A 72,089-nucleotide genomic window follows, 5' to 3' on the forward strand; every position below is an offset into this window, starting at 1 on the left:
CATGTGCTGTGTTGCCTGTATCATACCTTGTTTGAAGAAGTCTGTTACAGATGTGGAAAGGGCCTCTGGTATGATGCCGTTGGTTGATGATCCAGTTGGAGAGGCTGATACGAAAACAAGCTTCCGCAGGAGAGTGGGCCTGACAGAGGAGGACCCTTGGTTTGCTGTAGTTGATGTTGTCGAATGAATAAAAAAGTGATGTTTGTCCTCCCTGTTGTGAAGGTTTGAAGTTCCCGGGTGGCGACGAGCCCACCTGGTACAGGTTGTATAGAGGGATGGACCTAAGGGTTTAACATATTCTCGTTTTTTGGTTACTAATGTGTGATTGGCCACTCCAGGTGTAGTTATTGGAGTGGTCTCCTTTTTGGTCCTTGCTCATTTACGACTCAACTTACATTGATGCTATTGGTGTCCCTAGGGGGTGCCAGATGAATATAAACTGGTGGACCAAGTGGCAGCTGGGTTTGAATCTTCTGTCTGTTGGTGGTGCACAGTTAATAAAAAGGTGGACCGAATTAATTACATTCATTTTAATGTCCAGAAACTGGGCAATTGGACTCAACAAGGCTTCGAGGCGGTCCATGGACAATTGGCAGCTACGTCCCTGATGGCATTTCAAAATAGAATCGCGGTTGATATGTTATTGGCTGAACGCGGGGGGGTCTGTGCCATGTTTGGTGAGCAGTGTTGTACTTTCATTCCCAATAACACAGCTACGGATGGGAGTCTGACTGTAGCATTGGAGGGACTTCGTACCCTTAATGGTAAGATGAAACAGCATTCTGGAGTGGACACTTCTATGTGGGACTCATGGATGGATGCTTTTGGTAAATATAAGACGCTGGTTTCCTCTATCCTAGTATCTATTTCCGTTTTTGCGGGCATTCTTGTACTTTGTGGATGCTGTTGCATTCCATGTGCGCGCACGCTTGCTAGCCGTGTTATCACTGCCGCCATAGACCCTAATCAGGAAAGGGCCCAAATGTTCCCATTGCTTGATGATGGGGAAGCTGGACCTATCTATCTATTTGAGGACTAAGAAACTTTTATGTCACGTCTCTTGTGAGACGTGAAGAGGGGGAATTAAAAATTTGTCTTCTGACAAATTTTATCCCATAGCTTTGTCTTTTTTACTTTTATGTCACGTCTCTTGTGAGACGTGAAGAGGGGGAATCAAAAATTTGTCTTCTGACAAATTTTAACTAGTTTATTCACGTCTATAAGACGTGAAGAGGGGGATTTGTAAGAAATTATAATGGATACTGGTAACTTGTTTTAACCACTCCTCAACACAAGCTATACTTGGCACAACATGCACCCATCCCCACTATACCCCCACTACTTTGTACCCTTATAAATAACCACAGACCCACACACACTCCCCTCCCCCATGAACAGGCCCCTGTTAAAACAAACGCACATGCATTCTGCTCGAGGTTGAGACTCTAAGACAAAGAACTGTGTTAAGAGCCAATGGAACGTCGACATCAGGCCCGGACAGGACTACCCACGACCCAGATCGACCAATCGGAAGGCCAGACTACAAGATCAACCTACTTTACTTGTTGCATATATAATCAGCACAACATGTTTAGCGTCCTCTTCTCCGACGATTCCATATGAATCAGACAGAACGGGGCCGTGCTGCACGCTTTGCCAGATATTTTTACACTTGAATAAAACTGCCTTATTATAAAATTATACACCTCGTCCTATGTCTCAACTTGATCTCCTGTCTCTAGTAACTGTTTTATCAACACTACTTACAGATGAACAAGAAAAACAACTTGCACAATCTCGAAAGGCGGTACCGTAAAATAATTGAGGACAATTGTCACCGGGTGTAAATTATGACAAAGGTTTCTTTTCACGACTGAACTGTAAAGTATGTAATTTGTGTGCGTAAAATGCGTAAACAACTTCTCCGAAATGATTTGTGGTCTTGCCTGTTATGTTAAATATTTACCAGCAGGTGGCGCTTTCAAGATGCCACAGAGTGGTGGATTCGATTATGCTGAGCCGCGGGGCACCGGGTTTATGGACCGAATTATTGCAGGATCTTGTAGGGAGCCGTAGTCGGAAAAAATATACAGCTAAAGTAAAAATATATATTATTTTACTGCAACCACCAACCACAGGAGCCTGCTCACAATGTTCAAAATACACCAGAGAGCATTTTCCCCCCACAGATTATCAATAGCTTCTAAAAAAAAAACATAGCTGTGGTATAATGTCAAATCTACCATTCCAGTGTTTTAATTGCTATATTGTATTTACTTCTCCACCATGGCCTATTTATTGCCTTTACTTCCCTTATCTCACCTCATTTGCTCACATTGTATATAGACTTATTTTTCTACTGTATTATTGACTGTATGTTTGTTTTACTCCATGTGTAACTCTGTGTTGTTATATGTGCCGAACTGCTTTGCTTTATCTTGGCCAGGTCGCAGTTGTAAATGAGAACTTGTTCTCAACTTGCCTACCTGGTTAAATAAAGGTGAAAAAATAATAATAATAACACAAGCAGATACTGTATTCCTACAGTCGGCAGAGCCACAATTTGGGCAGCATGCGGGCCAAATATAGAACAGCTTGTTGTGGCCATAGACATATAATCCATAGAAGGGTTTTGGAACCTCTTTAGCTGGCAATTTGACTGTTAAACTAATGGGTACACTAGCTGCCATTGATATATATATTTATATGGTTGTCAATTTGCCTTTGCAAATTTCTTAATCTGGTCATGGACTCGTGATTTGAACCGGAAAACATGGTGAGGGAGGTAACCCCTTCTCAAATCGAACACTAGCCTAATCTGCACAGCTCGGTTGTGTTGTCAACAAGGCAGCATGGTGCATTGTCCAGAATTTTCTAACTACTTTTCATTGGGGGACGTTTTTATCAAAAGCATTCACTTTTGCATGTGAAAACACAGAATCCTACTCATTACTGCACGTGATTAATTAGGCCTATATCACTTATGTTTTAGGCCCACATTCCTTTTGTTTTTAACCGATTTCGTCTGCTTTCAACTGGACACCTGGCTCACGAACGAATGCAATTTACTTTCACCCGGTGAAACGCTTACCCGGCCAGATTAATCGAATCCCCTTAATGGCAGCAGTAACGCACGCAGAGCGCCCAGCCACAGATTGACAGAATTGATTCAAGGGGAAGAGTGTACGAGATAGAGAAAGCTATGCGTCTTGCTACAATATGTCATTTTTGGAATATGGTAACGTTTAAATGTTGAGTTTGGGGATTTTTTCCACCAAGGCTTGACCGTTTTTGGTGGTGGTCTAGCAGATTGCGGTCCGTGGTTGAGACGAGTGTTCCGCTTGATCAAGTATTGAAGAAACCAACAGCGATTTACAACTTGCTTATACGGTGAGTAGATACCGGCCTCCCAATTGTTCATTGTTAACTGGGCTAGTACAGGGATTTCTCAACCATATCTGCCATAGAACTACACAGCTGATTCAAATAACCAACTCATCTTCAAGCTTTGATCATTTGAATCAGCTGTGTAGTTACAGGGCAAAAAACCATAACGTGCACCCGGAGGGCCCCAGGACCGAGTTTGGGAAACCCTGGTCTACTAGGCCTATCCTACTGTTAAGATGATAATATTTTGTTCTTCGCGGTAGGCTATATACAATATCTACTGCATATGTGCACGTTCTGTTAATTTAAAGCCAAATGGCTCAATTTCAAAACAATCTCTCAATGTAATTAGCCTATGAATTGGTCAATTCAATTATTCCAAAGTCTAAATCCTGTAGACCTACATGTAAAATGTGTGCAAAAAAGTAAATAGGCGAAGCAATGACAAGTCACGTTTTGTATTCATAATTGTAGCCTACACCAAACGAAATAAAATAACACGTGGCGGCCTCCCAAGAAGAGTTGGCACTGCCAAAGTAAATAATGAGTATCAGGACTTTTGAGGAGAGAGTACAGCATGCAATGGCTCACACTGTCTGTTGATGAATACAGAAAATAAACGCATCCAAATTTAATTTATGGTCACCATGAAGGGAGTTATATTTACCATTAGTTCACACGACATGTAATTTTGTGTAGCATGTATTAGGGTTTTCTACCAAACTGACTTGTTGCGAATAAAAGTCTGAGCGTGATGATGTAGTTCAACGTCAGGGTTGTGGGTTTGATTCCCAAGTGGGACCAGTATGGGAAGAAGTACAAAAATGTATATACTCACTACTGTGAGGCCCTCTGGATAAGAATGAATGCTAAATTACTAAAACATATTTTTTGTATTTTTATGGATAGGCATTTACAATATTAAAACATAATACTTATTGAGTTTCTACTGTTAGTATAAAAACAGGAAGACAACAACAAGAAGTGTCTTAGTACACCACACCTAAAATATGTACGCTATTTAGACCATTGTGTTAGTGCCCCATTCTCCTTTCCTTCCCCACGCCCCTCCCATATCCTCTCCCCCTCGATCCAATCCTGTTTTTCTCAGATCAGCTTTCAGTAAAAACAAACACATACAAATCTGTTTGTCGTTTAAGATTAACATCTTACACTCTGCAGGTAGTTTTTTTTAAGACTGATATGTTTTGGTTGGCATACAGCAATAGTGATTGAAGGAAAATTAGAGGATTGTTGTTTAAGAAGAACGCCTATATTTTCCATAGAGCGGGGGAAATAACTTGAATCGGGCCAGGATGTAGGATGGTTTGATTTCACAAACAAGTGCTGGACACAACCCAGCCCAGAGTTGTTGGCTGCAGATCTTGAATGTCATGTTCAGCAATGGACTGTTGACTTTGTCATGTTTCGTAACGCGACCGAACTGTCAAACTCAATACCCCCCAGGAAAACCAGGAATTGTGGACAGCGCTCACACTACTGAGTCACTCGTTGTCCGTGACATCAGATAGGCGTGTGCAATTGCCCCTTGCTTAGCCCGGCGCCTAAATGTTTCTGCAACCAACCGCAGCACTCCCAATGGATAGCAACTGTCTCGAGTTCGACACCTCCGACAAGTTCATGTTTAAATCCCATGAAAGCCAGTGAGGGCTATAAAACAGTTTTGCCTTGACTGCATGCTGACTTTGACTTCAGAGCCATTCAGTTAGCTACACTAATGTTACAGATTTTAACCAGGTTCCCGTGAAGCAATTGTAATGACAGTCCACCACAAGATACCCAATAGTTTCTTACCACAAGATACCCAAGAGTTTCTTGATCAGCCATGGGTAGTTGTGTTTAATTTCATTGTTTATTAGACACACCGTTTTTGAGATCATTGTGAAGGGATTTCTCCAGTGGTTGAATGGGTAATTGGGCATTCCGGGAAAATGTTATCGGAGGTTGCAACAGTAACCAAGGGGGGCGGGGCTTAGCGAAGGGTACATTTAAAATACCTAAACTGTGTTCGAATACCAATATACTAACATACTGTATACAACTAGTTAATTTTAGTATACTATAAACAAACAGTATCCTTTAAGTTGAGTGTACTAGTGCTTCACCTGTCTACCGGAAGTTTATGCTGTTGGTTTGCAACTTCTTGCTAGCTTGTTAGCGTAACAAATACTAGCTAGATATCTTATGACTTCATTGTAGTAACAATGTCCATTGAGAATGCACAACACCTATACCGCTAAGAATGATGTGAATAATCAAGTCAATAAATGATGGATAGCATATAGTTAATATACTGGCAAGTTTGATATATTAGTAGCCAACTAATGTTACCAGTACATACAAGCAACTGCTGTAATACTATGCTATGCTGTTCGTAAGGCTGGCGACTGTGGCGTAGCTAACAAATTAACATAAAGTGTAACTTAATTTATTTAAAAAGTAATTACTTTATTACATTGCTCAACATTTTAAAGCAATTTGTATTCACTCACGTCGTTTTTGGCAGCATCTTTTCCGACATTTATCTTAAAATCAGAAAATGTTGTGAAGCCACGGCCATTGCATTATGTGCCCTAAAAGCGTAGAAATCATGCCCACTGCTTGTATACTTCGTATTTTGGTGAATGTAGGACGACATCCAGGAACTTTTGGCATACTATATCCATACTATTTTAATTTTAATTTTACTTTTATTTAACTAGGCAAGTCAGTTAAGAACAAATTCTTATTTTCAATGACGGCCTAGTGGGTTAACTGCCTTGTTCAGGGGCAGAACTACAGATTTCTACCTTGTCAGCTCAGGAATTTGAACTTGCAACCTTTCGGTTACTAGCCCAATGCTCTAACCACTAGGCTACCCTGACCCTAACTATGACCAATAAGCATACTACACACTCAATTTACATCACAAATAGTATGGTTAGTATGTGTATTCAAACACAGCTATAGTTTATCAAATAAAATTTGTGGTCACATACACATGGTTAGCAGATTTGAATACGAGTGTAGCGAAATGCTTGTGCTTCTAAATCCGACAGTGCAGTAATATCTAACAAGTAATCTGCCAATTCCCCAACAACTAGCTAATACACACAAATCTAAAGGGGTGAATGAGAATATGTACATATAAATATATGGATGAGTGATGGCCGAGCGGCATAAGCAAGGTGCAATAGATGGTATAAATACAGTATATACATATGATATGAGTAAATGTAAGATATGTAAACATTATTAAAGTGGCATCATTTAAAGTGCCATTGTTTAAAGCAAGGCTCTCCAACCCTGATCCTGGAGAGCTACCGTCCTGTAGATTTTCACTTTAACCCTAATCAAGCGCACCTGATACTAATAATTACCTGGTTGATAAGCTGAATCAGTTTAGTTAAAACTGGGGTTGGAGCGGAAAAACTGCAGGAGGGTAGCTCTCCAGGAACAGGGTTGGAGAGCCCTGGTTTAAAGTGACTAGTGATCCATTTATTAATGTGGCCAGTGATTGGGTCTCAATGTAGGCAGCAGCCTCTGAGTTAGTGATGGCTGTTTAGCAGTCTGATGGCCTTGAGATAGAAGCTGTTTTTCAGTCTCTCGGTCCCGGCTTTGATGCACCTATACTGACCTCACCTTCTGGATGGTAGCGGTGTAAACAGGCAGTGGCTCGGGTGGCTGTTGTCCTTGATTAACATTTTGGACTTTCTGTGACATCGGGTGCTGTAGGTGTCATGGAGGGCAGGTAGTTTGCCCCCAGTGATGCGTTGTGCAGACCGCACAAACCTCTGGAGAGCCTTGCAGTTGTGGGCGGTGCAGTTGCCTTACCAGGGGGTGATGCAGACTGACAGGATACTCTCAATTGTGCATCTGTAAAAGTTTGTCAGGGTTTTGGGTGACAAGCCAAATTTCTTCAGCCTCCTATGGTTGAAGAGGTGCTGTTGTGCCTTCACCACCCTGTCTGTGTGGGTAGACCATTTCAGTTTGTCTGTGATGTGTAAGCCGAGGAACCTAAAACTTTCCACCTTCTCCACTGCTGTCCCTTCGATGTGGATAGGGGGGTTCTCTCTCTGCTGTTTCCTGAAGTCCACAATCGTCTCCTTTGTTTTGTTGATGTTTAGTGAGAGATTGTTTTCCTGACACCACACTCAGAGTGCCCTCATCTCCTCCCTGTAGGCTGTCTCGTCGTTGTTGGTAATCAAGCCCACTACTGTTGTGTCGTCTGCAAACTTGATGATTGAGTTGGAGGCGTGCATGGCCACGCAGTGGTTCGTGAACAGGGAGTACAGGATGAGGCTGAGCACGCACCCTTGTGGGGCCCCAGTGTTGAGGGTCAGTGAAGTGGAGATGTTGTTTCCTACCTTCACCACCTGGGGGTGGCCCGTCAAAGTCCAGGACCCAATTGCACAGGGTGGGGTTGAGACCCAGGACCTCCAGCTTGATGATGAGCTTGGAGGATACTATGGTGTTGAATGCTGAGCTGTAGTTGATGAACATCATTCTTACATAGGTATTCCTCTTGTCCAGATGGGATAGGGCAGTGTGCAGTGTGCAGTGTGATGGCGATTGCATTGTCTGTGGACCTGTTTGAGCGGTATGCAAATTGAAGTGGGTCTAGGGTGGCCGGTAAGGTGGAGGTGATATGATCCTTGACTCGTCTCTCAAAGCACTTCATGATGACAGAAGTGAGTGCTACGGGGCGGTAGTCATTTAGTTCAGTTATCTTTGCCTTCTTGGGTTCAGGAACAATGATGGCCATCTTGAAGCATGTGGGAACAGCAGACTGGGATAGGGAGCGATTGAATATGTCCGTAAACACACCAGCCAGCTGATCTGCGCATGCTCTGAGGACGCCGTCTGGGCAAGCAGTATTGCGAGGGTTAACACGTTTTAAATGTTTTACTCATGTCGGCCACGGAGAAGGAGGGTGGGCAGTCCTTGTTAGTGGGCTGCGAGGGTGGCACTGTATTATCCTCAAAGCGGGCAAAGAAGGTGTTTAGTTTGTCTGGAAGTGTGACGTCGGTGTCCGTGACCTGGCTGGTTTTCTTTTTGTAGTCTGATTTCCTGTAGACCCTGCCACATACGTCTTGTGTCTGAGCAGTTGATTTGTGACTCCACTTTCTCCCTGTACCGGCATTTCGCTTGTTTAATTGCCTTGTTGAGGGAATAACTGCACTGTTTATATTCAGCCATAGTCCCAGACCTCTTTCCATGGTTAAATGTGGTGGTTCACGCTTTCAGTTTAGCGAGAATGAAAACCCCGCCACCTTTCCACAGTTTCTGGTTAGGGTTGGTTTTAATAGTCACAGTGGGTACAACATCTCCAATGCACTTCCTAATAAACTCACTCACCGAGTCAGCGTATAGATCGATGTTGTTCTCTGACCGGAATATATCCCAGTCCGCATGATCAAAACAATCTTGAAGCGTGGATTCAGATTGGTCAGACCAGCGTTGAGTGGTTCTAGTCACTGGTACATCCTGTTTGAGTTTCTGCCTATAAGACGGTAGGAGCAAGATTGCGTCATGGTCGGATTTGCCGAAGGGAGGGCGGGGAGGGCTTTGTATGCATCGCGGAAGTTAGTGGAAGTGATCGAGTGTATTACCCCGGCAAGTACTACAATCAGTATGCTGGTAAAATTTAGGTAGCCTTGTTCTCAAATTTGCGTTGTTAAAATCCCCAGCTACAATAAATGCATCCTCAGGATATATGGTTTCCAGTTTACATATCCAGTGAAGTTCCTTGAGGGCCGTCGTGGTGTCTGGTTGAGGGGGAATGTACACAGCTGTGATGATAACTGACGAGAATTCTCTTGGTTGGTAATATGGCCGGCATTTGATTGTAAGGAATTTTAGGTCGGGTGAGCAGAAGGACTTGAGTTCCTGTATGTTATGATTAGACCATGAGTCGTTAATCATAAAGCATACACCCCCGCCCTTCCTCTTCCCAGAGAGGTGTTTCTCTGTCTGCGCGCTGCATGGAGAAGCCCGGTGGCTGAACCGATTCTGACAACATATCCCGAGAGAGCCATGTTTCCGTGAAACAGAGGATGTTACAATCTCTGATGTCTCTCTGGAAGGCAACACTTGCTCGAATTTCATCTAGCTTGTTGTCAAGAGACTGGACATTGGCGAGTAGTATACTCGGGAGCGGTGGGCAATGTGCACGTCTACGGAGCCTGACCAGGAGGCCGCTCCTTCTGCGGCACCGTTGTTTTGGGTCGGCTTCTGGGATTAGATCCGTTGTCCTGGGTGGTGGTCCAAACAGAGGATCTGCTTCAGGAAAGTCGTATTCCTGGTCGTAATGTTGGTAAATTGACATCGCTCTTATATCCAATAGTTCTTCCCGGCTGTACGTAATAAGACTTAAGATTTCCTGGGGTAACAATGTAAGAAATTGTACATAAAAAACTAAATAGTGCATAGTTTCCTAAGGACTCGAAGCGATGCGGCCATCTCTGTCGGCGCCATCTTGTGGCTTCCCGCGTGGGGCAGCGGGCTAAGGCACTGCATCGAAGTGCTAAGGCGTCACTACAGACTGGGGTTCAATCCCAGGCTGTGCCACAGCTGGCCGGGAGTCCCTTGGGGCGGCCCACAATTGGCCCAGCGTCGTCCGGTTTGGCCAGGGGGCTTTTCTTGACTAAACGTGCTCTAGAAACTCCTAACTTCAGTCATCAGTTGAATGTTTTTTCCTCCTACACATTGATGCGTCTGGCTTCCGGGTTAAGCGAGCAGGTGTTAAGAAGCAGTGCGGCTTGGCGGGTCATGTTTCAGAGGACGCATGACTCAACAATAGCCTCTCCCGAGCCCGTTGGTGAGTTGCAGCGATGAGACAAGATCGTACCTACCAATTGGATATCACGAAGAAAAAAACAACCTAGTTTTCTTTTTCGGATCTCCCTTGGAGTGTCCAGTTACTATATACACTGAGTTTTCCAAACAGTAGGAACAACTTTTGCCTTCAGAACAGCCTCATTTCGATGTGTCATGGACACTACAAGGTGTCGAAAGCGTTCGACAGGGATGCTGGCCCATGTTGACTCCAATGATTCCCACAGTTTTGTCAAGTTGGATGGATGTCCTTTGGGTGGTGGACCATTCTTGATACACACAGGAAACTGTTGACTGTGGAAAAATGGCATCTACTATCATACCCTGTTCAAAGGCACTTAAGTATTTTCTTGCCCATTCACCCCCTGAATGGCACACATACACAATCCATGTCTCAAATCTTAAAATCCTTATTTAGCCTGTCTCCTCCCCTTCATCTACACTGATTGAAGTGGATTGAACAAGTGACATCAATAAGGAATTATAGCTTTCACCTGGTCAGTCTGTCATTGAAAGAGCAGGTGTTCTTAAATGCTTTGTATACTCTGTGTATAGTGGGAGAGCAGTCTGTTTCATGGAAGCTCAGAGTTCAAACTTCAAGAATGTAACATAATATTTAGACAGGGGACAATGGGCTCAAATGCAGCGAATGATATGTTGAGACCTAGAAGAATAGATAAACTACTATGAATACATATACAATACACAGGCAATGGTGGGGATCACAGTACCAGACTCTGGACTTATACTGTATGTTTCGGTTTGTAAGCAAACCCTACTTAATGGCAGCAGGCCAGCTTAAGGGTGATGTTCAGTGGGGTTAACACAGTAAAATGACTAACTCTTCTCTCATGTTTTTCTAGGGATGAACAGCATGGCAACCTCCCACATTCTCTTAATCTGCCTTCTCCTCATCCTAACAGTTGTATCGCAGGAGCCGCCAACTTCTGAACAAGGTACCTTTGATTAATGATGAACCAGACCAAACCAGAGGGGCTTTCCTTTCACTGGACGATCAATACAGACCTATCAGATTCCTAGAAGTCAAGTACTTCCTATGCATGTATAATTCGTAGTAAGGACAGTCTTGTATGTACACTATGTAGTATTATATACATAGGGGAGAACCGGGATGAATGTAACACTTTTAGTTTTTTCCCTAATTATTTAGAGATCGATAAAGCTAGAGACACCATATTTTATGACAAACAACTTACAGTATATATGTCCTCTACCATAAGCAACTGTAATTTCGTCTCTAGGGTAAAGTAGTTGAAATTAAATAGACCAAGACCAGAACTACTGCAATGTTACTTTCGTAACTGCCAGCGGGGCGAGAGTAACACAGCCTTGGGGTGGAAGTGACAGCTTGTAAAAAGTGCACAATATCTGTCTTATCCCCATGTTTCTGGTTTGTAATGCTCATTACTTTCAAAAAATGTACTATCAGACATCATTTCATGTGTCGATTTGAATAATTCATGGTAAAGGTTAGAAGTGTATGAAAATGGACCTTGTGTCAACATCTCAATGTTGCGCAATCACAATATTTTGAAGTACAATATTAATCAGGCTAAAATTAATCACATAATAGTTGTATTAACCATCATTTCCTAATCTCACTTTAATGGGAATGTAGAAAGAGATGTGTTTCACCATTTTAATTACTATTCATGCATAGCCCTACCAATAAGGTGTGCTCCAGCTGTCCTTGTCATGTGCACTCCTCGTGTCTTGATAGAATAAAACATTTTTATTTTCTTCACAAATGGCAAACTCATCATGCTTATCACATTTCCATGGCTTGACACAAGGTAATTGACACACATAATCATAAATATATGTATATATTTTTAACCACTAACTTGTTGATTTAAAGCTTGTGAGAAGCGGATCCATCAAGTCAATTTATTAAGGCATAATTCTAATGTCATGTAATGTTCAAACATTGTCACTTGTTGATATCTTTCTGACATTATAAAAGCAATATGAACTGTGCTTAAACGGTTTATTCTATTTTATTCCAGGTTCCTCAGTTAACATTGTTACTTTCGTCCCACCCCTTTCTCCTGTAACTTCTCCCAGGCTAACACCCAAGACTAGCTAGCATGATACTTGAAATCTATGCTGTCATTTAGTCACTAGATGGGTTAAGAAAGTGACATGTTTGGAACCTTAACAACCTCTCAATGTTGTTTTTCCTCATTTGGCGTGATGTATTTAATAAATGGCCTCCCGAAGAACATGGAGGCCAGTGGTTATTTAGAGTTACATGTTCAAGCTTCTTCAATCAGCTGCCTTGGCTGTCAGGGGAACGCGCTTCGTCCCCCTCCGCATTAAAACAGCCATTTCCTATCTCCGTCCCTACTATTACCTAGCAGCTGAACAAACACAATCCTCTCTTTCCCTTTAATCAAAGTCATGATGAATGTTTGGACTTTTCAGTCCTAACGTGAGAGACTAATTCATGATAGTATCCAAAAATAAATGTGCATCTAAAATAAATATACAGCAAGCATTTACCTGTTCTGTTTTGTTCAAGAAATGAAAGTGAATTACTTATGCAATGTTCCATTTTCCCATTTATGGTAGAGGAAAGCTTTAGTGAAGGACATCTGTTATATATTGTACTTATGTGGGCACTTTGAAGCAGTAGCTGCAACCAAGGTATTCTCCTTCAATTGAACAGCTTTAAAGCACTGAGAGGTAAAACCTTGGCTTAAAAAGCTTTTCTTTCTGTTTGTGTCTCCACCTCCTGCACCTCCCACCCATTTATCTCAGACAATAACCTCTTAGGATGGAGTACTGCTGATTCTCAGAAAAAAATGTGTCAATGATATTTTTGTCTGGGATCTTAAATTCTTTCAACTATTCTGACAGAGTGAAGTAACACTTACTGAAAAACAGGAACTTTGTCGAAGCAACACTGTCAAAGCCTATACAAATCTGAGACAAAACAGACTCATGGTAGAGTGAAAGCCTCTACTCAATCAGTCATCGCTAAAGAGCTCTAATATAAAGTGTATAATGTTACGTAACATGAAAGAACACTTATGAAAGTGTGACTTCATCATAAAGGCCTGAACCACCTAGGAATAAAACTTCCTGCACTCAAACGTTGTTCATTCAACACTCTTGAATGAAGGGGGCCTCTGAATATCTAAATCGTTCCCACAGTGTGTTCCCACAGTGCACTACTCACTGCTCCCACACTGCCCCCTTCAGAATTCCTGGGAATCCAGTTCCTGGAAAGCACTCAATGTGCAGCGTACCCCGTGCAACACTATGTGCCCATACGTGCATGCTTATTTAAAGAACATGTTCTAGCAGATTATATTAGTCTGTATAATACACTAAACACAGTGCCATAGCATTATCATAAAACATATTGCGTTTTCACAAATAACTGCTATATTAAATGATTTATGTAACATTTAAACCAGAGTGTGTAATGAAATCATCCATACTGTATATCTGTGATCTAGTCCTCAGAGTTGTTTAACTGTGTGCCAGGCAGTTACAGTATGATACCCCCTGGTGTGTAGGAGAACCGGGACGAAAGTAACACATACATTTTCTCAGATAACTATGTCATTCTAGCTTCTGCGTTAAGTCGGCATGTTCCTAAAGTGGAGGACGGAGCTCCCTGTTTTAAAAAAAACAGCCCAGCCATGTTTCGCAGAGTTAAACAAAAAGTGCTTTTGAGCGATTGAAGGTGGGGGAAAAGAACAGACCCGGAAGGGTTTTTCATTTGTAGAGTTTAAGGCAATAGCACCATCCCTTTCATCTGTATAATAGTAAATGTGTATATGGGATATATCAGTGACATTGGAGAGAGATAATAGTTAATTTTCCTCTATAAATCATCCAGTTCTAGCACTCCTTGCATGTGTACTCTACAGGGAATTACATTAAAAGGTACATGTGCATTTAGAAGCCCCTTGATTAAAATAGACATTTCCTCCCTCCATACCTCCTATTTGACAGCAGCCGATCAAACACAACGCTCTCTTTCCTTTGATTAGTCATGATGAATGTTTTGACATTTCAGTCCTAATGTGAGAGATTTTACGAGATAAATGAGTACGTTTTGTATCGTTATTAAAGGCAATTAAATGTACTCTGCACCTCAGGGATGTCAGGGTAAACGGGTTGTAATGGAAAAGAGTTCACCTTCCAGCGACTGGAAATACTAGAATAACTGGAACTCAAAAGTGTATGTTTTCTTGGAAAGTGTCTTTTGAAGTTAGAGCTTCAACGTTTTGTTGGAGCCAGTGATATCTGCTGCGCACCTTTGCTTCTGTGAAAACTAGCGACCTGAACTTGGCGAACACTAATCAAACAGCACTCACGTCCACATTCAAGAACATTCACAAGTACTCACATATATATTTACACGTGCACATTTACATTCAGAAAATATTGGGTAAGTCAAAATGGGGACTGGATGTAGTCTCAATTTCTGCATAGCACACACAGATGCACGCCCGCACACACACACACACACCACTAGTCCCTGAATCCCAATCAGTCACAGGAAATGTACCTAGTATGAAACCCTTGAGCGTTGCCAGGTGTTGGATAGATTTTTCCTCTTAATTCTAGGAGTTCCTGGTAGGAAAGGATCTGGTAAACAGGTTATTTTTAACCTTTGTGCCCCCTTCCCCCCTTGTTGAGCTGCTAACCAAGCCAGTGGTATGCATCACTCCTCAGAAGAGCAATACACCGTTGAAGCTGCCATCTCCCTAGGCGCCAGGGCCCTTCAATCAGCTGTTGTGCTGTCCCACTCATCGGTGTTGTGGCAGACTGACAGCTCTTCCCAGTGTCATTATGGGAGATGGTACTTAAGTCCCTCCTCAGGGCTGTGAACAGACGAGTGTTTACCTTAAGCTCCCCTCTCCCCGAGGACACATTAGTATAATCATTTAATATAGCACAGACAGACCAGGACAGCACTTACCTGTCATAAACAAGATAGAATGATAATTTATTATCTCAATGAGCAGAAGGTAACAAGATAAGCAACATTACAGCGTGTTCATGTGTAGAGGGAGTAATTGGCTTCTGAGAAAATCATTCCAATTGAGCAATTTAATTAGCAATTTAATTGTCCGCTGTCATTTCCTGCAGAAACAGAAGATATCTAAACAGTAGTGTCCATTACTGTGAGTACAAGGTGTGAAACCTCCACTATGTAGTTCTGAGAACCGGTAACGGAGAGGATTTACCCGAAAGTCCTGTGGGCAGTATAGTCTGGCTGACAATTTGAAGGTCTACGGATACTTCCAGGAAAACGCAGCTGTCCGCCCTGTGGCTATGCCACTCAGATGAGTTATGTTAAGCTCTGTTTGTCTTACACATGAAGAGCAGCTCAGCACTGTAAATGGTCTCTATATACAGCAACGGGCGTAGTTCAACTTGACTGGGTGTGTGTCATTTTAGGATAATTGAAAATGGGTGCAAAGTTAATGTTTAAGTTAGAGTTTTGACTGTTTGCAAGCCTTATAGACTGTGTGTGCTCACCTCTCTCTTTCTCACACTCTCCCTCTCAGCCCTGCCCCAGATCCGCCCCCAGATCACTGGCTGTGTCTCCCATGACATGAACACGTTCCGCTGCAGATGGAATGTCGGAACATTCCAGAACCTCACAGAACCCAGAGACCTGCGGATGTTCTACTACATCAATAACAAGAAGTGAGAGAAAGAAGAGTTTTGTTCACTGATGAGAGCCAAATCATTTTTCTTGTGAAAGTTATTGTAGTTATTAGCATAATGTGAGTCTCTCCCTCTTAACTACATGTCAGGTGCATGATGTTAGTCTTTCTAGCAATCAGCACAGTATTAAACCCCCCATGTTGTCTCCCCATGCCTGCAGCATATCTCCCAAAGAGTGGAGTGAGTGTCCTAACTACATGGCTGACAGGATAGACGAGTGCTTCTTCAATGAAAGCTACACAAAGGTCTGGATGACCTACAGTGTCCAACTCCGCTCTGGAGATCAGGATAATCTCTATGATGAGGTCATCTTCACTGTGGAAGACATCGGTAAGCCTGGCCTCTGACCTCCTAAACCATAGTTACCTATACAGCGCTTTCAGAAAGTATTCACACCCCTTGACTTTTTCCACATTTTGTTGCGTTACAGCCTGAATTTAAAAAGTGACATTTTGAAATACTGAATTTTATATATCACTATTATTCTACAATGGAGAAAATAGACTAAATAAAGAAAAACCCTTGAATGAGTAGGTGTTCTAAAATGTTTGACTGGTACTGTGTGTGTGTGTGTGTGTGTGTGTATATATATATATATAATACACACACTCTCTACCGGTCAAATTTTAGAACACCTACTCGTTCAAGCGTTTTGCTTTATTTTTACAAATTTTCTACATTGTAGAATAATAGTGGAGACATCAAAACTATGAAATAACACATTTGGAATCATGTGGAATCATGTAGTAAACAAAAAAGTTAATCAAAAACTATTTTATATTTGAGACTTCAAATAGCCACCCTTTGCCTTGATGACAGCTTTGCACACTCTTGGCATTCTCTCAAGCATTTATTTGGCCTGCAATTTCTGAGGCTGGTAACTCTAATGAACTTATCCTCTGCAGCAGAGGTAACTCTTGGTCTTCCTTTCCTGTTGCGGTGAGAACCAGTTGAGAACCATGAGAACCGGTTTCATCATAGTGATGGTCCGCAATGACTGACCTTCATGTCGGACTGTTTTTCTTTGCTTATGAGGTGTTCTTGCCATAAAATGGACTTGATCTTTTACCAAATAGGGCTGTCTTCTGTAGGCCCCCCTACCTTGTCACAACACAACTGATTGGCTCAAACGCATTGAGAAGGTAATAAATTCCACAATTGAACTTTTAACAAGGCACACCTGTTAATTTAATTGCATTCCAGGTGACTACCTCATGAAGCTGGTTGAGAGAATGCCAAGAGTGTGTAAAGCTGTCATCAAGGCAAAGGGTGGCTATTTGAAGTCTCAAATATAAAATAGTTTTTGATTTGTTTAACACTTTTTTGGTTACTACATGATTCCATATATGTTATTTCATAGTTTGTCTTCACTATTATTCTACAATGTCAAAAATTGTAAAAAAATAAAGAAAAACCCTTGAATGAGTAGGTGTTCTAAAACTTTTTGAATGGTAGTGTGTGTATATACAGTACTGTGCAAAAGTTTTAGGCAGGTGTGAATAAATGCTGTAAAGTAAGAATACTTTCAAAAATAGACATGTTAATGGATTATATTTATCAATTAACTGACTAAATGCAAAGTGATTGAACAGAAGAAAATTCTAAATCAAATCCATATTTGGTGTAACCACCCTTTGCCTTCAAAACAGCATCAATTCTTGTAGGTACACTTGCACAAAGTCAGGGATTTTGTAGGCATATAGTCAGGTGTATGATTAAACAATTTTACCAAACAGGTGCTATTGACCATCAATTCAATATATAGGTTGAAACACAATCATTAACAGAAACAGCTATGTAGGAGAAATAAAACTGGGTGAGGAACAGCCAAACTCAGCTAACAAGGTGAGGTTGCTGAAGACAGTTTACTGTCAAGTCATACACCTTGGCAAGATTGAGCACAGCAACAAGACACAAGGTAGTTATACTGCATCAGCAATGTCTCTTCCAGGCAGAAATTTCAAGGCAGACAGGGGTTTCCAGATGTGCTGTCCAAGCTCTTTTGAAGAAGCACAAAGAAACAGGCAACGTTGAGGACCGTAGACGCAGTGGTCGACCAAGGAAACTTACTGCATCAAATGAAAGACACATTATGGTTACTTCCCTTCGCAATTAGAAGATGTCCAGCAGTGCCATCAGCTCAGAAATTGCAGAAAACAGTGGGACCCTGGTACACACATCTACTGTCTGGAGAACTCTGGTCAGAAGTGGCCTTCATGGAAGACTTGCGGCCAAAAATCCATACCTCTGACGTGGAAACAAGGCCAAGAAACTCAACTATGCACGAAAACACAGGAACTGGGGTGTAGAAAAATGGCAGCATGTGCTCTGGACTGAGGAGTCAACATGTGAAATATTTGGCTGTAGCAGAAGGCAGTTTGTTTGCTGAAGGGCTGGAGAGCGTGTACACGAAAGAGTGTCTGCAGGCAACAGTGAAGCATGGTGGAGGTTCCTTGCAAGTTTGGGGCTGCGTTTCTACAGATGGAGTTGGGGATTTGGTTAGAATTAATGGTTTCCTCAATGCTGAGAAGTACAGGCAGATACTTACCATCATTTAATAACATCAGGGAGGCATCTGATTGGCCCCAAATGTATTCTGCAGCATGACAACGACCCCAAACATGCAGCGAAAGTCATTAAGAACTATCTTCAGCGTAAAGAAGAACAAGAACAACAACAACATTGATGTTAATGGGTGCCTGTTTGGTCCACCTTTTCCTGTAGTCCACGATCAGCTCCTTTGTCTTGCTCACATTGAGGGAGAGGTTGTTGTCCTGGCATCATACTGCGAGGTCTCTGACCTCCCTATAGGCTGTCTCATCCTTGTTGGTAATCAGGCCTACCACTGTTGTCATCAGCAAACTTAATGATGGTGTTGGGCCAATCAGTCGTGGGTGAACAGGGAGTACAGGTGGGGACTAAGCACATACCCTTGAGGGGCCCCAGTGTTGAGGATCAGTGTGGCAGACGTGTTGTTAACTACCCTTACCACCTGGTGGCAGCCCGTCAAGAAGTCCAGGATCCAGTTGCAGAGGGGGGTGTTCAGTCCCAGGGTCCTTAGCTTAGTGATGAGCTTTGTGGGCATGATGGTGTTGAACGCTGAGCTGTAGTCAATGAACAGCATTCTCACATAGGTGTTCCTTTTGTCCAGGTGGGAAAGGGCAGTGTGGAGTGCAATTGAGTCATCTGTGGATCTGTTGTAGCAGTATGCGAATTGGAGTGGGTCTAGGGTATCCGGCATGATTCTGTTGACCAGCCTTTCAAAGCACTTCATGGCTACCGACGTGAGTGTTCCATGGTGGTAATTTAGGCAGGTTACCTCGCTTCCTTGGGCACAAGGTGGTCTGCTTGAAACATGTAGGTATTACAGACTCGGTCAGGGAGAGGTTGAAAATGTCAGTGAAGACACTTGCCAGTTGGTCCGCACATGAGTACGCGTCCTGGTAATCCATCTGCCTCCACGGCTTTGTGAATGTTGACCTGTTTAAAGAACTTGTTCACATTGTCTACCGAGAGCGTTATCACACAGTCGTCCGAACAGCTGGTGCTCTAATGCATACTTCAGTGTTGCTTGCCTCGAAGCGAGCATAAAATGCATTTAGCTCGTCTGGTGGCTCACTGGGCAGCGCGTGGCTGGGTTTCCCTTTGTAGTCCATAATAGTTTTTAAACCCTGCCACATCCGACGTGAGTCAGAGCTGGTGTAGTGGGATTCAGTCTTAATCCTGTATTGTACGCTTTGTATGTTTGATTAGTGTCTGGATTAGTGTCCCACTCCTTGAAAGTGGCAGCTCTAACCTTAAGCTTGATGCGTATGTTGCCTGTAATCCATGGCTTCTGGTTGGGATATGTACAGTACGTACAGTCACTGTGGGGGCAACGTCGTCGATGCACTTCTTGATGAAGACGATGATTGAGGTGGTATACTCCTCAATGTCCTTGGATGAATCCCGGAACATATTCCAGTATTCCAGGCTAATAAAACAGTCCTGTAGCGTAGCATCCGCGACATCTGACCACTTCTGTATTGAGCGAGTCACTGTTACTTCCTGCTTTAGTTTTTGCTTGTAAGCAGGAATGAGGATAGAATTATGGTCAGATTTGCCAAATGGAGGGTGAGGGAGAGCTTTGTGTGCATCTCTGTGTGTGGAGTAAAAGTGGTCTAGAGTCCCCCCTCCTTCCGGTTGCACACGTGACATGCTGGTAGAAATTAGGTAAAAAGGGTTGAAGTTTGCCTGCATTAAAGTTCCCTGGCCACTAGGAGAGCCGCTTCTGGATGAGCATTTTCTTGTTTGCTTATGGCCTTTTAGAGCTGGTTGAGTGCGGTCTTAGTACCAGCATCGGTTTGTGGTGGTAAATGGACGGCTACGAATAATATAGATGAGAACTCTCTTGGTAGATAGTGTGGTCTACAGCTTATCATAAGGTACTCTACCTCCGGCTAGCTATACCTCAAGACTTCTTTAATATTAGACATTGGGCACCAGCTGTTATTGACAAATAGACAGACACCCCTGGCCCTCGTCTTACCAGACGTAGCTTCTCTGTCCTGCCGATGCATGGAAAATGCCGCCAGCTCTATATTATCTGTCGTTGTTCAGCCACAATTCTGTGAAACATAAGATATTACAGTTTTTAATGTCCCGTTGGTAGGATAGTCTTGCTCGTAAATCATCCATTTTTTCTAATGATTGCACGTTGGCCAATAGAACGGATGGTAGTGGAGGTTTACTCACTCGCCTATGAATTCCCAGAAGGAAGCCCGACCTTTTTCTCAGTCTTTTCTTCACGCAAATGACGGGGATTTGGGCCTGTTCCCAATAAAGCAGTATATCCTTTGCGTCGGACTCGTTAAAGAAAACATCTTTGTCCAGTTCGAGGTGAGCAATCGCTGTTCTGATGTCCAGAAGTTATTTTCAGTCATAAGAGATGGTAGCAGCAACATTATGTACAAAATGGGTTACAAACAACGCAAAAAAACTAACAAAATAGCACAGTTGGTTAGGAGCCCGTAAAACGGCAGCCATCCCCTCCGGCGCCATTCTTAAGATCTTGGCTGGCATTTTGACTCAAAGTGATCTTGACTCCGAAAAAAGGTTGGTGACTAATGATCTACGCTAATTGAAGTACATTTAACAAGTGACATCAATGAGGGATCATTGCTTTCATCTGGATTCCCCTGGCTTCCTATATCATGGAAAGAGCAGGTGTTCTTAATGATTTGTGTGTGTGTACACACTATTTATACAAAAGTATGTGGACACCCTTTCAGATTAGTGGATTTGGCTATTTCAGACACACCTGTTGCTGACAGCTATATGAAATCGAGCACACAGCCATGCAATCTCCATAGACAAACATTGGCAGTAAATTGGCCTTACTGAAGAACTTGTGACTTTCAGCGTGGCAACGTCCTAGGATGCCACCTTTCCAACAAGTCAATTCATCAAATTTCTGCCCTGCTAGATCTGCCCCAGTCAACCGTAAGTGCTGTGCTGTTATTGTGAAGTGGAACATCTAGGGCCAACAACGGCTCAGCCGTGATGTGGTAGGCCACACAAGCTCACAGAACAGGACCGCTGTGCATAGCGTGTAAAAATTGTCTGTCCTCGGGTTGCAACACTCACTACGGAGTTCCAAACTGCCTCTGGAAGCAACGTCAGCACAATAACTGTTCTTTGGAAGCTTCGTGAAATGGGTTTCCATGGCCGAGCAGCTGCACACAGGCCTAAGATGACCATGCGCAATCCCAGGCGTCGGCTGAAGTGGTGTAAAGCTTGCTGCCATTGGACTCTGGAGCAGTGGAAACGCATTCTCTGGAGTGATGAATCACGCTTCACCATCTGGCTGTCCAGCAGACGAATCTGGGTTTGGCGGATGCCAGAAGAACGCTACCTACCCGAATGCATAGTGCCAACTGTAAAGTTTGGTGGAGGAGGAATAATGGTTCAGGCTAGGCCCCTTAGTTCCAGTGAAGGGAAAACTTAACTCTATAGCATATGATGACATTCTAGACGATTCTGTGCTTCCAAATTTGTGGCAACAGTTTGGGGTAGGTCCTTTCCTGTTTTAGCATGGCAATGCCCCCGTGCACAAAGCGAGGTACATACAGGAATGGTTTGTCAAGATCGGTGTGGAAGAACTTTACTGGCCTGCACAGAGCCCTGACCTCAACCCCATCAAACACCTTTGGGATGAATTGGAACGCCGACTGCGAGCCAGGCCTAATCGCCCGACCTCACTAATGCTCTTGTGGCTGAATAGATGCAAGTCCCTGCAGCAATGTTCCAACATCTAGTGGAAAGCATTCCCAGAAGAGTGGAGGCTGTTATAGCTGCAAAGCGGGGACCAAATCCATATTAATGCCCATGATTTTGGAATGAGATGTTCGACAAGCTGGTGTCCACATAGTTTTGGTCATGCAGTGTGTGTGTGTACAGTATATTGCCTAGTTGTGTAGATATATAAAATTTTGTATGTGCCATTCTGCATTTCAAGTGATGAACCTACGAATGTTTTCCAGTGGAACCAGACCCTCCAATAGCGCTGAACTGGACCCTGCTGAATGTGGGTCTAACCGGGAGCCACTTTGACATCATGGTGAGCTGGGAGCCGCCACACTCTGCAGACGTGTCGATGGGCTGGATGACGCTACAATACGAGGTGCAGTACCGTGAGGTCAATTCAACACTGTGGAGGATGGTGAGTCTACACCCTAGCAGTTAGCTGACTAGTGGTGGCTATTCTGCATGATACATTTGCGAGACATTCTACTGCACTGATGGATAAAGTAACACAAGCATTTCACTGCACCTGCCAGAAGACCTGCAAATCTGTGTATGCAACCAATTAACTTTGATTTGATTACCCTTCCATGAGGACTCTGACTCTTTTGGTCAAACTGTTGCAGATCCCACCATTGTGTAATTTCAGAATCTTTACATTGGGCTTTATTCAATCTGTATCGAGGAAGTTCAGCATTACAGCATGGTTTAAATTCCCGCGTTAGCGGAGACTGCATTCACGGTAAACGGTGTATATTGTCAGCTAAATCGTAAATGACCTTACCATTTCTATCACGCAATCTGCAACGCTTCAGCGACACAGATTGAATAGATTCCTAAATGTAATTTTCAGTGCTCATATACACCTTCATCTGGACAGACCTGCTAAGACTGCTGTCCATGTCATTTGACATGACCAAGTTTTACTGCATTATTTTAAAAGTACCTAATAATCAAAAGTCTTATGCCTCCTTCTCCCACATTGTAATTTAGAACAGACAGCCTCTTTCCCACTCTGTTCTCTCATTCTCCCTCTTTCACGTTATCTCCCTCCATGCAAGGGAACATGAGTCTAATCTTGGGGGTAATCTACCAAAGTGACATACCAAGGCTCTACTGCTTTTGTTGATTCAGGTCCTTATATGGATGAAACCTGCAGGTGTACGTTGTCTCGCCTGCTGTGTGGGTGCTATTCACCAACTTACTGGTGTGAAACCTCTCTGTTTTGACTGCACCCCCCAGGTGGACCTTGAGAAGGGGATGCAGCGATCGCTGTACGGGCTGCGCACCAACACAGATCACGAGGTCAGGGTGAGGTGCAAGACGCTGGCATCCCGTAACTTTGGGGAATTCAGCGACTCCATAGTCATACACATCCCCACTAAAGGTACTGACATGCATAGTTTTTATATACTGTCATATAAAATGTAACATGTTATAACATATATGATGTCTCTGTTTTGAATCATATTAATTGCCTTCTATATATGTGTGCTCAGAGTCCCAATTTCCAGTTACTGTCCTGCTTGTCTTTGCTGCCTTGGGTTTAGCAGTCATCCTAATACTGCTCATCTATTCCCAGCAACAGAAGTAAAATATTTACTGTTGCCTGTTACTCTGTCTTAAAATAATATGTTCAACCTCTTCAGATAAATATAAAGTCTTATGCAACATGTGTGCCTGTTAATAACTAGTCCTCTACCTTTCTTCAAGGTTGATGATGATTCTCCTGCCACCAATTCCTGGTCCCAAAATCAAAGGAATCGACCCTGAGCTCTTCAAGGTATTAATTTGACACAATTTTAAAAAGCGGGGAGACAATATGAAGTACCAGCGAGGTTGTAATAAATGTATGTTTCTCCTTTAAACTAACTCTGAGGTATTATCTGTCGTTGTCCATAGAAAGGTAAGTTGGCTGAGCTGACCTCCATCCTGGGCGGCCACCCTGACCTGAGGCCAGAGCTGTACTGTGAAGACCCCTGGGTGGAGTTCATCGAGCTGGACATGGAGGAGCCCAACGACAGGCTGACTGAGCTGGACACACAGTGCTTGATGGACCGCTCGCACTCCTCAGACTGTCCCCCTCTCACCATTGGCTTCGGAGATGACGACTCTGGCCGGGCCAGCTGCTGTGACCCTGATCTGCCTGAACCAGAGGCCTTCCCCTTCCATCTCCTCCTTTCCAACACCAGCCCCAGCCTGGAGCCCTCTGGTGCCAGCACTGAGGCCAGCTCCCCAGTCCAGACCCCCACCACAGGGAAGACTCTCTGGGCTGTCCCTGGCAGGGAGGACCTCTACACCCAAGTGAGCGAGGTGAGACCCACTGGCGAAGTGCTGCTGATGCCTGAGGAGCAGAGCAAGGTTGAGAAGAATGCAGAGGAGAAGGCTGAGGAGGGAAAGGAGAAAGAGAAGCCGAGGAAGGAGTTTCAGCTGCTGGTGGTGAATGCTGACGGGGGAGGTTACACCACAGAGTTAGATGCTGGGAAGATGAGTGCCAAACTCCCCACTGGGAGAGGCAGCCAGCCTGCTCGAACAGAGGATAGTAGGCTTGTGCAGGGACAGCCCTTTGGGGAGTACCAGAGCCTGTACTTTGAGGCTGAAATTCCCCCCATCCCACCTGCCTCTCCCGTCTCCTCACTGGCCCCTGTCTCTGTCTACACCATGGTGGAGGGAGTGGACAGGCAGAACAGCCTCCTTCTGAAGCCCAGCCCCCCACCTGCACCCCAGCCAGTCCTAACCAAGCTGCCCCTTCCTACACCTACACCAGAGGGATACCTGACCCCTGACCTACTGGGCAATATTACACCATAACTCAGAGGTGTAGAGACTATGCTATTACACACAGATCAGAGGTGGCATTGGAATTCAGTGACTATAAATCAAAGAGTAGGGTGCCAAATGTTATACCTCCAAAAATGAGGGGGGTTCCCCTGCTTGCCCCACCTCTTATCCTTCCTTCTCCCAACATGACCGCTACAGACATTTTGAGGTTTGGTAAGAAGGATGGGGAGGTCAGGAGAGGGGTCTGTTCTTCAAGGTCTGAACTGATGTGCCACACCTGTCTGCTAACACCTTAACTGAGAAAACAAAGGATATAGAAGGCCAAGGGATTATGGTTTCTCATAGGAGCTGGCCGTATGAAATATCTTAACATATTACTAATATTTTTGAAGAACATTATCTATAAGTGACTTTAATTGCCAGCACAAGATACAGATAGTTAACTTAGTGGTGTTGTTGATAATGTTGTTTACAGATCGGAATATTGTCAAAAGGGAAACATTTGGTGAACAAGTGGGAATACACCATCTGTGTTCTGCTGATTGACTGTGGCTTCTCAACCAGTCTATAAGAGTAGGTCATTGTGTTGTTTTTCCATATATACACAAATGTGTTTTATCAAATTTATCTTTTAATTTATTATCTTTTTTCTGCTTACTATGATGTACGCTTACAAAAAGGGGACTATCAAATGAGTGTCAGATGATCCTTCTGGGGAACTGATAATGGTAATGGTTCCTTACTGTACAGCTATAAGGTTATAAATAAACATCTTTCACATTTAAACTGTACTGATTCCATTCATTTGATGTAGTACTGATGCTTTGAGTTGTAGCTATTGGACTAGGCTCCATTTGATTTCACAAATACCAACAAATACCGTCAACAAATACCGATCGATTGGTGGATATCTTCTGATTGCACTCACCTGCAACACTGACCCCATTGCATGCGCAGACATGAGTTCCCACCATTGCTTAAAACTGATGTATGAACTTGATAGGTAGCTTAGCATATTGGAGAATAAAATAATGTTTCTCTCTTTTCTGAACAGCCCCATTTTGAAGCTAGAGATGAAGTTTACAGCAGTAAGTCTGGATAAGTTTATTGATAATTTCGCTCTTCTGGAACCGGTAACTTTAACATGAAGCTAGTGCATCAATTAACTTAGCTAGCTATTAGCTAACTAACGTTAGCCTACTATGACCAGGATATCTTAACAGTTATGTTGAACTCACCTTTTAACGTTTGAATCTATGATCCGTAGCATTTAAATGGATTTTAAAGGACCCACCCATCAGGATTGTGTTATCTTTAGTGATAGAGGGAGAGAGACCGGTCATGAGCAGATGAGCTTCCACATTTTTCAGCATGTTTTAATTTTTTTCTATCTAGAGTTAGACAAACTTGGATTTTTTTGTCAGGGACATATACAAGATGCTACTCTAAACAAAACTCCAAACCTACAACCTGATTTTGGATGGAATTACCTGAACGCTTCCTACACCCAAGGATTATTATTCCCAAACTATACAGCAAATGCTCTGTCAAACAAACAGAAACCTGAAAACACCATCCAACCTGGAACTGAGTAAGTAATGCTTAGTCTGAAGCTATTTTTTACTTTCAAAAGCCAGAAGAAAATTACATTACAATGATATATATTACTTTATAAGAATGAATGCTAAGGCTACCAAGCTTGCTAGGAAAAAGAGATACAATTTCAATTAGCACTGACGTGTGAAACGAGAGGTGTCAGAGCCCCAACCAAATGGAGAGGCCTTAGAAGCACCCTCCTGCTGTTAAGAGGTAATTCAAATACAGTACCCTCTGTATGTAAAGAATAAAATAAAAATATATACTTTTTGCTGACTATTATAAAAATGGGAACATAAGCAACATTCTTCCACACAGACCATCCCCTGGCTTGGCACAGTGCTATATTAACACACTACCCCTCTGATAAGGGGGGGGGGGGGGTGTTACCGATGGGTGGAAATTTAGGATACTAGACAACGAGGACTCTGAATCTGCTAATATACATCTCTATAAGTCTGGAATAGTATTAGTACAGGGCAACCGCAAACAGTTTCAGCTGGACTTTCACCTAATCAAAGAAATAGCTCAGCAGGACAAGCTCTCCCTTGAGAAAGATACCCCCCCCCGAGCGGGTCAGACCAGACCTCTTCATTACATAACCCCACAGATGAGCAACCCCAAGCAGAAAGTCAACCTCCCAGCACAGAATACTACTCCCTCATTGAAATGAGGGATAAATTCACCCAGCTGGGGGAAGGCAGGTGGAGCTGGAACAGCAGGTGATTACACTCCAGTCAGCACAGACCCAAACAACAGTTCAGCACAACACCACCCCCTTAACTAGACCTGGAGAGCTAGAGGTGGAGAGGACATATCTGCACTCTGGACTGTAGTGAGACAACATCTACAGGAGAAAGAGCAGGAGCAGGAGAAGAACAGAGCACTCGAGGAAAGGATCAGACTGCTGGAGGAGAGGGGGGTGGCGTGTGACAGAGAACAACCCATTAGAGAGGTGGCCACCCCCGTAGAGAAGCCAGCAGAACAGCCCACCTCAGTTCCCGACAAAAGTCTTGACACCACGGCAGAACAGTCCACCCCAGACCCACCCCCCCAGCCAGCCACCCTGATAGCCCTCCTGACAACCCCCCCCCCCCCCCCCACACCCACTGAGGACATACACAAGACACAGATTGTACTCATTATGGAGTCAAACAGAAAATATATACAAGAAAAAAACTTTTTACCAAACAGTGTCCAAACACCCAGCGCGCCCTAGACCTGCTGTTTGAGGACCAACTATTGTCACCCACCCACATAATAATACACACAGGCACAAATGACCTGAGAGCACAGCAGGAAAGGGTGGGCACAGCACTCGAGGTGATTGAAAAAGCAAGGTTATCTCCACCTTACTACCACAAAAATGCTTCCACCCTGCTACCATACAGCAGGTAAACGCAAGTATTTCCCGTGAGTGTGTCTCAAAACCAAATGTTTACCTGGCCCACCACTCAACCCTGGACTTGAACAGCCTTTATGACCAGGTCCACCTATACAAGGCAGCAGTGCCCACCTTCGCCCCTGGTGCTAAAGGACATCGCTCTCAAATGCAGCCCCAACACTTCACACAGGAGCAACAAGGCCCCCGGACCTACACATAGAGGACCCACGCCGAGAGGACCTACATTCAGACCACAACACCACCAGCCACATCCACACCCCCACCCCAATCAATCAACACCCCCCCAAGTCAACCATGCCCACACCCCATTTAGGCCCCCTCAGATCAGACCTATGCCCATCCACTCCCGCAAAGAGGGCGTCAACATGGAAGTCACACATATACACCCAAGCCAATGGCATGTACCAGATGCTCAGAAGGCTGTGCTCACACTTACTGGCCTGAGGCCAAACCACATGACCTACAACATTGGACACTTTATGGAACACAAAGCCTTCACTATCTCATCCTGGAATATCCAAGGCCTGAGGTCATCTGCCTTTGGCCTAAAGAGCAGGAACCTGGACTTCACCAAAGAAATCGGAAATACTGACATTGTCATTCTACAGGAAACATGGTATAGAGGAGATGGACCCACTGGTTGCACTCTAGGGTACAGAGGGCTGGTACTCCCATCCACAAAACTACCAGGTGTGAAACAGGAAAGGGACTCAGGGAGTATGCTAATTTGTTATAGAGCAGACCTAACTCACAATATTAAATTAATCAAAACAGGAACATTTTACATTTGGCTAGAAATTCAAAAGGAAATGATCTTAACAGAGAAAAATGTCCACTTGTGTGCTACCTATATCCCTCCACTAGAATCCCCATACTTAATAAAGACAGCTTCTCCATCCTGGAGGGGGAAATCAGGCATTTCCAGGCCCAGGGACATGTACAAGTCTGTGGCGACCTAAATGTCAGAACCGGACAAGAAACTGACACCCTCAGTACAAGGGGGACAAACACCTGCCTGGAGGTGACAGCATTCCCTCCCCCATATGCCCCCCCTAGGCACAACTATGACAACATAACCAACAAAAATGGGTCACAACTCCTGCAGCTCTGTCGCACGCTGGGTATGTACAATTGAAGTCGGAAGTTTACATACACTTAGGTTGGAGTCATTAAAACTCATTTTTCAACCACTCCACAAATGTCTTGTTAACAAACTATAGTTTTGGCGGTTAGTCGGTTAGGACATCTACTTTGTGTATGACACAAATTTTTCCAACAATTGTTTACAGATTATTTCACTTATAATTCACTGAATCACAATTCCAGTGGTCAGAGGTTTACATACACTAAATTGACTGCCTTTAAACAGCTTGGAAAATTCCAGAAAATTATGTTATGGCTTTAGAAGCTTCTGATAGGCTAATTGACATAATTTGAGTCAATTGGAGGTGTACCTGTGGATGTATTTCAAGGCCTACCTTCAAACTCAGTGCCTCTTTGCTTGACATGGGAAAATCAAAAGAAATCAGCCAAGACCTCCACAAAGAATTGTAGACCTCCACAAGTCTGGTTCATCCTTGGGAGCAAATTCCAAAAGCCTGAATGTACCACGTTCATCTGTACAAACAATAGTGCGCAAGTATACACATCATGGAACCACGCAGCCGTCAAACCGCTCAGTAAGGAGACATGTTCTGTCTCCTAGAGATGAACGTACTTTGGTGCAAAAAGTGCAAATCAATCCCAGAACAACAGCAAAGGATCTTGTGAAAATGCTGGAGGAAACAGGTACAAAAGTATCTATATCCACAGTAAAACGAGTCCTATATCGACATAACCTGAAAGGCTGCTCAGCAAGGAAGAAGCCACTGCTACAAAACCGCCATTAAAAAGACTGACTACAGTTTGCAACTGCACATGGGGACAAAGATGGTACTTTTTGGAGAAATGTCCTCTGGTCTGATGAAACAAAAATAGAACTATTTGGCCATAATGACCATCATTATGTTTGGAGGGAAAAAAGGAGAGGCTTGCAAGCCGAAGAACACCCTCCCAACCGTGAAGCACAGGGGTGGCAGCATCATGTTGTGGGGGTGCTTTGCTGCAGGAGGGACTGATGCACTTCACAAAATAGATGGCATCATGAAGAAAGAAAAATATGGCGATATATTGAAGCAACATCTCAAGACATCAGTCAGGAAGTTAAAGCTTGGTCGCAAATGGGTCTTCCAAATGGACAATGACCCCAAGCATACTTCCAAAGTTGTGGCAAAATGGCTTAAGGACAACAAAGTCAAGGTATTGGAGTGGCCATCACAAAGCCCTGACCTCAATCCTATAGAAAATTTGTGGGCAGAACTGAAAAAGCGTGTGCGAGCAAGGATGCCTACAAACCTGACTCAGTTACACCAGCTGTCAGGAGGAATGATCCAAAGTTCACCCAACTTATTGTGGGAAGCTTGTGGAAGACTACCCGAAACGTATGACCCAAGTTAAACAATTTATAGGCATGCTATCAAATACTAATTGAGTGTATGTAAACTTCTGACCCACTGGGAATGTGATAAATAAAAGCTGAAATACATTTTTCTCTATTATTCTGACATTTCACATTCTTCAAATGAAGTGGTGATCCAAACTGACCTAAAACAGGGAATTTTTACTTGGATTAAGTGTCAGGAATTGTGAAAAACTGAGTTTAAATGTATTTGGCTAAGGTGTATGTAAACTTCCGACTTCAACTGTAAATAGTTCATGGTAGGTTTCGAAGGGACTCCTATGGTAGGTACACCTATAGCTAATCTCTTGGCAGTAGTACTGTAGACTACTTTATCACTGACCTCAACCCAGAGTCTCTCAGAGCGTTCATAGTCAGCCCACTGACACCCCTATCAAATCACAGTCTACTTGAACAGAGCAATACTCAATCATGAGGCATCAAAGCTAAAGGAACTGAGTAATATTAAGAAATGCTATAGATGGAAGAATGTAGTGTGGAAACCTACCAAAAAACAATTAGGCCACAACAAATTCAATCCCTTTTAGACAACTTCCTGGACAAAACTTTCCACTTTAATAGTGAAGGTTTAAACTTGGCATTAGTAAATCTAAACAGTATATTTGACCTCTCAGCTTCCCTATCAAATCAAAGAAATTCAAACAGAAAACCCAAGAAAATTAACAACAATGACAAATGGTTTCATGAAAAATGCAAAAACCTAAGAAAGAAATTAAGAAACCTGTCCAACCAAAAACATAGAGACCCAGAGTCTTCGCCTTCATTACGGTGAATCACTGAAACAATACAGAAATACACTACGGGAAAAGATAGAACAGCATGTCAGAAATCAGCTCAATGTAATTGAAGAATCCATAGACTTTAACCACTTCTGGGAAAATTGGAAAACACTAAACATACAACAACATGAAGCGTTATCTATCCAAAATGGAGATGTATGGGTAAACCAGTTCTCCAATCTTTTTGGCTCTATTACCATGAACAAACAGCAAAAACATATGCATGATCAAATACAAATCTTAGAATCAACTATTAAAGACTACCAGAACCCACTGGATTCTCCAATTACCTTGAATGAACTACAGGACAAAATAAAAACCCTCCAACCCAAAAAGGCCTGTGGTGTTGACAGTATCCTCAATGAAATTATAAAATATACAGACAACAAATTCCAATTGGCTATACTTAAACTCTTTAACATCGTCCTTACATCTGGAATCTTCCCCAATATTTGGAACCAAGGACTGATCACCCCAATCCACAAAAGTGGAGACAAATCTGACCCCAATAACTACCGTGGGATATGCATCTACAGCAATCTTGGAAAAATCATCTGCATTATCATTAACAGTACACTTGTACATTTCCTCAGTGAAAACAATGTACTGAGCAAATGTCAAATTGGCTTTTAACCAAATTATTGTACGACAGACCTCATATTCACCTGCACACCCTAATTGACAAACAAAAAAAAACAAAGGCAGTCTTCTCATGCTTTGTTGATTTCAAAAAAGCCTTCAACTCAATTTGGCATGCGAGTCTGGTATACAAATTGATGGAAAGAGGTGTTGGGGGAAAAACATACGACATTATAAAATCCATGTCCACAAACAACAAGTCTGCGGTTAAAAATTTTTCACAGGGCTGTGGGGTGAGACAGGGATGCAGCTTAAGCCACACCCTCTTCAACACATATATCAACAAATTGGCAAGGGCACTAGAACAGTCTGCAGCCCCCGGCCTCACCCTACTAGAATCTGAAGTCACCAACCAATTAGGGCCTACAGCAGCACCTAGATCTTCTGCACAGATTCTGCCAGACCTGGGTGCTGACAGTAAACCTCAGTAAGACAAATAATGGTGTTCCAAAAAAGGTCCAGTCGCCAGGACCACAAATACAAATTACATCTAGACACCTTTGCCCTAGAGCACACACAAAACGATACATACCTTGGCCTAAACATCAGCGCCACATGTAACTTCCACAAAGCTGCAAACGATCTGAGAGACAAGGCAAGAAGGGCCATCTATGCCATCAAAAGGAACATAAAATTCGACATACAAATAAGGATCTGGCTAAAAATACTTGAATCAGTTATAGAACCCATTGCCCTTTATGGTTGTGAGGTCTGGGGTCCGCTCACCAACCAAGAATTCACAAAATGGGACAAACACCAAATTGAGACTGCATACAGAATTCTGCAAGAATATCCCCAGTGTACAATGTAAAACACCAAATAATGCATGCAGAGCAGAATTAGGCCGATACCCTCTAATTATCAAAATCCAGAAAAGAGCATTAAATTAAACCACTTAAAAGGAAGCAATTCCCAAACCTTCCACAACAAAGCCATCACTTACTGCTCCTGGGGCTCTGTTCACAAACACGAACATACCCCACAGAGCCCCAGGACAGCAACACAATTAGACACAACCAAATCATAAGAAAACAAAAATATGATTACTTGACACATTGGAAATAATGATCAAAAATAGAGCAAACTATAATGTTATTTGGCCCTAAACAGACAGTACACAGTGGCAGAATACCTGACCACGGTGACTCACCCAAACTTAAGGAAAGCTTTGACTATGTACAGACTCAGTGAGCATAGCCTTGCTATTGAGAAAAGCCACCGTAGGCAGCCCTGGCTCTCAAGAGAAGACAGGCTGTGTGCACACTGCCCACAAAATGGTGGAAACTGAGCTGCACTTCCTAACCTCCGGCCAAATGTATGACCATATTAGAGACACATATTTCCCTCAGATTACACAGATCCACAAAGAATTCGAAAACAAACCCAATTTTGAAAAACTCCCATATCTACTGGGTGAAATACCACAGTGTGCCATCACAGCAGCAAGATTTGTGACCTGTTGCCACAAGAAAAGGGCAACCAGTGAAGAACAAACACCATTTTAAATACAGCCCATATTTATGTTTATTTATTTAACATTTGCACCTCGTTACAACACTGTATATATACATAATATGACATTTGAAATGTCTTTATTCCTTTGGAACTTCTGTGAGTGTAATGTTTACTGTTCATTTTTATAGTTTATTTCACTTTTGTTTATTATCTACTTCACCTGCTTTGGCAATGTTAACATATGTTTCCCATGCCAATACCATCCCTTGAATTGAATTGATAGCTCTTTGGTCTGGTGTGAATAGTCAACAAAGTGACCAATACTAGAATGTTGGTATTTACATTAGTACTTGGAACTTTTACTAAAGTCCAGTTCCAATCAAACATGAACTTGTATTGCAGCTGTCCTTCTCAAAGTAAGGTAAATAGGCCTCAATGATAAACGATATTTTAAAAGCGATATTTAAAGTCTGTGTCTCCCTCTGGTGGTACTGTAATGTAACATCAGTCCACCTGAAGATGTCCTGCAGAGAGCGATGAGACGTGAGGGGACTACAGCAGCAGTGTGAGCTGAGGGAATAGTCTCCTCTGTTAGATACAGTACTTCATCTATTGTCTAATTCTAAGCTGTTTTGAAAAGGTTGGAATAAAATTAAATGGTAACACTCTGCTTTTCAGCTTTTAATTAAACTCTAAGATAGTGTCAGATCTGAAAAAGCAGTGTGAGAGGACAGTAGAGGTGAGGGCAGAAGGATTAAATTAACTGACTCGAACAATTATATTCTTGCATAATTAAATAGTTTGGATTCAAAATTGACATGACAAAACAGAGAAACAAAATGTGTTGCCACTGCTTCCCCCTTGTGGTCAGGAGCGGGAGGCTGAGGTTCAGAGGCTGGTGGCAGAGATTGTAGCTGTGGGACAGAGACATCAAGAGGGAGCTCGAGATTGTGACAGCAGCACAGGAGAGAGGTGGAATGCGCTCACAGAGCAAACATAAGCACATATTACACAAACACACTGAGTGACTGATAGTGATCCTCATTCCTGCTCATGGAGAGCTGCTGTGTTTCATGTTTGTATCCCATCTTAGTGCAACCACCCAATTCAATTTATACTCAACACACCTTGATATGCTGAAGCAAGTGTTTCATCGTTGTGTACGTGTAGGTATGTACGGCAGGACCAAATTGGAAAGATAGATAGGAGCAAGCCCATGTAATGCTTTGTAGATTAGCAGTAGAATCTTGAAATCAGTCCTAGCCTTAACAGGAACCTACCAGGTACAAGCCTAATTGGTTGTAACCATTGTCACCCTCTTAGATATCATCCTGACCAGCCTGCCCTTTAAATACACCTCTGATGTCTTCAACCAGGATCTCAGCGATCAGTGCCTCGTTGCGTGCGTCCGTAATGGGTCCGCGATCAACCGACCACCCCTCATCACTGTCAAATACTCCCTAAAACACTAAAGCGAGCAGGCCTTTCTAATCGACCTAAGAGCACCCCCTCCCCACTGCACTGAGGCTAGGAGACACTGTCACAACCGATAATTTCAATAAACATTTTTCTATGGCTGGCCATGCTTTCCACCTGGCTACCCCCACCCCGGCCAACAGCTCTGCACCCCCTGCAGCAACTTGCCCAAGCCCCCCCCCCCCACTTCTCCTTCACCCAAATCCAGACAGCTGATATTCTGAAAGAGCTGCAAAATCTGAATCCCTACAAATCAGCTGGGCTAGACAATCTGGACCCTTTCTTTCTAAAATTATTCGCCGAAATTGTTGCAACCCCTATTACTAGCCTATTCAACATCTCTTTAGTATCGTCTGAGATCCCCAAAGATTGGAAAGCTGCCGTGGTGATCCTCTTTTAAGGGGGTGACACTCTAGACCCAAACTGTTATAGACCTATATCCATCCTGCCCTGCCTTTCTAAAATCTTCGAAAGCCAAGTTAACAGATCACCGACCATTTTGAATCCCACCGTACCTTCTCCACGATGCAATCTTGTTTCCGAGCTGGTCATGGATTCACCTCAGCCACTCTCAAGGTCCTAAACGATATCATAACCGCCATCGATAAAAGACAGTACTGTGCAGCCATCTTCATCGACCTGGCCAAGGCTTTCTACAATGGCAATCACCACATTCTTATCGGCAGACTCAATAGCCTTGGTTTCTCAAATGACTGCCTCACCTGGTTCACCAACTACTTCTCAGACAGAGTTCAGTGTGTCAAATCGGAGGGCCTGTTGTCCGGACCTCTAGCAGTCTCTATGGGGGTACCATAGGGTTCAATTCTCGGGCCGACTCTTTTCTCTGTATACATCAATGATGTCGCTCTAGCTGCTGCTGATTCTCTGATCCACCTCTATGCAGACGACACCATTCTGTATACATCTGGTCCTTCTTTGGACACTGTGTTAACAAACCTCCAAACTAGCTTCAATGCCATACAACACTCTTTCCGTGGCCTCCAACTGCTTTTAAACGCTAGTAAAACCAAATGCATGCTCTTCAACCGATCGCTGCCCGCACCCGCCTGTCCGACTAGCATCACTACTCTGGACGATTCTAACCTAGAATATGTGGACAACTACAAATACCTAGGTATCTGGTTAGACTGTAAACTCTCCTTCCAGACTCACATTAAGCATATACAATCCAAAATGAAATCTAGAATCTGCTTCCTTTTTCACAACAAAGCCTCCTTCACTCCTTCATGCTGCCAAACATACCCTCGTAAAACTGACTGTCCTACAAATCCTTGACTTTGGCGATGTCATTTTCCATATAGCCTCCAACACTCTACTCAGCAAATTGGATGCAGTCTATCACAGTGCCATCCGTTTTGTCACCAAAGCCCCATATACTACCCACCACTGCAACCTGTATGCTCTTGTTGGCTGGCCCTCGCTACATATCGTCGCCAAACCCACTGTCTCCAGGTCATCTTTAAGTCTTTGCTAGGTAAAGCCCCGCCTTATCTCAGCTCACTGGTCACCATAGCAACACCCACTTGTGTGCGCTCCAGCAGGTATATTTTACTGGTCATCCCCAAAGCCAACACTTACTTTGGCTGCTTTTCCTTCCAGTTCTCTGCTGCCAATGACTGGAACGAACTGAAAAGAATCACTGAATCTGGAGACTTGTATCTCCCTCTCTAACTTTAAGCATCAGCTGTCAGAGCAGCTTACTGATCACTGTACCTGTACACAGCCAATCTGTAAATAGCACACCCAACTACCTCATCCCCATATTGTTATTTATCTTCTTTCTATTTTGCACCCCAGTATCTCTACTTGCACATCTATCACTCCAGTGTTAATGCTAAATTGTAATTATTTCGACCTCTATGGCCTATTTATTGCCTTAACTCCCTTATCTTCTACATTTGCACACACTATACATAGATTTTTCTATTGTGTTTTTGACTGTACGTTTGTTTATGTGTAACTCTGTGTTGTTGTTTTTGTCACACTGCTTTGCTTTATCTTGGCCAGGTCGCAGTTGTAAATGAGAACTTGTTCTCAACTGGCCTACCTGGTTAAATAAAGTTGAAATAATAAATAAAACACAGGAAGCCAGTGTAGAGAGGCTAGCACTGGAGTAATACGATACATTTTTGGGGGTTTTAGTCTAGATTCTAGCAGCTGTGTTTAGCACTAACTGAAGTTTATTTAGGGCTTTATCCAGATAGCCGGAAAGTAGAGCATTGCGGTAGTCTAATCTAAGTGACAAAAGCATGGATACATTTTTCTGCTTCATTTTTGGACAGAAAGTTTCCGATTTTTTTCAATGTTATGTAGTTGGAAAAAAAGGTGTACTTGAAACGGTCTTAATATGTTCGTCAACAGAGAGATCAGGGTCCAGAGTAACGCCAAGGTCCTTCAGTTTTATTTGAGACAACTGTACAACCATCAAGATTAAGTGTCAGATCCAACAGAAGATTTCTTTGTTTCTTGGGACCTAGAACTAGCATTTCTGTTTTGTTTGAGTTTAAAAGTAAAACATTTGCCGCCATCCACTTCCTTATGTCTGAAACACAGGCTTCCAGTGAGGGCAATTTTGGAGCTTCACCATGTTTCATCAAAATGTACAGCTGTGTATCGTCGGCATAGCAGTGAAAGTTAACATTATGGTTCTGTATGACATCACCAAGAGGTCAAATTTATAGTGAAAACAATAGAGGTCCTAAAACGGAACCTTGGGGAACACCAAAATGTACAGTTATTTGTCATGGGACAAACCATCCGCAGAGACAAACTGATACATTTTTCAGACAGATAAGATCTAAACCAGGCCAGAACTTGTCCGTGTAGACCAATTTGGGTCCCAATCTCGCCAAAAGAATGTGGTGATTGATGGTATCAAAAGCAGCATTAAGGTCTAGGAGCACGAGGACAGATGCAGAGCCTTGGTCTGACACCATTAAAAGGTAATTTTCCACCTTCACAAGTGCAGTCTCAGTGCTATGATGGGGTCTAAACCACCCTGAAGCGTTTCGTATACATTGTTAGTCTTCAGGAAGGCAGTGAGTTGCTGCACAACATCTTTTTTTTTTGAGAGGAATGGGAGATTTGATATAGGCTGATAGTTTTTTATATTTTCTGGGTCAAGGTTTTGCTTTTTCAAGAGAGGCTACATTACTGCCACTTTTAGTGAGTTTGGTACACATCCGGTGGATAGGGAGCCATTTATTGTGTTCAACATAGGAGGGCCAAGCACAGGAAGCAGCTCTTTCAGTAGTTTAGTTGGAATAGGGTCCAGTATGCAGCTTGAAGGTTTAGAGGCCATGACTATTTTCATCAATGTTTCAAGAGATATAATATTAAAAAACTTGAGTGTCTCCCTTGATCCTAGGTCCTGGCAGAGTTGTGCAGACTCAGGACAACTGAGCTTTGGAGAAATACGCAGATTTAAAGAGGAGTCTGTCATTTGCTTTCTAATGATCATGATCTTTTCGTCAAAGAAGTTCATGAATTTATTACTGCTGAAGTGAAAGCCATCCTCTCTTGGGGAATGCTGCTTTTTAGTTAGCTTTGCAACAGTATCAATAAGACATTTTGGATTGTTCTTATTCTCCTCAGAAAAATAGGATGATCGAGCAGCAGTGAGGGCTCTTCGATACTGCACGGTACTGTCTTTCCAAGCTAGTCGGTAGACTTCCAGCTTGGTGTAGCGCCATTTCCGTTCCAATTTTCTGGAAGCTTGCTTCAGGGCTCGGGTATTTTCTGTATACCACGGAGCTAGTTTCTGATGACAAATGTGTTTTGTTTTTAGGGGTGCGACGGCATCTAGGGTATTACGCAAAGTTAAATTAAGTTCCTCAGTTAGGTGGTTAAACGATTGTGGGCTATACTGGGCCTTGTCTCAGGATGGTAAGTTGGTGGTTGAAGATATCCCTCAAGGGGTGTCGGGGCTGTGCTTTGGCAAAGTGGGTGGGGTTATATCCTGCCTGTTTGGCCCTGTCCGGGGGTATCATCGGGGGTATCATCAGTGTCTCCCGACCCCTCCTGTCTCAGTCTCCAGTATTTATGCTGCAATAGTTTATGTGTCGGGGGGCTAGGGTCAGTCTGTTATATCTGGAGTATTTCACCTATCTTAATCTCTCTCGCTCTCTCGCTCTCTCTCTCACACACCTACCTAGGACCACCTGGCCTGATGACTCCTTACTCTCCCCAGTCCAGCTGGTCGTGCTGCTGTTTCAACTGTTCTGCCTGCGGCTATGGAACCCTGACCTGTTCATCGGTCGTGCTACCTTGTCGCAGACCTGCTGTTTTTAACTCTCTAGAGACAGCAGGAGCGGTAGAGATACTCAGAATGATCGGCTATGAAAAGCCAACTGACAGTTGCTCCTGAGGTGCTGACCTGTTGCACCCTCTACAACCACTGTGATTATTATTATTTGACCCTGGTGGTCATCTATGAACATCTTGGCCATGTGCTGTTATAATCTCCACCTGGCACAGCCAGAAGAGGACTGGCCACCACTCATAGCCTGGTTCCTCTCTAGGTTTCTTTCTAGCCACCGAGCTTCTGCACCTACATTGCTTGCTGTTTGGGGTTTAAGGCTGGGTTTCTGTAAAGCACTTTGTGACATCAGCTGATGTAAGAGCGGATGTAAGAAGGGCTTTGATTGACAGAGGAGCAAATATACCTGTATTTGTAACTGGTTTGATAGTAATAGGCAAATCTGCTCCATGTAAAGATGACTGCTATTTTAGTAATCTGACGCATACAGTTGAAGTCGGAAGTTTACATACACCTTAGCCAAATACATTTAAACTCAGTTTTCCAAGTAAAAATTCCCTGTCTTAGGTCAGTTAGGATCACCACATAATTTTAAGAATGTGAAATGTCAGAATAATAGTAGAGAATTATTTATTTCAGCTTCAATTTCTTTCATCACATTCCCAGTAGGTCAGAAGTTTACATACACTCAATTAGTATTTGGTAGCATTGTCTTTAAATTGTTTAACTTGGGTTAAATGTTTCGGGTAGCCTTCCACAAGCTTCCCACAATAAGTTGGGTGAATTTTGGCCCATTCCTCCTGACAGAGCTGGTGTAACTGAGTCAGGTTTGTAGGCCTCCTTGCTCGCACACGGTTTTTCAGTTCTGCCCACAGATTTTCTATAGGATTGAGGTCAGGGCCTTGTGATGGCAACTCCAATACCTTGACTTTGTTGTCCTTAAGCCATTTTGCCACAACTTTGGAAGTATGCTTGGGGTCATTGTCCATTTGGAAGACCCATTTACGACCAAGCTTTAACTTCCTGACTGATGTCTTGAGATGTTGCTTCAATATATCCACAAAATTTTCATGCCTCATGATGCCATCTATTTTGTGAAGTGCACCAGTCCCTCCTGCAGCAAAGCACCCTTCACAACATGATGCTGCCACCCCCGTGCTTCATGGTTGGGATGGTGTTCTTCGGCTTGCAAGCCTCCCCCTTTTTACCTCCAAACATAATGATGGTTATTATGGCCAAACAGTTCAATTTTTGTTTCATCAGACCAGAGGACATTTCTCCAAGAAGTACCATTTTTGTCCCCATGTGCAGTTGCAAACCGTAGTCTGGCTTTTTTATGGTGGTTTTGGAGCAGTGGCTTCTTCCTTGCTGAGCGGCCTTTCAGGTTATGTCGATTTAGGACTCGTTTTACAGTGGATATAGATACTTTTGTACCTGTTTCCTCCAGCATCTTCACACTTTTTGCACCAAAGTACGTTCATCTCTAGGAGACAGAACGCGTCTCCTTCCTGAGTGGTATGGCGGCTGCGTGGTCCCATGGTGTTTATACTGCGTGCTATTGTTTGTACAGATAAACATGGTACATTCAGGTGTTTGGAAATTGCTCCCAAGGATGAACCAGACTTGTGGAGGTCTACAATTTATTTTCTGAGGTCTTGGCTGATTTCTTTTGATTTTCCCATGTCAAGCAAAGAGGCACTGAGTTTGAAGGTAGGCCTTGAAATACATCCACAGGTACACCTCCTATCAGAAGCTTCTAAAGCCATGACATCATTTTCTGGAATTTTCCAAGCTGTTTAAAGGCACAGTCAACTTAGTGTATGTAAACTTCTGACCCACTGGAATTGTGATACAGTGAATTATAAGTGAAATAATCTGTCTGTAAACAATTGTTGGAAAAATTACTTGTGTCATGCACAAAGTAGACGTCCTTACCGAATTGCCAAAACTATAGTTTGTCAACAAGAAATTTGTGGAGTGGTTGAAAAACAAGTTTTAATGACTCCAACCTAAGTGTATGTAAACTTCCGACTTCAACTGTATAGTAGGTAGGCTAGCTTGCAGTCACAATAATTAACTTCTGTTTTTTACTGGCAGGATAGTGCAAAGGTACATCTGGTTTGATTTGCTGCTCTAGGTAAAGATATGCATGGCTGAGTTTGATGGACAGATCAATCCTAACACTGTTCCTTTTGCTGTCAGTTTGGTGCTAAACTTACCAGAGGCATAAATATCATACCCCCCAAGAAATTAAACCTCCCCTGTTATTGTAACGGTGAGAGGTTAGGATGTCTTGGGGTATGATATAAAATGCTAGCCTCCCCTGTTATTGTAACGGTGAGAGGTTAGGATGTCTTGGGGGTATGATATAAAATGCTAGCCTCCCCTGTTATTGTAACGGTGAGAGGTTAGGATGTCTTGGGGGTATGATATGAAATGCTAGCCTCCCCTGTTATTGTAACGGTGAGAGGTTAGGATGTCTTGGGGGTATGATATGAAATGCTAGCCTCCCCTGTTATTGTAACGGTGAGAGGTTAGCATGTCTTGGGGGTATGATATAAAATGCTAGCCTCCCCTGTTATTGTAACGGTGAGAGGTTAGGATGTCTTGGGGGTATGATATAAAATGCTAGCCTCCCCTGTTATTGTAACGGTGAGAGGTTAGGATGTCTTGGGGGTATGATATTGGTGCATTTGTAAATTTCTCACTCATCATTAATCACGATTCCTTCAGGATTATCTGTAATCATGGTAGCATCCACATTCATGTAGAAGTGTTAGAAACACATTATATTCTTATTTACAATTTAAAGTGACTCCAAAATGACACAATACATTATTTACCATTCATTTCTATTGGCCACAAAATAATCTGAAACACCTCCAAAACAAACAGCAAATGCATTCCAAAAAATTGGGTCACAAGCTTGATGTAGTCATTGCGTGCTAGGAATATGGGACTAAATACTTCACTTTTTACTACTTTAATACACATATAAGTGAATTTGTCCCAATACTTTTGGTCCCTTAAAATGTGGATGAAAATACCTTGAAATTAAAGCTGACAGTCTGCACTTTAACCTCATAGTCATTGTATCATTTCAAATCCAAAACAACAACTAATGTGTCATTGTCACAATACTTTTGGAGCTCTCCGTAGCTTTAACTGTAGTACACACAAATGGAAGAGGTGTCCAACTGTAGAGAGTTCTACAGAATATGCAAGAGTGAAATTCATCTACAGTAGTGACTTTGTATGCTTTTGGTATAGTGTTCCTGCTGTTTACTTGACTGCAGTCATGTTGGTTTGTGAAAATGTTAAGATATTGTTGTGGAAATTCTTACACAGTACACTTGAAGTCAATCTTAAATGAATCATTGTTTATTGTCAGCGCGCTGGAGAGGTTCCAACAAACTTAATGCACCATAGTGAACGTCTGTTAGGCGCTATAATGGGGCAGTCCTGTTTAGTTCTCTTATATACTGCAGACAAGGCATATTTACATGATTAATTAATCATTGACGTTTGCTTCATTCATGTGACCGACCAAGACTGAGTCATGCATGTGACAGACCAATACCTCACAAGGCTTCTTCTCTCTAAGCTGAGACCTTGAAACTGAGATATCCCTTTTTCTTAACAAGGTTCTGGGTGTACTGCCAAATTGCAGACCCTGATAGTGAGGATTTGTTCAATCAGTCACTTGCATGAGCACAGAAAATGGTTATTAGAAGAAATGTATAAAATAGAAAAGCACCAACATTAAATTTTCCATCACAATATTTTCATGACGGCAGTTATATGAACGATCATTGTCTTCGAACTATATTTGAAAGTGGATTTGTTATTTGAGTTTAATTTCACAGAGAATGAGGGTTAAAAGTATCACAACAATTCTCATGAATTCATGCATTTATTTTAGAACAAGTAATCCTTTAATCAAATAATGGTCATTTCCTGCAGAAGAGTGTTGTCATTGCTGGAGTCTGCGTCTACACTGCCAACCTTATGCCCTTTCTGGTGACGTATGGGGAACCGGCATGTGTGTTTTAACACGGGTCCTCTACTCAGGTAAACAAAGCCTGTATCTATTCAAGCCTTTAATCCAATAGATAGATGTCTGCCCCCCCGCACCAGTCATCCCCAGAGAGAGAAAGGAAGCTAACTGTTCCTTTACGTAAGATACCAGGAAGACTCCCATATTCAAGGAATTAAGACGCTGTTCCCCCTCAGGCCAAGGCAATACGTCAATTATTGCGTATTGATTGACCTCATTCATTTGGATCACAAACAATAGTTAATCCTCTCCCTCATAGAGAGTTGAATAACATGTAGGGTACCTTGGGTAGCAGGTACCCAGGTATGTAGGGGTTAAATTGAGATGGGTTAAGTAGTAGAACTGTTATGAACCTTGTTTCTTTTATGTAAAATAAATAAATGGCTAAATCCATGAACATCAAGCATGTTATTTTCCAATGTAAAATAATGGAGCTTCACACAGGAAGGTGTGAAGGTGCTCCTACACAAAAAAATGCTTTAGCACATAAAAAGTATACCAGAAGACACAGTATTGATGTCACTTAACTACTTATCACTAGACTGCGAACAGCTAGTATGAGTCCCATTGTATTTCTCTCTCGCACAAGGGCAAGTTCAGTACACCTGAAAATGAGGGGCTGCATTTGAGCAACTTGTTGTTGTTAGATTTACTGTAATCTCTTTATCTGTGGTGTGCTGTGTCTATGAAGGGAATAGGCCAAGCTAATCTCTCTCAGGGAACATTGAGTAACAGTGTTACATGACGTCTGGTCCTCCCCGTTGCTCACTGCAATCAACAGGTCAACCTTGTGTGGCACGGCAGGAAGCCCTTTGGTTGCATAGCACATGTGTTCTCTACAGTCAAGGCCAAAGGGTCCAAAAATGCACATTCCTTCACCTTCCTAAAACCCTATGCAGTGCACTTACAGTGCTGTGAAAAAGTATTTGCCATTTTCACATTTTCTCTACTTTTTGCGTATTTTTGATACTGAATTTTATCAGATGTTCAACCAAAACCTAATATTATATAAAAGGAACCTGAGTGAACAAATAACACAACAATTACATACTTATTTAATTTATTTCATAAACAAAGTTATGCAACACCCAATGGCCCTGTGTGGAAAGTAATTTACCCCTTACACTCAATAACTGGTTGTGCCACCTTTAGCTGCAATGACTCCAACCAAACGCTTCCTGTAGTTGTTGATCAGTCTCTCACATCGAGGTGGAGGAATTTTGTCCAACTCTTCCAGGCAGAACGGCTTTAACTCAGCAACATTTGTGTATTTTCAAGCACGAACTGCTCATTTCAAGTCCTGCCACAACATCTCGATTGGAATTAGGTCTGAACATTCCACAGCTTCAAATATGTTACCTTTTAACCATTTTCATGTAGACTTGATTGTGTGTTTTGGATATTTTGTCTTGCTACACTTCAGCTTCAGCTCACAGACTGATGGCCTGACATTTTCCTGTAGAATTATCTGATACAGAGCAGAATGCATGGTTCCTTCTATTAAGGCAAGTCGTCCATGTCCTGAGGCAGCAAAGCATCCCCAAACCATCACACTACCACCACGCTTGACCTATGGTATAAGGTTCTTACTGTGGAATGCAATGCTTGGTTTTTGTATTAGTCACATGCGCCGAATACAACAGATGTAGACCTTACAGGGAAATGCTTACTTACAAGCCCCTAACCAACAATGCAGTTTAAAAATATGAATAATAAATAGAAGGAACAAGTAATTAAACAGCAGCAGTAAAATATCAATAGCGAGACTATATACAGGGGGTACAGTACAGAGTCAATGTGCGGGTGCAACGGTTAGTCAAGGTTATTGCGCTAATATGTACATATACGTAGGTAGAATTAGAGTTATTAAAGTGACTATGCATAGATAATAGAGAGTAGCAGCGTAGAAGGAGGGGGCCATACAAATAGTATGGGTAGCCATTTAATTAGCTGTTGAGGAGTCTTATGGCTTGGGGGTTGAAGCTGTTTAGAAGCCTCTTGGACCTAGACTTGCCACTCCGGGACCGCTTGTCGTGTGGTAGCAGAGAGAATAGTCTATGACTAGGGTGGCTGGAGTCTTTTACAATTTTAAGGGCCTTCCTCTGACACCGCCTGGTATAGAGGTCCTGGATGGCAGAAAGTTTGAGGGGACTGAGCACGCACCACTGAGGGGCCCCTGTGTTATGAATCAGCGAGGCGGATGTGTTGTTACCTACACTTACCACCTGGGGGCGGCCCGTCAGGAAGTCCAGGATCCAGTTGCAGAGGGAGGTGTTTAGCCCCAGGGTCCTTAGCTTATTGATGAGCTTTGAGAGCACTATGGTGTTGAACGCTGAGCTGTAGTCAATGAATAGCATTCTCACATCGGTGTTCCTTTTCTCCAGGTGGAAAAGGGCAGTGTGGAGTGCAATAGAGATTGCATCATCTGTGGATCTGTTAGGGCAGTATGCAAATTTGAGTGGGTCTAGGGTTTCTGGCATAATGATGATGTGAGCCATGACCAGCCTTTCAAAGCACTTCATGACTACAGATGTGAGTGCCACGGGTTGGTAGTCATTTAGGCAGTTTACCTTAGTGTTCTTGGGCACAGGGACTATGGTGGTCTGCTTAAAACATGTTGGTATTACAGACTCGGTCAGGGAGAGGTTGAACATGCCAGTGAAGACACTTGCCAGTTGGTCAGCGTATGCTCGCAGTACACGTCCTGGTAATCCGTCTGGCCCTGCAACCTTGTGAATGTTGACCTGTTTAAAGGTCTTACTCACATCGGCTGCGGAGAGCGTGATTACACAGTCATCCGGAACAGCTGGTGCTCTCATGCGTGTTTCAGTGTTATATGCCTCGAAGCGAGCATAGAAGTAGTTTAGCTCGTCTGATAGGCTCGTGTCACTGGGCAGCTCTCAGCTGTGCTTTCCTTTGTCGTCTAATGTTTTGCAAGCCCTGCCACATCCGAGTATAGTACAATTCGATCTTAGTCCTGCATTGACGCTTTGCCTGTTTGATGGTTCATTGGAGGGCATAGCAGGATTTCTTATAAGCTTCCGGGTTAGAGTCCCACTCCTTGAAAGTGGCAGCTCTAGCCTTTAACTCATTGCGGATGTTGCCTGTAATCCATGGCTTCTGGTTAGGGTATGTACGTACGGTCACTGGGGGGACAATGTCATCGATGTACTTATTGATGAAGCCAATGACTGACGTGATGTACTCCTCAATGCCATCGGAACAATCCCGGAACATATTCCAGTCTGTGCTAGCATGTTGTCCAAAAAGTTATACTTTTGACTCATCTGTCCATAGTAAATTATTCCAAGAGTCTTGATGATAATCAAGGTGCTTTTTGGCAAACTTGAGTCAACTTTTTGGACGAGATGGGTCCCATTTGTTATAAGGGCACAAGGCGAGACCCACATGCAGACACAGGAGGCAGATGGTAGAGCTCCGATATTTATTATAATGAAGGGAATAGGCAAAGGCAGGTCGGGGACAGGCGAGAGTTCATAAACCAGGTCCGAGTCCAAACAGTACCAGACGATAGGCAGTCTCGAGGTCAGGCCAGGCAGGGGTCAGAAACCAGATCTGAGTCCAAAACAGTACAAGGGGATAGGCAGGCTGGTAGTCAGAACAGGCAGAGTGGTCAGGCAGGCGGGTTCGGAGTCAGTACAGGCAAGGGGTGAAATCAGGAGGACTAGAACAAACAGAGACTGGGAGAAATAGGAGCAAGGAAAAACGCTGGTTGACTTGGCAAACAAGACAAACTGGCACAGAGAGACAGGAAACACAGGGATATATACACTGGGGATAATAAGCGACACCTGGAGGGTGTGGAGACAATCACAAGGACCGGTGAACCAGATCAGGGTGTGACAATTATGTCTGGTTGAAAAGCAACAAATCTGAAGTTTTGGAATGGCCTAGTCAAAGTCCAGACCTAATTCAGATTTTGTGGCAGGACTTTAAACGAACAGTTCATGCTGGAAAACCCACAAATGTCGCTGAGCTAAAGCAGTTCTGCATGCAAGAGTGGGCCAAAATCCCTCCACAGAGATGTGAGAGACTGATCAACAACTACAGGAAGCGTTTGGTTGCAGTAATTGCTGCTAAAGGTGCCAAACCAGTTATTGAGTGTAAGGGGGCAATTATTTTTTCACACAGGCGAATTGGGTGTTGCATAACTTTGTTAATTAAATAAATAAAATAAGTATCCAATTTTTTTGTTATTTGTAAACTCAGGTTCCCTTTATCTAATATTAGGGTTTGGTTGAAGATCTGGTAACATTCAGTATCAAAAATAGAGAAAATCAGAAAGTGGGCAAATACTTTTTCACAGCACTGTATATATATATTTTTTTAATGTAACCTTTATTTAACTAGGCAAGTCAGTTTATAAGAACAAATTCTTATTTGCAATGACAACCTACCAGGGAACAGTGGGTTAACTGCCTTGTTCAGGGGCAGAATGACAGATTTTTACCTTGTCAGCTCAGGGATTTGATCCAGCAACCATTCGGTTACTGGCCCAATGCTCTAACCAAACAGCTGACAGTATTTCCCCCCCTAAAACAGCTGAGTTGGCCGGGAATACTGTACATGTTAGGATCCCATCTACCCTTATTCTGCATGCTCTGTAGCCTTTTACATTAGCAACTTGAGGAGATTGGGATACATCTAAATGGAGCTTGGGGATTAGAGTGCATGACACCACCTTGATCCCTTATTTGCGGGGGGAGGGTATAGGAGACACCGTCAGAGACAGGTGAAGAGAGTTCATTTTACGTTGACTCTGCAGCTTGAATAGGCTGATGCTCTCCAGGACCATTACCAGGCGTACAGATCAGAGCTGGGGAGACCTGGGAGAACAGCTATAGACATATTCTGAGACCGTCAGTGGAAATCTGAACCTAAAAGCTAAATGGAGTTGTATATTTGTATTTCAGAGTTTAACAGACATTGAGGAGGATTAGAGATCTCCTGCTTGCTCCATAGAAAGGATTTTATGGATTTTACCATGACTTCTGAAGCTGCTGTGTGGGTATCCAAAGGTGCTGAGAATCATGAAAATGTCTGATATGGGATAAAAGCAGAGCGACAGCTTTCAAACTTGAAGGTGAGATATGTAAAAAGATGTTCTCTCTTCTCAAGCTGGTATTATCGTATAAATCATTGTAAAACACTGACAATAACTTTCTTTCTAAAACATCAAATGTTGATGCACTGTAAAACTATTATAATATTATATAATAGTAGGAGAGAGTGGGTTAAGTTTAGCCACTGTTGTTTTTAGAAACCATACACAAAATGTATAATTTGACCAAATATTTAGGAGCCATGGTTGAGCCAATGGAAAGTTGAGCAAATTGAAGAGTTTTCTTCCCAGGTGAAATGCAAGGCATTATCACTGGGACATGATGTAACAACAGGGCCTGGCTAGGGTTTCAAAGTTACCAGTAATTCACCAATGTTACCGGAATCTTGGAAAATCTATGGCAATCTATCGTAACTTTGGTCATTTATACACTACCGGTCAAAAGTTTTAGAACCCCCACTCATTCAAGGGTTTTTCTTTATTTTTACTATTTTCTACATTGTAGAATAATAGTGAAGACATCAAAACTATGGAATAACAAATATGGAATCATGTAGTAACCAAAAAAATGTTAAACAAATCAAAATATATTTGAGATTCTTCAAATAGCCACCCTTTGCCTTGATGACAGTTTTGCACACTCTTGGCATTCTCTCAACCAGCTTCACCTGGAATGCTATTCCAACAGTCTTGTATGTTGAGCACTTGTTGGCTGCTTTTCCTTCACTCTGCGGTCCGACTCATCCCAAACCATCTCAATTTGGTTGAGGTCGGATTGTGGAGGCCACGTCATCTGATCCAGCTCTCCATCACTCTCCTTCTTGATAAAATAGCCATTTCACAGCCTGGAGGTGTGTTGGGTCATTGTCCTGTTGAAAAACAAATGATAGCCCCACTAAGCCCAAACCAGATGGGATGGTGTATCGCTGCAGAATGCTGTGGTAGCCATGCTGGTTAAGTGTGCCTTGAATTCTAAATAAATCACAGACAGTGTCACCAGCAAAGCACCCCCACACCATAACACCGCCTCCTCCATGCTTTACAGTGGGAACCACACATGCGGAGATCATCCGTTTACCTACTCTGCGTCTCACAAAGACACGGCAGTTGGAACCAAAAATCTCCCATTTGAACTCCACACCAAAGGACAAATTTCCGCCGGTCTAATGTCCATTGCTCGTGTTTCTTGGCCCAAGCAAGTCTCTTCTTCTTATTGGTGTCCTTTAGTGGTGGTTTCTTTGCAACAATTCTACCATGAATGCCTGATTCACGCAGTCTCCTCTGATCAGTTGATGTTGAGATGTGTCTGTTACTTGAACTTGGCAAAGCATTTATTTGGGCTGCAATTTCTGAGGCTGGTAACTCGAATGAACTTATCCTCTGCAGCAGAAGTAACTCTGGGTCTTCCTTTCCTGTGGTGGTCCTCATGAGAGACAGTTTCATCATAGCGCTTGATGGTTTTTGCGACTGCACTTAAAGAAACTTTCAAAGTTCTTGAAATTTTCCAGATTGACTGACCATCATGTTTTAATGTAATGATGGACTGTCATTTCTCTTTGCTTATTTGAGCTGTTCTTGCCATAATATGGACTTGGTCTTTTACCAAATAGGGCTATCTGCTATCACAACACAACTGACTGCCTAAAATGCATTAAGATGGAAAGAAATTCCACAAATTAACTTTTAAGAAGCTGTTAATTGAAATGAATTCCAGGTGACTACCTCATTAATCTGGTTAAGAGAATGCCAAGAGTGTGCAAAGCCGTCATCAAGGCAAAGGATGGCTATTTGAAGAATCTTAAATGTAAAATATTTTTTCATTTGTTTAACACTTTTTTGGTTACTACGTGATCTCATATGTGTTATTTCATAGTTCTGATGTCTTCACTATTATTCTATAATGTTGAAAATAGTAAAAATAAATAATAACCCCTTGAATGAGTGGGTGTTCTAAAACTTTTGACCGGTAGTGTACTTTTAAAAAAAGTATTCATATATATATTAGAAAATTGTTATATCTGTGTCCTTGAGTTTGTAGTAGATAGACCATATGGTTCAAGAGCAAATAGCCTACTTAATGAAAAAAGCATCTAATCAACAATGTCATTATTTGCAATGACCTCTTCAACTCTTTCAACTATTGACTTTGTCCACAAGTGCCACCAGTTTGACACAAAACATTGACAACAAATACATATTGACATAGTAAAATAAATCTAAGTGTGTAATTTTTTGGGGAAAGGATATTAAATTCTGAAACTCATATTAGACACCAATGTTATTCACTAAGTTGATGGTTAATATTTAGAATAATTTTTTACAGCTTTGTCATTCTATTTTTTTGTTGTTGAAATAATTGCATTTATTTATTTCATATACACTAAACAAACATATAAACACAACATCTAAAGTCTTGGTCCCATGTTTCATTAGCTGAAATAAAAGATCCCAGAAATGTTCCATATGCACAAAAATCTAATTTCTCTCATATGTGGTGCACAAATTTGTTTACATCCCTGTTAGTGAGCATTTATCCTTTGCCAAGATAATCCATCCACCTGACAGGTGTGGCATATCAAGAAGCTGATTACACAGGTGCAACTTGTGCTGGGGACAATAGAATGTGCAGTTTTGTCACATACCACAATGTCAAAGATGTCTCAAGTTTTGAGGGAGGGTGCAATTGTCATGCTGTCTGCAGGAATGTCTACCTGAGCTGTTGCAAGAGAATCGAATGTTAATTTCTTTACCATAAGCCGCTTCCAATGTTGTTTTAGAGAATTTGGCAGTACGTCCAACCGGCCTCACAAACGCAGACCACATGTAACCACGCCAGCCCAGGGCCTCCACATCCGGCTTCTTCACCTGCGGGATCATCTGAGACCAGCCACCCGGACAGCTGATGAAACTGTAGGTTTGAACAACCGAAGAATTTCTGCACAAACTGTCAGAAACCATCTCAGGGAAGCTCATCTGCGTGCTCGTCGTCCTCACCAGGGTCTTGACTGACTGCAGTGCGACGTCGTAACCGACTTCTTTGGGCAAATGCTCACTTTCGATGACCACTGGCACACTGGAGAAGTGTGCTCTTCACAGAGGAATACCAATTTCAACTGTACCGGGCAGATGGCAGACAGTATGGCGTTGTGTGGGCAAGCAGTTTTCTGATGTCAATGTTGTGAACAAAGTGCTTCATGGTGGCGGTGGGGTTATGGTATGAGCAGTCATAAGCTACGGACAACGAACACAATTGCATTTTATCAATGGCAATTTCCATGCACAGAGATATTGTGATGAGATCCTGAGGCCCATTGTCGTGCCATTCATCAGCTGCAATCTACTCATGTTTCAGCATGATAATACACGGCCCCATGTTGTAAGGATCTGTACACAATTCCTGAAGGCTGAAAATGTCTCAGTTCTTCCATGGCCTGCATACTCACCAGACATGTCACCCATTGAGCATGTTTAGGATGCTCTGGATTGACGTGTATGACAGCGTGTTCCAGTTCCCGCCAATATCCAGCAACTTTGCACAGGCATTGAAGAGAAGTGGGACAACATTCCACAGGCCACAATCAACAGCCTGATCAATTATATGCGAAGGAGATGTGTCATGCTGCATGAGGCAAATGGTGGTCACACCAGATTCTGACTGGTTTTCAGATCCACGCCCCTACCTTTTTGTAAGGTATCTGTGACCAACAGATGCATATGTGTATTCCCAGTCGTGAAATCCATAGATTAGAGCCCAATTTATTTATTTCAATTGACTGTCTTCCTTATATGAGCTGTATCTCAGTAAAAACTTTGAAATGGTTGCGTTTATATTTTTGTTCAGTGTATTTTACATGTCATAATCCCAGAAAGAGGGCCAGAGATAATTACAGACATCTGTGATAATCTGAAGTACCCAAAAGGGCCACTAGAAGTCTTTTGATAGATTACATAAAATCCTTGAATGATACCAATATTCTGGTATTTTACTGCTAAACTTCGGAAAGTTTCAGTAAAATACCCTCCCTTTGCAACTGTAGGCCTGACGTATGTTGAAAGTGTTTGTTAGGTGTTAAGCCTGTGTTAAAAGATGCTTTTAACACGATTGTGTTAAATTGTGTTTGGGAAATTAAGATAGAAATGTTTTTAAAAAGGTAGCAAGATTTAATTCAGTACAGAAATTTGTAGGTGGCTTAACCCAGGGTAATTTGTGCCAAGCGACCACTTTTTTGTACAAGCTATGCTTCCAAAACTGTAATGTTGACATGAATTCTGATTATTTCACAACATCCTGAAATATATGTAGATACTGTACCTTTGTTAGAAAGAATAATATATTTCCCTTGGCCGAATGATGCTGAATGTCGGGGGAAAAAATCTCAATTTACCCCACTCTCTCCTTTATATAATTAAATTCAAAGTTACTGTCTGGGACATCCATCATACTATTGACTATTGGGTTCTCAAGATGACTGTATATCATTTATTTCCTGTCCACAGTCCATAACCTGTCATGACCTGAGCCGTAGTAAGGATGCCAGGGGGGCAGTACCAGGTGTCCACCAGGAGGAGGACTCTCCACAGCCGCTATAGCCTGTCAGTCAGCTCGTTAGGTCGGCAGGATGAGGAGGAGGATACCCCGCCACCATGCCTCAGCCCTCTGGAGAAGCTCACCACCAAAATGTGTCAGGATGAGCAGACCATCAAGGAGCTGATCGTGGGCCGTAGGATTGGCTTCTACAAGGTCCGTGGTGAGATCGGCTCTGGAACCTTCTCCCACGTCAAAATGGCCTTCCACTCCCTCACCAAAGGCAAGGGCCCCACAAGGGCTGACCGTGCAAAATGTCATCAATAATTAATCAGTGCAGCTGGTATCATCATCCATGCAATGATGCTAACAGCATAGCAATTCATTAGTGTGACTGTGAAACCACCACAGTAAAGCATGTTGAAAATGAACTGAGAAAAACACCTGTCTCAAGTGATCCAACACCTCTCACCTTCTCTCCCCCAGACAAGGTGGCCATCAAGGTGCTGGATAAGATGCGGCTGGATGTTCAGGACCAGAGGCTGCTCTCCAGGGAGATCTCCAGCATGGAGGCCCTGCAGCATGCCAATGTGGTGCGTCTGTACGAGGTGGTCGAGTCACACAGCCGACTCTACCTGGTGCTGGAGTATGCCGGGGGAGGGGACCTCCACACACACATCTGCTCCGATGGCAAGCTGTCAGAAACCGAGGCCAAGATCACCTTCGCACAAATCCTATCCGCCATCAAACACATGGTCCGTAACATTCAATTGAATACACATATACTGTAGAATCAGCAATGTGATCCCAGGTCTTATTACAGTCCAATACAGACATTCTTGATATAAAGATCTTATTTTAGTCCATTTCAATCATGAAATTATTTCATACAGTATGTCTATTGTTTTTGTTTGCAGCACGACAAAAACATAATCCACCGGGACCTGAAGGCTGAGAATGTACTGTACACCTGTAATGGCTGTGTGAAGGTGGCTGACTTTGGCTTCAGCACCAGGGTCACCAACTGCAGTGACACCCTGGACACCTTTTGTGGCTCTCCCCCCTATGCCGCGCCTGAACTCTTCAGGGACGAGTGCTATGTGGGGCCGCCAGTGGACGTATGGGCCATGGGCGTCCTGCTCTTCTTCATGGTGACTGGCACCATGCCCTTCCGAGCCGACACCATGGGCAAGCTGAGGCTCGCTGTTATAGAGGGGGTCTACACCCTCCCGCCCTGGGTGCCAGGCCCGTGCCAGCGGCTGATTCGGGGCATCCTGAAGCCTGTGCCAGCGGAACGCTATGCGGTGGACCAGATGCTGGGCTGTGACTGGCTGCTTCCTGTGGAGTACCCGTGGACTGTGGTGCCACCGGTCCCCCTCAACCCTCTGCGCCTGGCGGATGCAGAGCCTGGGGAGCTGGATGATGAGGAGGAGGAGATCAGGGCCTCCCTTGAGGAGCTGGGTGTCAACATGGAACACATACGCAACAACGAGGGCAAGGACAGCCGCAGCCCCATCACCGGACTTTACCGCATCCTCTTACACCGCGCCCAGAAAAGGCGTGGCGCTGAGACTGTGCCTGTGGTCGGAGGGTTGGTCCGGGACCCTAAGAGAGAGGGCCTCCGAGCTTACAGAAGTCTGATGCACTCCTCCAGGTTATGTGTCCTTCAGTAAGTGACCAGCCTGGACATGAATCCTTGTAAGCCTGCTTTAATCCATTGAAAATTCACTCAGGGTCATACAGCTACAAATGTTTTATTGCACTTTGGGATGAAAGTGAAAATGTGTTTTGTGTGACTGTAACACAGGAACCTCTGTAGATGAACAGTTGTGGTAACGCACAGATACTGAAACATTGGACTGCTGATCATGATGTCTCTAACAAAGTAAGATTGTTATTGGTAATCTTTTGTGAAGCTGAAATAGAGGTGTAAAAGTGCCTGATGAAATGAGTCCCATCAAAATGAATTTAAAAAGCACCCTTTTTAGTATATAAGTGATACTTATATACTTTTATTCATAGCACAATAGAGCGCATGAAATATGAAGAATGTGCTGAAAGAGCATTGCTTTTAGACAACTCCTTGGTTGTTTGATGAAACATCGATACTCTGAAATCAGTATGCTTGTTTGTCTTCGTGATGTTTCTTGCCCTTAGAGAAGACTGATTTTGTGCAGGTGATTGTCTCTGTATTATATTTGACCACAAATGGAACTTTTACCATTGTGACTTATTGATGCTCTAAATAAAGCGCAATAAAGACTTAATTGACATTCATGCAGGTTTTTTTTTATTTGAAGCAGGTGGAGGTCAAATATAAACCTCATGGAAGCAAATTTAGGGCTGCTATTCTATGTATTAAGTGTTTACAAAAGTTTCACCAGTGTCCTGCTAGACACCATGTAAACAATAGCCTACAGCAGCTGGCAGAGCACCAGATGATAGTCAGGCCCCTATTTAAACCCCCAAACCCAATAGTGTGCAACTGCAGCCCCCCACACAGACACACACTTTTGAATGTGGGCCAAAAGGAAAATCAAAGTATTATCTGAGTTTTTTTGCCAGTAGACACTGTCCTTCACTCCCGCCTGCCGAACACCTGCCCTCACCATTGTTAACAGAACTGCGGGAAAGCGGTGCCCGAAAGGCGGGGCAAAGTACACTGTTTACCGGTTGCCCCACCTCCCGCTAATACAGCAGGCGGGAGGATGGAACCACACTGGGTGCTAGCTTGCTAGTACAGTGTCACCCCCGCCTCGCTCCTGTGTACCTGAGGAAATCGTGTTGGCAGGCGGGGGCTCCCGCAAGCACATCAGGCAGGAGGCTGGGGTAACACCGTGTGCTATCTTGCTAACACATGGTGTCGCCCCCCGCCTCCTGCCTAATATAAGTATAAAGAGGTGTTGCTGCAGAGGCAGGAATGCCCCGAATTGTGGGCTGCAGTTGCACCTTTCTCCCCAAACCAGTCTACTCCGGAGCCTTAGGCACCCAAACTACCCTCAACTCCTCCCCTGTCCGGCCTCACCTGCAGAAAGCGGCAGATGGCACGGCGTGGCTACACAGACATCTGCCGGTCAGACAATAATCCCTCTGTGTGGGCTGCTGGATGTGACAACAGAGCGCATTCTGCTATTGTGCGCCCCCATACACATGCAGATCAGCCAAGAAGGGAGGAAGGGACAGAACAGACTTTTACTGGTGGAACAACAGCTAGCAGTTGACACCCTTGAGCACATTTTGTTTGTCAACCCAATAACCTCCCCATTTTTAATAAGTAGGCGTAGGCTACCCTCCAAACTTAATAACAAGAGTGAAAACACATGACAACAAATACAATGTATATTCAATTTATTAGGGTATTCATTTTTTATAAACATTTCTTAAAACATTGAAATAATTATAATTCATTTTTTCCCCTTTTCATGTTTAACAATGAAATGTTATCAAGCATAACATAAGTAAAAATATATTTTTTTGAAAAAGTTAGGCAAAACATTCTAAAGTGAAACCTTTAGAGCATTATAAGTGTAATATTTCTTATCTTTTTTATATTCATTTTTTGTCATTATTACATTTCTAAAGTTAAACCTTTAGAGAATTAAGACAATTCTGGAAAGTGGGAAACATTTCGCTGAATGTAACGGTTGTTATTGCCGCTCAGCAAGAAGACATTTTAAAAAGTCAGTTTTTAAGAATGCTTCTTCTTGGCACCGCTTCTTCTCCTACTGCGCGTGCTTCAACGTGCGACGTTCGCTCTGTGGAACACAGGATGCAGAACTCGCTCCTCCTTTCTCTCCAAACCTCATCCACACAAAGAATGAGGGCCGTTTTGTCGCTCTTGTGGCATACCTGACCTCATTACCATAAAGAATGGAAGTCAACTTGGCATGGACGGTACAAGAGACGACGAAATCACGGGGGCCCATTCGGGCCGGCCACGCGCTGCCTGGATCAGAATCCTCCTCAGGAGTATCCAGGGATGAGAAACAGTGTCATCCTGTAAAAGGATGAGTATTTCCTTATAGGTTGAAGGTTTACAGCATCTCAAGAGAGAAGATCAGCGCTTAGGGAGGGTGATCTCTGGAACCCAGTCGTTCAGACTGCGGCTCTCCTCACAGAACAGGTGCAGCTTCTCCAGAGCAGGGTCCTCCCAAGAACCATCAGCTGGGTTCTGTTGACAAACAAGAGGGGAAAGAAACATTAGTCACAATAAACAGTTAAAAATATGATATATTATTGCATGTTTTAATATGATATATTATTGCATGTTTTAATAAAGTCAGTTTGTGTTGAAATAGTACATACCATAATAAGACAGCAGTGGGCATCTTCAAGCTGGCCAGTCTCGTCACGAACAATCTCGGCCAGGCGCTGCAAGTTGTTCACTCTGACGATGCTGATATCGTTGTCAAAACAGTAAGACTGGATGAGGGTGAAGTGGATCTGGAGAGCAATGTCACACTCCCACTCCTCATCGGTGGCCAGGACACAGAAACACACATTGTCTGGGTCACTGCAAAGAAAAAAATAGAAGAACCATAAGTATATGCAAAATGACTTCAAAATAAGCAAACATAGATGTAAACTTAATTTCTATATGCATTTCAAGAAACTCATACTTACACATTCATAACTTTAGCAGACTCATAGACACCGACAGTCAGGCAGTTGTTGTCTTTAGCTGAGAGCATAACTTCCTCCAGCGCTTTGCCGGTGCACTGGGCACGTTTAGCGGGCTTCTGGATCAGAACTTCCTCAAGAGTCATGATGATGCAGAATATTCCAAAACTTCCTGAGTGGGAGTTAGTGTAGCCGGAGAGTAAATCCGAAAAGATTAGTGATTCTGAAGAGACTGTGCTGCGGCTTTATACCTTTGGGCTAGTGGCGCCTGTGAATACGCAACGCCCTGATTGGTTGACCTGAATGGCGCAATAGTATGCTAATTGTATTGTCCCACGGCTCGTGGCAGATTGATAGGAGGCATCATGGCAAGTATTTTTCTGTGCCGGGCCTGCTCCGACCGAAAACAAAAATGTTTGTATTTATTTCAGATGGATTTAGATAATATTCTCTCCAAGTTTAAACTCAGTAAATTGAGATTTTGGCTGTCATATTTTGCATTACAAATTTCCTTGAGTTTTGATTGTTTCACATGACACACTAATTTATGCCAATAGCCTCAAAATATGCTTTCGGAGATGCATTTGATAATTTATTAAATCAGTCTATAAACCTACTGAAACAAAAAATCCAAAGATTAACAATTGGATAATCAAACTTTGTAAAGTGCTTAAAAGTGCCCAAATTGTCTCTGATTAAGATTCTGTATGTTTCAGTTATACATGAAAGTATGTCCAAACACAAACAATAATATAGTGAAAGTAAAGTGCGCAGAAGGGCAACCATCCAACCATTAGGAGAGGGCAGGTGGAGGATGGCCATCTGTAGAGCCTGACCAAAAACGGCCCCTATTGTGCTCGCAGAAACTCCTATTATCACCCTCTCAATACAAATGTAAATTAGCAGCGCGTGCCAGGAGGCGGTGCGTGCCGCACAATATACTGACCAAGTGATCGCTATCAGCTGTCCGAACTTTTATTTATTTACTTTTGCCACATGGACCAATGAAGATTATAGCCATGCTTTACCATACAATTAATTATAAAAGTTGAGCAGCTGGCACGGTTAACCATTAAGGCCAAGTTATATTTGCAGGGTAAAGCCTAATATTACGCAGTTTGGCCAAATTGTATCCACTTTGGTGGCACTTAAGGTGCATAAAATAATCTAGAATAATACTGCTGCATGCGTAATTAGAGGGTCGAGATAACAGGTCCGCGGTGATTGATTCAGCTCCATTGTTTGGTGGATAGCAGCGCGGCAGATGGTGGACTATTGCTATGAGGACACCCCCTCGCCCCGGCCCGGCAGAGCCCCCCCACCCCCACTCCGTGGCGAGCCGCTCCTATTGTCCGCGAGTCTTTACATTCGCTGGAAGAAAAAGTCTGTTGTCTGAGTTTTGATCCAATTTAAATGTAAATAAAGTGAGCGTATAGTCAAAACTCACGACTATGAATCTTTGATAGGCGTAGTCTTATCTTTAATATAGGCCACGTGTATGAGTTGCAGCCCAAGAATGAATCATTCAGAAATGTTTGGGGCATAAACACACCCAATAAATAAATATGCGGTTTTGATTAAATCATGTTATTTTGCTACACAACATAACAAACGAAATTATTAGAGCAATTAGAATAGTTAATTATCATTGGTTTATTTTTAGGCAATCATTAGTTGAGAGGTTTAAATGGCCCATGTTGCAAGCAACAACAACCCATAGCTTTGAATACAGTAAGTTAGCCTAATGCACAACAGTTTACAAAGTTAACAGATAGGGTTCCTTGGATCAAAGTTTGATTCATCCGATAGCAGCTCAAAGACTAGGCTATTTTTGGAAGGCTCAACCTAACCTAGCTTGGCAACAGGGCAGGCGCGTGCAAGTCGATATAGGACGCATTGTTCATGAAGAAGCACATCTGCCAGACGGGGCCCCCTCCCCAGCAGCGCGTGACAGGTGTTTCTGGCTCAAGCCATGGCTCGCTCTGGCGAATGACATAGCCTACTGCACATTGACCCATGGCTCAAAAGTTCTTTGTGCAGATGCAAATTAGCCAAACAACCAGATAACTTCAACTCGACTACTTTCCATTAGCAACGTTCTATTAATTTAGTAGTAGCAATCATGTTGGTTCACAGCCTAATAATAAAATGGGGCATGCAAGATGAAGTTGGGTTTGCAACTTGCAAGTTGAAACAGTGTGGTCACAGTGTAGGATACTTTGGGTATATTATGCAATAAAATAATATAGGAAAAGCTGCGAGTCTTCTACAATATTGTAATTTCCATACTATTGCGCTTGCCTCTGTTCGTTTTACCAGTCAAGGCTACTAATGCACTCTATTACAATGTATTATTTATAGACACGTTTTATGTTGGCTATGCGTAATATCTGTGGAAGTCATTGGCCATTATGCACTGCATGTGCCGACGTATCTCTGCTTGTATCGTGCAGCAGAAGTTTTCTTTGATGACCCCTTCACCCTTCACCCTCCCCCACCCTCCCCCCCACGGCCAGATGGGATCTTGTTGCTATGGAGAGAGATACAGGCATCTCCAGATGCCACGCGCCTGAAGTCAGCCATGGTTTTACAAATGCAAAACAGCGGCGCGTGCCATTATCGTTTGCAAATGGGAACTTTGGGCCAATTCTGTTCTCCAATACTTGCCTAATCAGCAAAATTGTATAGGCCTACAAGTTGTGAGTTATCTGGATATTGAAGTAACACAATAATATTGAGTTTTTCTAGAAATCTTTCTTAATACATAAAGGTGTATGCTAAATGTATGCTAAATCTACTTGATATATCATGCATTTACTCAATTTAAATCATGAAGTATTCACCAGAAAAGTTGACCAGATTTAGATAGTAAAGCGATATCTTTATGTAGTTTGGAAGCCACTTGGATATGGGTGGTAATTATGGATATTATAGTAGGCTAATAATCTCATCATCCAAACCGACCCTGCACAAATCTGAATTAATTAATCCATAAACGTCAGGGAGTTCTGCATTTGCATCCATTCAATGAACGGAAACTGCCCTGTCCTTTCTTCCGAAATTTTGTCTATAGGCACGAGCCTGCTAGGGGTCGCATGTGCATTGTCTCCCAGCAGCCAATCACAAAACGCGCGTGTGCCACGTCCTCCCTATAAATAATAGCTGTTTCTTACAAATTGCACAAACACACTTCTGTTGAAACCTTATCAACATTTCCTCGAACTAGGCGCTACAAACTTCAAATGGAAGCTATTGGCAAATCTCTGAAGGAAGCTCTCAAGTCTGCCCAGTGTGAGGATCGCCTCACTGTTGGTGTCTATGAAAGTGCCAAAATAATGAATGAGTAAGTATTTTATGTACTGAATTTGTACTTTATTTAGATTTTTTTTTTATTGTACATTTACTCATTACTGAAGTCACTGTGTTATTGTATGATAACATTGACTAATTAATGAAAGTTTATTTTTTTTATCTCAACAGTGACCCAGACAATGTGTGTTTCTGTGTCCTGGCAACCGATGAGGAGTGGGAGTGTGACATTGCTCTCCAGATCCACTTCACCCTCATCCAGTCTTACTGTTTTGACAACGACATCAGCATCGTCAGGGTGAACAACATGCAGCGCCTGGTCGAGATTGTTGGTGACGAGACTGGCCAGCTTGAAGATGCCCATTGCTGTCTTATCACGGTATGTACTATTTCAACACAAACCTACTTTATTGAACTATTTAATAAACCATGAATTGTGTCCATGTGACTAATGTTTCTTTCTCTTCTTGTTTGTCAACAGAACCCAGCTGATGGTTCTTGGGAGGACCCTGCTCTGGAGAAGCTGCACCTGTTCTGTGAGGAGAGCCGCAGTCTGAACGACTGGGTTCCAGAGATCACCCTCCCTAAGCGCTGATCTTCTCTCTTGAGATGCTGTAAACCTTCAACCTATAAGGAAATACTCATCCTTTTACAGGATGACACTGTTTCTCATCCCTGGATACTCCTGAGGAGGATTCTGATCCAGGCAGCGCGTGGCCGGCCCGAATGGGCCCCCGTGATTTCGTCGTCTCTTGTACCGTCCATGCCAAGTTGACTTCCATTCTTTATGTGAATGAGGTCAGGTATGCCACAAGAGCGACAAAACGGCCCTCATTCTTTGTGTGGATGAGGTTTGGAGAGAAAGGAGGAGCGAGTTCTGCATCCTGTGTTCCACAGAGCGAACGTCGCACGTTGAAGCACGCGCAGTAGGAGAAGAAGCGGTGCCAAGAAGAAGCATTCTTAAAAACTGACTTTTTAAAATGTCTTCTAGCTGAGCAGCATAACACCATTGCATTCAGCGATATACTTCCCACTTTCCAAAATTGTCTTAATTCTCTGAAGGTTTCACTTTAGATGATTTGAATATGACAAAAACTCAAAAAAGAAAGAAAAAAAGAAATGTACTGTAATGCTCTGAAGGTTTTACTTTAGACATTCAATATGAGAATCTATTATCGAAAATGGTACAATGTTGAACTCCTGATAACATAAAAAAATAAAGATATATTGCATTTGTTGCTCCATAAAATGTTTTACTGTTGAATTCCCGATTGTCAAAAACTAAGAAAGAAGATAAATGAAAGAATATATTTGTTATTTTCTAAAGGTTTCACTTTATAAATGTCATGTATGACGAAATTATCAATAAAATGTTGAGCGTAAACTTTGGATCTTGAATGTTCTCACCATACTAAAAACTAAATCAAATCAGTCCCAACAATAATTCTTAAATAACCGTTGGCACTTGCACAGTGTTTGGTGCTCTTACCACTACCCAACACTTGTACATCCCATAGGCCTGATGTACTGTGTTCTATCCTAATTGACCTATCATCATGGCCTGTTATATCCATGTTTATACAGTGTCTTTGTTTACAAACTACTGCCCTTGCAGGCACACATCTATTCTGACCACTGGAAGCATTTACCTGTGAGAGGTCTATCTTGGTATTTCTTTTTTTATTGGTATTTTATTAGGATCCCCATTAGCTGTTGCGAAAGCAGCAGCTACTCTTCCTGGGGTCCACACAAAACATGAAACATGAGATAATACAGAACATTAATAGGCAAGAACAGAACTACATCAATTCAAAAAAGATATACTATGACTACAAGACAGCGGATTGTACAATGTTTTTACAGCACCCCAAACCATTCTGTGATATTATGAAGGTTCAACTGAATTGACTCCCATATCTGCTAGCCCTAACAGACCTCTCCTCCACACATACCCACAACATACAGAGAATGAGCCTGTGCCTTAACACAAAGCAATACAGGAGAACAATTGTAGTGTCTGTCACTAATCAGATGGCAAGTAACCAGATTGATTGATCAATAATACATTGATTATTAATTGTCACTTTATAGTTGAGGTGGTTGAATGACATAATTATTCCCTTGTATGGTAATTAGGCACACCTATACCAATTGATCAAATGTCCCTATAGTGTTAATGACCATGGTGCACATCATGCACACCGACTTCCAATTGCATGTTGCAGCAGGATTAGGAGAGAGTTTACTTTGGTTACTTTGAGTTTGCACCTGATTCTAACTTCTATTTACAAGGTGTGTATTTATAGGTGTTGTGCACTGAGGACTGCCTCTAGTCCTGTGGGTGCAGATTGCATGTGGTAGCTTTAGAGGCAGTGGATGGAGGATAGTGGTGTTGCTAATGTCTCTTATGGCTGTTTAAGATTCACTCAGATCCAGGGTTCTACTTTTTTACTAGAGTGGTGGTGTGTGATAGAGGAACTACCTTTGGTTGTTATGTGGACCATTGATTTTGTGGCAATTATTTCTCCTAAAGATGACAGAGAATAACAAAAAACAATCTTACAAGAAATTATTCCATACACATGTCACAGCCGACAAAACAAAGAAGAAATGCATCCAGCTTTTCCCTGTGCTCTTTTGCTCTTGGAACACACAGTTTGTGAATAGCCGCCATTCATTGGAAATTCAGAACTTTCCGGGGCTTTTGTGCTTTTGGAAACAAACTTCAATGTCATTCTGGACCAGTATGCTTCATGTCATTCTTAAGCATTGTGCCTGTATGTACTATTCAACAGCTGCCTCAGCCCTTATGCCCCAACTCTGACACTCTATCTCTGAATACCCCCCTCTCCATCTCCTCCCCACTCAGTAGCACTCCTATCTGACCTCCAGATCTGCGGCCCTGCACTGAGCTGCCAAATGCTGCCATCAAATCAGCCCCCAAGAATGGTTTGTTTAATTAGTGGCCCAGTGCAGCGTGTATGGCGGTGTGCAGCCGGGGATATTGTTCCCCGTCAGACAGCAAGCGCCTGGAGACCCAACCGAACCCCCCAAAACCTACAATCAACCCCCCTAAATCTACCCGGCAACCGGCCCACAAACACTGACTCCCTCTGCTGCCCCGCATAATGAGAGAGGAGAGGAGGAGGGAGGGAGGAGGAGGAGAAAGAGGAGGAGAGCACTGTGCCTGGCACAAACCAGGACTCATTCACCCCCCCCCCCCTCCTCCAGAACAGAGCAGTAATAGGAGTAGTAGGACGCTTTATTCACTTATCTACACGAAGAGAGAGATTGAAGCCTAATGCAATGTTAATGGTAACACCCCCATGAGGTTCATGCACTGATATGAAAGCATGTGCTCTGCAGCTGTGCATCCCAACAGGGCTGGTGCTCTCTCTATTGCTCTATCTCTGCACTTCACAGCTGCTCTGATATGTGCAGTGTCTAATGTGCGGAGGTGGGCAGCAGAGGCTGCTTTAATTGCCCTGTGTCACAATATTTCATTATCTGTACCTCCTCAAACAACCCCGGTTGCCCCCCGTCTCAACCCGTTTTATAAGGGCTCTGTTCCAGCCACATGGCTCTTCTCAAGTGTCTTTTCAACACTAATGCTCCCCTCCCTCTGCACAATGAGCTGACGACACCCCGGGAGCAGCAGCAGCAGCAGCAGATGGTGCTGAGGGAAGGGGATGTGATGGGGGGTCAGATTGGGCTTCTGTTCTAGGCCGCCCTGTTGCCCAGGCTACAGCCATCGGAATCCTCCATTACCACTAGTCTGCAGGAAGTCTGTGTTTCTATTTGGTTCTATTTTTAGGGGACAGTCAATCAGTGATTCGATTGGTATGATTAAATGGTCAGTGAATGGCCACCTTTTTACTTGATAATCTTAATCCCATAAACTGCAGCTATCTCATTGCACATGATTGCAGTGGTGTAAAGTACTTATGTAAAAATACTTTAAAGTACTACTTCAGTAATTTTGGTGGGTATCTGTACTTTACTATTTATATTTTTTGACTACTTTTACTTTTACTCCACTACATTCCTAAAAGAAATCATGTACTTTTTAATTCTTACATTTTCCCAGACACCCAAATGTACTCGTTACATTTTGAATGTTTAGCAGGACAGGAAAATTGTCTAATTCACACTTATCAAGAAAACATCCCTGGTGATCCCTACTGCCTCTGATCTGGCGGACTCACTAAACACAAATGCTTTGTTTGTAAATTATGTCTGACTGTTGAAGTGTGCCCATGGTTATCGTAAAAACATATATTTTTTAATTGTGCCGTCTGGTTTGCTTAATATGAGGAATTTTAAATTATTTCTACTTTTACTTTTGATAGTTAAGTATATTTTAGCGATTACATTTACTTTTGTATATTTAAAACCAAATTCTTTTAGACTTTTACTCAAGTATTATTTTACTTGAGTCATTTACTTTTAAGGTATCTTTACTTTTACTCAAGTATGACAATTGGGTACTTTTTCCACCACTGCATCATTGTGCATTGCTTCTGCTTGCCATGTGCATTTATAACATCCCAACAAAGTGTAAACATTGCATCCTCTTGTCAGTTGTTCATCTGGATTGAACTATGTGGGTAAAGCTTTTCATAGAATCTAAAGTTGTGCTGGGGAAGTATCAAAGGAATAATACTGTTTCTGAAGTGTTACCTTAGGAATCAATGTGTTATTGCTGCTATGGTGGTGGTTGGGATGAAACTAACCATGGGGCAAAACTGGTTGAATCAACATTGTTTCCACATCATTTCAATCAAAAGAATGCATTGGATTTGCAAAAAGAAATCAAAGGGCATTTGGTCTTTCTTTCACCCAACTTTTAACTAAAATCCAATGACATGGTGACATTTTTTGTTGATTCCACATTGAATTCACGTTAGTTGAAAACTCAAACTCAAATGTAAATCAAAGCTAGATGTTGAACTGACGTCTGTGCCCAGTGGGTAGTTGTGTCTGGAGGGATGTAAGGCTCAGCTGGCTGTGTCTGTAGTGATATGTTGTCCTCTAGTCTGTTGGCTATGCTAATATCACTTATTACCATGAACCTGCTGCTGGGGTCAGAGGACCAGAGGTCAGGACCCTAACCAATAAACGTGTACACACATACACACACACACACGCACACATCTCCCCTCCTCCTCAGCTGCTCATATGCAAATCACCAGTGGATGGCTTTATCCTGTTTGAATTCATAATTAATCTGATAACTAATTATCATATGTTTCACAACATAAAGATATGGTAATTCCTCTGATTATGTAAATAATAAAGGTCAGCTCCATGACTGCATCACTATCATTTCGTCAAATCGTTACAATTTGCTCTTCAGTTCCATCCTTGCTTGCCTGTACTTGAAATTCTTCCTAGTTTACTCCACTATCTCCCACACAGAGTAGCTACAATCAGGTGTGGTGATGTTTCTAGCTTTGTCATGTCTAGTGCTGTAACCATGTAGCTCAGTTGCTGACTACGGTTGCAAAGCTACCGGTAACTACTCATGCAGATCCAGGATTCCTTTCAGCCAGGGTTCGTTTGCTTTTCACACATAACACTCCAGGATCCGGATCATAAGAGAATATGTGAAAGAACCCTAATTAATTAAAAAAAACATTGACAACAAATCCATATTGACATGGTAAAATAAATAAAAGTGTGTAAAAAATGTAACGCTGAAACCCTCATATTAAACGCCAATGGTATTCACTAAATTGATGGTTATATTTAGGATGTTTTACAGCTTTCTATTTTATTATCATTATTTCATATACAGTATTTGACATGTGATAAGACCAGAAAGACGGCCAGAGATAATTACAGACACCTGTGATAATCTGAAGTACTCAAAAGAGCCACTAGAAGTGTTTTGATAGATTACATAAAATCCTTTAAAGATACCAAAATTCTGGTAGTTTACTTGTTGGCAGCTAGCCTTGAGGTTAGTGCATTGGGCCTATAACCAAACAGTTGCTAGATCAAATCCCTGAGCTGACAAGGAAAAAAATCTGTTGTTCTACCCATGAACAAGGCAGTTAACCCACTGTTCCTAGGCTGTAATTGTAAATAAGAATGTGTTCTTAACTAACTTGCCTAGTAAAATAAAAACTGCTTAACTTAAAAAGTTTACAGTAAAATGCCCTCCCTTTGCAACCCTAGTGCTGACAAATGGTGCCAACTTTTGCCAAAACACGGTTCCTTAACCAGACGATGCTGAGGCAGATCTCCCCCCACTCCTGTGCCTCTCCTCAGCTCTATATCATTGCTCTGTCTGTGTGTGTGTGTGTGTGTGTGTGTGTGTGTGTGTGTGTGTGTGTGTGTGTGTGTGTGTGTGTGTGTGTGTGTGTGTGTGTGTGTGTGTGTGTGTGTTGAGGAGGCTGTGCTCTGAGTGCTGCCTGTGTTAACAGGCCGAGCCAGGGCCCTGAGGGGCCTACGAGGGCCCCATGTAGGGGAGGCGCTGGTCTAGGCACTGATCAGATGGCTAATGTGGTTGTGTGGTCATGTGGAGCCCCCCCAAAAAGAAAGCTCACACAAAAGATGCAGCCACAACTCTTACACCCTTGTCAAAGGGTGGGGTGTGTAGGAGGGGCACAACACAAAGGTTCACTGAGACCCCCCTTTTGTTTCGGCCCTGAAAGAATGGTGAGGTCCAGGAGCAGCTGCCGCGGCTGCAGGGGACATTTGAGACGGTCCTTTTCACAAACACAAAGTCTGGACCAGAGAGTGTGCAGGGTGGAGGGGTGCAGGGGAGGAGGGGGGGATAGAGTAGAGGGCGAGTGGGGCATTTGTGTACAAAACGAAAGGCACACTTTGACAGGACAACGTAGGCTCTCCTTTGAAAGGAGAGAGCAGAGGGATGGGTGGGGCTGCTACTATGGGTTGGGTTGGAAGAGAAAGAGCCCATAAAGTTCACAGGCATTAACGCAAGCCCATCAGTCACAGCACAAAGGAGTCCCAGAGGGCAGCCATATGGGCGAAGGAATCTCATCTGTTCAGGGATCACTATCACCAGCCTAGTAGAGGCAGGCCTTTACTAAGCAACAGCAGCTCAGTCCTGGCTCTGCACTCATTGCACTCCCCAACCATAACAAAGATCACTGGTTCTGATTGGATGTGGATGGAGTGTTTCTATGCTCTTAGTGAAGCTTCTCTTCAATAAGTTGAGTGTAGCTATGGTAGGGCATTTATTGTTTTAATGGTCCTCCTTTTGAATTAGTTGAAGTGAGCTTGTAGTCTTCTTAAAAAGTAATGGAAGCAGTTGTAGTTTTTTCTATTTAGCCATTTTAAAGTTGCATACCCCATGCAGATCTATCCAGTAGATCATATTAGCTCTAAGTGATACAATAGATCATGTTAGCTGTACCTGAGTTTGTGACATTGATTTTAATCTTTGTAGATTGTAGTGTCTCCATTACACTATTAGGAATACATTGAGGAATGGTTTATCTGTTTTCTGAGTATATAACGTTTTCTTTTCAGTATACTGCTCGAACAAACTCAATAATATGCAGGTGAATATTGAAAACACTGTTCTATTTGGACAATAAACTGGCCACATTTTTATTTATTTAACTAGATGAGTCAGTTAAGAACACATTCTTATTTATAATGACAGCCTAAGAACAGTGCGTTAACTGCCTTGTTCAGGGGCAGAATGACAGATTTTTTACCTTGTCAGCTCAGGGATTCGATCTAGCAACCTTTCGGTTACTGGCCCAACACTCCAACCACTAGGCTACCTGCCACCCCATACTGTGAGATCCCACTCATAAAAACACACCACAATTCAGAGGATTGTTCACCTCCCTTGCTGACTAGATCTGAGATGTGAGAGCTGCTTTCTAGTAGTCAACATCAAGTGCTGCAGATATTGCCAAGTCCACTTTGCTGCTTCCCTCTGGTGTTGAATCAGAGAACTGTCTGCTACAACTGACTATGGGGCAACAGTGCCACCTATTGGACAAAAATAACACAGACACTATAATTACATTACTGCTCAGCTAAACCCCTATAATTTTACTGCATTTACACAGCTTTGGTTTGTTTTACAGAACATTGCCCCCCAAATAAAAGCTAAGCATTTTATCCCATTCCATTAGAAATTATTGATTTTAGCACCAGTTATCCATGCATATTGTGTATACCAGATGTTGTTGAGTGGGGGTCATTTTAATGTGACCATGAGTTCATGAGCTCAGAGATGTAAGGAGAAGAAGAGTCTCATTTCAGTAAGTCGTCAGTAATATCAGACTGGCTTAAGGTACATTGGACAGGAAATGGCAGACCCGGACACTTCCCGTGTCAAATGAATCACCAACAGTAAGGAAGAGGAATGGATGGATTTTCCACACTGCTGTTTAAGGAGACAAGACTACAGGCCTGTGGTTGTAGCTCTGAGAGACCTGCTGAGACATGATGAGGTTGCCATCTATATTACAGTCTGCTGAAGACTGAGGGTAAACTTCACAGCAGAGTCCCTTGCTTGGATGAAAACTGCCGATGCGTTTAGGAGAAGATGGACGAATTTGAATATCGATGAGAGCTATATCTGGGCAAATATATTTATACAGATTAGTTTAAGGCAAAAGACACAGTTGAAGTCGGAAGTTTACATACACCTCAGCCAAATACATTTAAACTCAGTTTAAAGGACTTTATGATGGCCACTCCAATACCTTGACTTTGTTGTCCTTAAGCCATTTTTCCACATCTTTGGAACAATGCTTGGGGACATTGTTCATTTGGAAGACCCATTTGCGACCAAGCTTTAACTTCCTGACTGATGCCTTGAGATGTTGCTTCAATATATACACATAATTTCCCTACCTCATGATGCCATCTATTTTGTGAAGTGCACCAGACCCTCCTGCAGCAAAGCACCCCCACAACATGATGCTGCCACTCCCGTGCTTCATGGTTGGGATGGTGTTCTTCGGCTTGCAAGCATCCCCCTTTTTCCTCCAAAAATAACTATGGTCATTATGGCCAAACAGTTCTATTTCTGTTTCATCAGATCAGAGGACATTTCTCCAAAAAGTACAATGTGTCTCCTTCCTGAGCGGTATGACGGCTGCGTGGTCCCATTGTGTTCATACTTGAGTACTATTGTTTGTACAGATAAACGTGGTACCTTCAGGCGTTTGGAAATTGCTCCCAAGGATGAACCAGACTTGTGGAGGTCTAGAATTTTTTCTCTGAGGTCTTGGCTGATTTCTTTTGGATTTTCCCATGATGTCAAGCAAAGAGGCACTGAGTTTGAAGGTAGGCCTTGAAATAAATCCACAGGTGCACCTCCAATTGACTCAAAGGATGTCAATTAGCCTATCAGAAGCTTATAAAGCCATGACATCATTTTCTGGAATTTTCTGCTGTTTAAAGGCACAGTCAACTTAGTGTATGTTAACATCTGACCCACTGGAATTGTGATACAGTGAATTATAAGTGAAATAATCTGTCTGTAAACAATTGTTGGAAAAATTACTTGTGTCATGCACAAAGTAGATGTCATAACCAACTTGCCAAAACAATAGTTTGTTAACAAGACATTTTTGGAGTGGTTGAAAAAGGAGTTTTAATGACTCCAACCTAAGTGTATATAAACTTCCAACTTCAACTGTATATGTGATTGATGTGTTTGATGGCTTAATCCCACAAAGGACTAGAAGTCAAGTTTAACTCTTCACCTGTGCTACATATAAATGGACAGACTCTGCCTAACATGAAAGACTCAAATGTGGTTGACTAACTTTACTATTATTTATCTGTTAACAATTCTTCTGAAGTGAGTCCAAGAGCGTATCTCTTTGTAAATGTATGTGTATGCGTGCAGCTAAGACACAAATGAAAGCATGTTACGTCAATGTGCGTGTCATCACAACCATGCCTTTAGCATGTTTTTGGGCTGCTCAAGGCATTCCAATGCTCTGACTATGATGCTACAGAAAAGAGAGGACATCAGTAATTCATCACATTCATCATCACTGCAGTAGAAGGAGAAGACAACACAAGGTTGCTCTTATGGGTGTTGCTGCGTCTGAACTGGTGACCGCTGGATGCATTCATTTCATGCTGGGCTTATGCCCACCCCAGTTCCCATGCCAACACAAGGCTCAGTAGCAGCCCCCTCCTCCCTCACAGTCCCTCCACTCAGCAGATAGATCCAATGGAAGTCATTTCAGAGAGAATTAACACAGGAGGCTAATACTTCCACAGAGCAAATTGGATTTCTGCGCTCGGCTGCCTCCAGAGTATCACTGTATTACACCGGACCAAAGTCTCTCCCCTCCAGGTCTGAAAACGATGTGAATGGCACATATGGGACTGGAGCATAGCATTTCACCACAATTTGACACCTACTGTACTGATGGCCTCAGGCTGTACATATGGTTTACAAGATGTACGTGTAGACTGGCCAAACCAGCCATGTCAGCAAATCAGCAGTCACAGTGTACAGTATTGGCATTCTGTTTTGATTTAGTGGGAACAGAAGCCTCTGGCCCTCATAACACTGTGTGTGTGTGTGTGTGTGTGTGTGTGTGTGTGTGTGTGTGTGTGTGTGTGTGTGTGTGTGTGTGTGTGTGTGTGTGTGTGTGTGTGTGTGTGTGTGTGTGTGTGTGTGTGTGTGTGTGTGTATGCACGCGCTAACTGTACATCAGTGCGTGTCTGTTTAAGTCCGTAAATGATCCTCTGTCAAGTAATTTGTCAAATATCCTCCCAGTCATTGTCATTCACTTCTATCATTCTCAAAATTCACGCATAATCTAACAAATTAGACTTTATGCTAATTCCTTATGACTCAATTATGTTAAAAGCATAGTTTGACTGACAGACATAATTACAGTCATAACGTTGGCTGAGATATACCAGCAAATGACTCTGTAATGAATATCAAAGCCTGGTTCCCGCTAGATGAAGGCAGGCTGGGATGAGTAAATAAACGTTTATGTGTTTACAGTGATGAGCTGCATGTGCCCCAAAGCAGTGCTGGGACACCAGAGAGGTCCATGCTGAATGAATTAGCTGAAATAGTTCAAACTAAGGATTTGATTTGATGTGTACAGAAAGACAAGGAAGATAATTTACCCTAAAAGTCAGGGAATTGTTTTCCTGTGTTAGGTAATATTGAGTCATCATAATAATTGTGTCCATATCAACATATATCGTTTCTTTGTTTACATAATTCTACACATGTAAAGGTCACAAATTATCAGTACTTACTGTTACTACTTGTGTCAGTCCCTTCATGCAGATGACAACTCATGTATAAATGTTTCTCTTACATATAATTCCACATCAAAGATGATGTTACCAATGTAGAATGTAGAA

General features: G+C 42.7%; 4 protein-coding genes across 5 annotated transcripts; 3 read left to right on the forward strand and 1 right to left on the reverse strand.

Annotated features, from left to right (window-relative positions):
* Positions 1-3,097: 3,097 nt before the first annotated feature.
* LOC120021228 (growth hormone receptor-like) lies at positions 3,098-25,788 on the forward strand. 2 transcript variants are annotated; one of them, XM_038964896.1, is made up of 9 exons: positions 3,098-3,390; positions 11,088-11,180; positions 15,777-15,918; positions 16,100-16,269; positions 22,461-22,639; positions 23,464-23,608; positions 23,721-23,811; positions 23,935-24,004; positions 24,124-25,788. In XM_038964896.1, exons 2-9 carry the CDS (start codon positions 11,090-11,092, stop codon positions 25,030-25,032), a joined length of 1,797 nt encoding a protein of 598 aa, XP_038820824.1. In that variant the 5' UTR covers positions 3,098-3,390; positions 11,088-11,089; the 3' UTR covers positions 25,033-25,788. The 2 variants fall into 2 exon arrangements, with proteins under 2 accessions (XP_038820824.1, XP_038820825.1); XM_038964897.1 differs by lacking the exons at positions 15,777-15,918; positions 16,100-16,269.
* A 27,032-nt stretch (positions 25,789-52,820) lies between these two features.
* Positions 52,821-54,487, forward strand: si:ch211-22d5.2 (serine/threonine-protein kinase NIM1). Its single transcript, XM_038964654.1, has 3 exons — positions 52,821-53,097; positions 53,301-53,569; positions 53,732-54,487. Exons 1-3 carry the CDS (start codon positions 52,821-52,823, stop codon positions 54,485-54,487), a joined length of 1,302 nt encoding a protein of 433 aa, XP_038820582.1.
* Positions 54,488-56,297: 1,810 nt separating this feature from the next.
* Positions 56,298-57,626, reverse strand: LOC120021704 (growth arrest and DNA damage-inducible protein GADD45 gamma-like). The gene is made up of 3 exons (XM_038965545.1): positions 57,438-57,626; positions 57,120-57,327; positions 56,298-56,985 (listed from the first exon to the last, which is right to left on the reverse strand). Exons 1-3 carry the CDS (start codon positions 57,578-57,580, stop codon positions 56,872-56,874), a joined length of 465 nt encoding a protein of 154 aa, XP_038821473.1. The 5' UTR covers positions 57,581-57,626; the 3' UTR covers positions 56,298-56,871.
* Positions 57,627-60,676: 3,050 nt separating this feature from the next.
* LOC120021736 (growth arrest and DNA damage-inducible protein GADD45 gamma-like) lies at positions 60,677-61,415 on the forward strand. The gene is made up of 3 exons (XM_038965581.1): positions 60,677-60,777; positions 60,915-61,122; positions 61,225-61,415. Exons 1-3 carry the CDS (start codon positions 60,677-60,679, stop codon positions 61,336-61,338), a joined length of 423 nt encoding a protein of 140 aa, XP_038821509.1. The 3' UTR covers positions 61,339-61,415.
* Positions 61,416-72,089: the final 10,674 nt, after the last annotated feature.

Source organism: Salvelinus namaycush, chromosome 26 (assembly GCF_016432855.1).
Source record: "Salvelinus namaycush isolate Seneca chromosome 26, SaNama_1.0, whole genome shotgun sequence".
NCBI lineage: Eukaryota > Metazoa > Chordata > Actinopteri > Salmoniformes > Salmonidae > Salvelinus > Salvelinus namaycush.

Bases quoted from the DNA above. Each gene is read 5' to 3' on its own strand.
- LOC120021228 (XM_038964896.1), top strand. From the start codon at position 11,090: ATGAACAGCATGGCAACCTCCCACATTCTCTTAATCTGCCTTCTCCTC. The intron at 22,640-23,463 runs GTGAGTCTACAC...TGCACCCCCCAG, and splicing joins ATTCAACACTGTGGAGGATG to GTGGACCTTGAGAAGGGGAT. The intron at 23,609-23,720 runs GTACTGACATGC...ATGTGTGCTCAG, and splicing joins CATACACATCCCCACTAAAG to AGTCCCAATTTCCAGTTACT.
- si:ch211-22d5.2 (XM_038964654.1), top strand. From the start codon at position 52,821: ATGCCAGGGGGGCAGTACCAGGTGTCCACCAGGAGGAGGACTCTCCAC. The intron at 53,098-53,300 runs GCAAGGGCCCCA...TCTCTCCCCCAG, and splicing joins CTTCCACTCCCTCACCAAAG to ACAAGGTGGCCATCAAGGTG. The intron at 53,570-53,731 runs GTCCGTAACATT...TTTTGTTTGCAG, and splicing joins TATCCGCCATCAAACACATG to CACGACAAAAACATAATCCA.
- LOC120021704 (XM_038965545.1), bottom strand. From the start codon at position 57,580: ATGACTCTTGAGGAAGTTCTGATCCAGAAGCCCGCTAAACGTGCCCAG. The intron at 57,328-57,437 runs GTAAGTATGAGT...TTTTCTTTGCAG, and splicing joins TCTGCTAAAGTTATGAATGT to TGACCCAGACAATGTGTGTT. The intron at 56,986-57,119 runs GTATGTACTATT...GTTTGTCAACAG, and splicing joins CCCACTGCTGTCTTATTATG to AACCCAGCTGATGGTTCTTG.
- LOC120021736 (XM_038965581.1), top strand. From the start codon at position 60,677: ATGGAAGCTATTGGCAAATCTCTGAAGGAAGCTCTCAAGTCTGCCCAG. The intron at 60,778-60,914 runs GTAAGTATTTTA...TTATCTCAACAG, and splicing joins AGTGCCAAAATAATGAATGA to TGACCCAGACAATGTGTGTT. The intron at 61,123-61,224 runs GTATGTACTATT...GTTTGTCAACAG, and splicing joins CCCATTGCTGTCTTATCACG to AACCCAGCTGATGGTTCTTG.